General features: G+C 45.8%; 1 protein-coding gene across 1 annotated transcript; it reads right to left on the reverse strand.

Moving 5' to 3' along the window:
- Positions 1 to 30,495: 30,495 nt before the first annotated feature.
- On the reverse strand, positions 30,496 to 57,246 carry LOC141246535 (general transcription factor II-I-like). The gene is made up of 6 exons (XM_073669131.1): positions 57,143 to 57,246; positions 56,833 to 56,932; positions 54,033 to 54,171; positions 53,786 to 53,905; positions 32,450 to 32,632; positions 30,496 to 30,527 (listed from the first exon to the last, which is right to left on the reverse strand). The coding sequence occupies exons 1-6, from the start codon at positions 57,244 to 57,246 to the stop codon at positions 30,496 to 30,498; spliced, it is 678 nt and encodes a 225-aa protein (XP_073525232.1).
- Between the last annotated feature and the right edge of the window lie 14,843 nt (positions 57,247 to 72,089).

Below are 72,089 nucleotides of genomic sequence, written 5' to 3' on the forward strand. Positions count from 1 at the left end.
CACCCTTGCTTCATCAGGGGCCCCCAAAACATCCATTTAGAATAGTTTATTTTATAGGATATTCCATAAAGAGCTTAATATAATATACTATATATGTGTACCCACTTGGGCTTGTGAGTCTATGAAGCTATCTTCTTAGTTGTTCTACAGACACTTACATTTCCTATTGGTTAATGTCAATTATATAGTATAGATTAACATTCACATTGTGCTACATATGCGTGCAATCATTAGGATTTTTTTGTTGGCAACTAATATATATATATATAATGTGTATATATGACCACTATGTCTTTTTAAATGTGATACTCATGTGTTGGTGACTTGGGGTCCTCCATTGCTATACTCTGTAGAATTGTCTTTTAATTTTTGCAATATTTAATAAAAAAATATTTTAGCGGAAATAAGCAGCTATTGTTTCATTTTGGTGGCATCTACTGTCATATATACGTATATACATACAGCAATGTATATACTGTATAATATCTGATGTCTGTAGTCACAGTATGTCAGCAACCTACAGTATGTAGTATATTGTGCACTGACGTTAGATCATATATGCCCTGGGCTGGCTAACAGACAAAACATTGTATAGATGGCAGTATATATATATATAATCTGTGATGTCTTGTACAGGGCTGACTCCAGGTTTTTGTGGGCTTCGGGCGAAAGAGTCTCAGGGGGCTCCTTTTAACACATACCACAATTCATGATACACAGATACTGCAGAGAAACATAGATATAGTACAGTGCCAAAGATTTCACTTACTACTTACATTACATGAGTGATATCTCTGGTAAATTCTACAATAGCTCAGAAACTGGCTTATCCTAGCAGCGCAAAGTGCGTGCCCTGGGAAGAGTCAAAAGTTTTCATTTTAGACCGGACAGTATAGTCCTCCATACAGTATTATGGACACCACATAGTCCTCCATACAGAATAATGAACCCCATATATTACTCCATGCAGAATAATGGGCTTCATATAATGCTCCATACAGAATAATGGGCCCCATATAGAATAATGGACCCCATATAATGCTCCATACAGAATGGGCCCCATATAATACTCCATACAGAATAATGGGCCCCATATAATGCTCCATACAGAATAATGAGCTCCATACGGAATAATGGGCCCCATGTAATGCTTCACTACAGAATGAGCCCCATATAATGCTGCATAGAGAATGGGCCCCATATAATGCTCAATAGAGAATGGAGGTCATGTAATGCTCCATAGAAAATGGGCCCCATGTAATGCTCCATAGAGAATGGGCCTCATGTAATGCTCCATAGAGAATGGGCTCCATACATAAAAATTTAAATCAAATACTCACCTCTCCTTGTTCCCCGCTGGCTGTAGGTCCTGTCTCTTCAGCATCTTCAGGCCCTCTGCACTGCTCAGCACAGAGGGTGCACTGTAGTGACGTCATCGCGCCCTCTTCCCTGAGACGTTACAGAGTCAGAAGACACGGATGAGACAGGACCTGCGGCCAGTGGGGTACGAGGAGAGGTATTTCAAACAGCACCAGCGCCCCCCCCAACTAACAGGCCCAATAACGTGCCGGTGTCCCTGTTTATGAGTGGACCCCCAGCTTGCCCATGGCCCCGGCACTTGCCCGGGGGTGTCGAGTGGTAACGTCGGCCCTGGTCCTGTAGCCGGTGCAGGATCAGTCTTGGGCAGGGGTCTGTATAGTCAGGTCTAAAGTGTCTCTATCTCGGGTCCGATGTGATTTCAACATTAATTCAGATCAGGAGCCGATGATCTTACACTGACAGCATGACCCCAACCTGCATGAAGGGTCCATCTGCTACAATAAATCTTTCTGATCCTCAGCAGAGTGGCCATAGATAATATTCTGAATCCGGCCTTGGACTTGTCGGGAAGTAAGCAGCGTCCTGCCACTTCCACACTCTACAAAAAGCATAAATCTCCTGCCCCCACCACTATCTGGGGCTCATACTTACAAGAACCAAGATGTCTGATCTCCCGTACTGCTCAGCGGCTGAAGCTTCTCTCCGGCAGCCAGAAGAACGTGAGCAGTGCCTTTTGTGCTGCGCTGCAGACGCCCGGCCAACACAGTACACATTTAAAGATACAGGGCCGCCTTGCCTTCTCTGAAGAAGCAGATGGCTGGGCGAACCTCAACAGCTGCTTGACTACTGGCCTGGAGGGTATGTGCCCCTCTGCCCATCCCGCCCCTGGTCAATATGATACCATCTTTTTCATTAATTGGTTAGGTTAGAAGAAATTTCACTCCAAAACAGTGGATTTGGTACTTTATTACTGTATATTCATACATAGAAAACATGGCAATGAAAAAGTAAACGCACGTACATAAAATTGTCCCACCATGAATTAAAAAAAAAACTTTAAGATACAGATAATACTTGTATATAAAAATATTAATACATTTTCAAATTATATATAAAGTACACAAAAGTCAATAGCCCTAACATATAGTCTACACAGGGTCCCCACATGGTACAAACAAAATACAAGGTCATCCAGGATATAACAAAAAATAACAAATACATTGAATCTATTCTGCAATCCCATGTCTATACAAGACAATAATATGCAAAATTATACAGTGTCAAAGAAATGGCCTAGAGTCCAAAAAACCATATGGTTGGCAAAAACATATTTTACTAAACAGAAAAACTTTCCTGCAGAGCAATGTAGATGTCATATCAAGAAGGTTACGATGGCAGGAAGAGGTTCTGCAGCAGCAGGTTGAATATTACAAAGAATATTGTGCCTCTTTTGTAACAGCCCTGATCATGGAGTGGATATAAATGTCCATAGACTACTACATGGCGATGATGCCTACAAATGAGAGAATGCACAGCTAATACTGTAAATGATACAAATATTAGCAGTCATCCAATTACAATCATGAGGTCCAGGGTAAGTGAATTTGTACAGGTCATTGACCTCTGTGATGACATCTGATATTTTCAAAAATTTATAGTGCGGGGTACATTGGGATTCATTAATAAATCTGCCCACTAGAAAACTAGTTACCCATACTAACCAATTAGAGCTCAGCTAAGGTTGTATTAACTGACCTGGAAAAATAAAAGCTGTTCTGTGATTGGCTAGGATAAGCTAAAAGGCTGTTTTAATGAATGCTTCCCAATGTACCACGCCCCACCATAAATGTTATTGATTACAGTATGGGCCACAATATTCTATGTGTATAAGCGTCACATTAATCTTATAGATGGTTGCTACCTTGGGCATGCTATATTGAAATATAAGAAGATGATATCAGTGGGGTCCATGAGGCAGAGCAGTGTGTAGTACGTGTGACATTTCCTAATATCGAGCAATCAATACTGTACCTTGGTCTGGAATGCAAAGTCTGCGTGGACAAGGAAGGGGCTCCCAGATACCAGCTGTAAAACCCGCCGCTCCACCATCACACGCTCATCACCGTCAGCAAGCAGGGCATTTTTGCCGATGATCTTAACAGCAAAATGTTTGCGGGTAGATGAATCTTCCGCCAGCAGGACCATTCCATAACATCCACGGCCAAGCACATGATGGAATAATAATCTCCTCTTGATGGTATCAGTATCAGAGACTGTGCTTTTAGAGACGGTTGGCCGAACACCGCTGCTTCCTTCAGCTTCCTGCTTTAGATCCATGGCTTTCGGTCCTGATGTAATCCTTCTTTTCTTCTCCTTTTTGTCACCCGATAAAATGAAGATGGCTCCTCTCTTCTTGGCTCCCATCTTCTGACTTTCTAGCTCCTCATTTTCTTCCACTTCTTCTTTCTTCTGGACTGGTTGTTTGGTCCTCTTGACTGAAGACTTCCTCTCATCATCAGATGTGTCATGGGAAGGTCTTCGTCTCTTCGCTCCTTCTCTCCTCACCACAATCTCCTCCTCCTTTTTTTCCACTTCTCTCTTCTGGACTGGTTGTTTGGTCCTCTTGACTGAAGACTTCCTCTCATCATCAGATGTGTCATGGGAAGGTCTTCGTCTCTTCGCTCCTTCTCTCCTCACCACAATCTCCTCCTCTTTTGTATCCATATTATCGCTTTGCTTTGGGTCAGACGACATCTCCTCCACTGTTGTTGGTCAATTCCAACTGTCACTTCCAACTGTAACTCAGTGCACTTCATATGGAATCATCATGCAGGCACCACCACTGGTCATGTGATCAGCATCTGACCAATGATATTTAAGAGATAAATGAACATTAGCTGAGATTAAATATTCAGGTAAAATTCAGGTATTCTGTGGAACACAAGGTGCCACATTTACTAATAGTAATAGAACTGCACTAAGTCACCAATTTAACTTACATTGTTATTACAGAGCATCATATGAGTGTAATATAATAAACATTAGCAAGATGTATGATTTCCATCCACTCTACGTATCATAGAAATACAGATTTACTATCTTTTTATTTCCATGTAGTAGAAGCCAACCTGATTGTTTGCCGCATGCTATGGTGATAGATAAGCATGCATAACTGTGCCAAACAGTGAGGAGCACCGAAATGGGACATATGATTCATGTAGCCAGGGGCGTAATGACCGCAGTCGCAGCGACTGTCACTGCCAGGGGGGTCAGGAGCCCGCCGACGGCAGCAGAAATTTCAACTGGATGTGTGTCCGAGGATTGCAGTGCACAGTCCCTTCAGTTACGTGCGCTACAAATCAGGGGCTGGGGGGCAGAGGGGCATATGTATATGTGCAGGTCCGTCCCATCACAGTGGTGAAGACACGTCCACACAGCACACGGTGTACTGCCGTCTGCTGAAGTGGTAGGAGCGCGCCTGAATGCATCTTCTTCCTGCCGGAGAGGAGCTTGGGGGCCTGTGCGGTGACGAGGTGGACGCCGCTTACCTCCTGATAAGTATATGTCACATCATATATCTGTGCACATAGTATACCACGCTAGTATATAGCAGAAAGGAAACATCGACCAAAAGAGTCCAGGCACGAGGGTGATGCAAATAATTATTTTATTGATAACCAGGTGATAACAGAGGAAATGCAAAATAATGGGGGAAAATTAAAAACAATACGCAAAGGGGACGCCGAGACAGGAATTACAATTAAAACCAGTGGGAATGGATCATGATTAGAACAGCAAAAGGATAATACAGAGAATCAAGCCACAAATTAATCCAGTATATCAAAAATATATACACATATCCATTACTTAGATATATCTGTACATATGATTATGATAATTAAACTTTACATAAAGTGCAAGTGCCTCCAAAGTATAAATCTACATAAATTATATATCTCATATGTGAACAAATAGATGCAAGAAGGTGCTAGTGCTTCAACAGTATATGTATATATACAAAAGGGCTGATCCCTTATTGTTTGGATGTCAGTGTGAATCCTGTAGAGAGTAGTGCACTGACTTGGACATATGTGCTGCTGACAGATATGTACTTGTATCCACTATAAGCGTTTTTAAAAAGGGTGACCACATGTTCATTGTACTCACGCTATAGCAGATACAGATCCCACTCCTGAATGGCGTCCACCCCGAAGCGCATTTTGGTTCTTGCCTTCGTCGGGGGGTGGCATGATTCGGAAAGAGCTATGAGTTAAATGGACAACTATGGCCAATCAGGATGGAAGTATGTCTCCACCAACCAAAGGGTGCTGAGGAGGCGTGGCACCAACGCTACAAGGCAACTATGGCGACCACGTCATGTGACCTGTGACGTTGTGAGCACGTGATGGAGACACATTATCGGGGTGTCACGGGGCACATGTAGATACAGTCGGCAGGGATGACGTGGAGACCAGGGCGTTCACGCATACCGCCTCTTCAGCAGACATCTAATCTACTGATTGAGTGTGGATGGATCGGATGAAATGCAGAATCTTCTTAATTTATAATAATGGATAAAGAGTATAGGCAGGGGCGTACATAGAAATCATGGGACCCCATATCAAAAGTTCCAATTGGGGCACCCCTCAAAAAAGAAAAAAAACAAAAATTAAATAATTGTTGGGATCACAGAAGAGCAGATCTCACAACTTTCCAGCCTTTATAAAGTAATTTTCCTCCTACTGAAGTCCTAGATTCCTCTTTCATTGACCCCATAAAGTATCATGCCAACAAAAGTGCCCCCCCCTAAACACAGTTTGATACCCCCATGGTGAATTCCTGTACATGCACAGTATAATGACCCTACTGTACCCCACCTCAACTCCCAAGGAAAAGTATGATCCCCCCAACTGTGACCCCCACACAGCTCTCCATGCACATTAACACCTTAATGACTGGAGCATTTTCCGTTTTTGCTCCCCTTGTTCCCAGAGCCATAACTTTTTTACTTTTAGGTTAATATGGCCGTGTGAGGGATTATTTTCTGCGGGACAAGTTGTACTTTTGAATGACATATCGTGTACTGGAAAGCGTGAAAAAAAATCCAAGTGCGGTGAAATTGCAAAAAAATGCAATTCCACAGTTGTTTTTTTTTTTTTTTTTACCACGTTCACTGAATGCTAAAACTGACCTTCCATGATTATTCTCCAGGTCGGTCATTACAAGTTTGTAGACACCAAACATGTATAGGTTCTTTTTTATTGTAAGCTATGTGCCCACGATGCAGAAATGCTCCGGATTTTTTCCTGAGCGTTTCTGCATCTCCCTGGCAGAAAAAACGCATGTGGATTGTACTTGTGGATTGTACATGCGTTTTCCTGCCAGGGACAAGCGGATGTGAAGCGTTTTTCACTGGCATTTCCTCATGCGGGTTGACAAGCGCTTTCCAAGCGATTTTAGCATCACATGGAAAGTGCTTGACAACTTGGTCACACTATATAAATCCATGCAACCGGCATGGATGTATATAGTGTGACCGAAGGAATGGTAAAAAAAAAAAAAAAAAAATATTATACTTACCTTCTGATGGCCCGCGGTGTGCTTGTCTTGGCTTGCCAGCAGCTCGCGGCAGACTAAAGGACCTGCCGACGTCAGCTGTCGCGTTACCCATCACATGACTAAATGACGTCACCGCAGGTCCTTTTAATCTAACGCGAGCTGCCGGCAAGCCGAGACAAGGACACCGGGGGCCATCAGAAGGTAAATATAATATTTATTTTTTATTTTATTTTTTTTTACAGGTACTATGGTACCCGGGTCCAGAGGAGAGTCTCCACTTCTCCAAACCCGGGTACCATCCCCACATTGAACCGCATGTTATCAGCATATACAGATCCAGTGATGCGGATGACATGCGGTCAAATGCAAGTCAATGGCGGCGAAAACGCCGCGTTTCCGCGAAAAAATTGGTAGTGCTGCAGATTTTTCCGTAATGATAATCCGCAGCGGAAATTTCCGCAGCCTGTGCACAGCACATGCGGATTATCATTGGGGAACATGGGAGATCTTCTACCAAGCATTTTTTAAGCATTTCTGCAGTGGAATTGCCGCTGCGGAAACGCCTAAAAAAATGCATAGTGGGCACACAGCCTAAGTGGTGAAAAAAAATTCCAAAGTTTGCTTAAAAAAATAAATAAAAAAAAATGGCGCCATTTACTGAGACCCGTAGTGTCTCCATTTTTCGAGATCTGGGGCCAGGTGCTGGCTTATTTTTTGCATGTCGAGCTGACATTTTTATAGATACCATTTTGGGGTAGATCCGCTGTTTTGATCGCCTGTTTTTGCATTTTATTGCAATGTTGCGACGATCAAAAAAACATAATTCTGGCGTTTAGAATTTTTTTTTCGTTACGCCATTTACCGATTGGATTAATTATTTTTTTATATTGATAGATCGGGCGATTCTGAACTCGGCGATACCAAATGTGTGTATGTGCGGTTTTTTGTTTTATTATTTTATTTTGAATGGGGCGAAAGGGGGGTGATTTAAACTTTTAGATTTCTTTATATTTTTAAAAACATTTTTTTTTGTTACACTTTTTGCTTGCTTCAATAGTCTCCATAGGAGACTAGAAGCAGCACTTGTCTGATCGCCTCTGCTGCATACAGGTGATGAGCAGATCGCCTGTATGCAGCAGATTTGCTCACTTGCTATGAGCGACTGACCACTGGGCGGCGCTCATAGCAATTAGGACATGACAACCACAGGGGTCTGCTGCAGACCCCAGGTTGTCATGCCAACCCATCGGTGATTGACAGTGGCATTTAACAGCCGTGGGTGGATCGTGATTTCACCCATGGCTGTTGCGGGCACATGTCAGCTGTATAGATCAGCTGACATGTGCCTGGTTCAGGCACACGAACGCTTGGGGCGTACTAATGGGGCGTACAAGCACACATGTACGCTTGGGGTGTACAGTATTAGTACGCTTGGGGCGTACTAATACTAATACCAGGTCATAAAGAGGTTAAAGGGCCTACATACAGTATAATGGCCCACACAATCCCTCCAAACAGTAAGGTGACCCCCACACAGTATGAAGGACCCCACACAAACCTTCACACTGTATAATTCCTTGCACACAGTATATTGGTTCCACATAACCCTCCAAATATTATAATGCCCCCACATAGCCTTCCATATAGTATAATGTGCCCCCCATAATCCTCGACATAGTATAATGCACTCTCCATGGTCCTCCATGCAATAAAATACACTCCCATGGTCCTCCATATAGTATACTGCACTCTTCATAGTCCTCCACACAATATATTGTAGCCCCCATGGTCCTGCATGCAGTATAATGCAGCCCCCATAGGGCATAGTGCGGCCCTCATAGGGCAAAGTGCAGCCACAGTCCTCCAGTAATATGTGCACCACATTTAAATGAATACACACTCACCGATCCTTGCACCCCCGCTGCTTCAGTCTCTGCAGCGCGTCTCCTCAGCTCCACTGCCTGACCCAGTGGTGCGGTGAAGTGACGTCATCGCGCCGCTGCGTCAGATGCAGAGGGGGAATGATGGGAGAGGCAGGACCGGTTTTAGAGAAAGTGGGGCCCTAAGCAAAAGTTTACAATGGGGCCACAAATGCTCACCATCACACTCACAGATTTTGGTTGTATTTACATGCTCTGAGCACAGGCCATTAAACGGGCGTGATTGACAATACTGAAGTCGTTCTATACTCTTTCCCCGGCCTTTTTACACCGACTGAGGAAGAATGATGGGGACAGAACAATCACTAATAGATCAATCTGTCCCCATACACATCATGTTATCAGCAGCACATCTGCAGCTTACACCCGGCAATGTGCTGCTGAGAACAATGATGTTTGTTCTGCCATAAACAATCCAATCACCCGATGAATGAGCAGCATTTTGCTTGTTCGTTGGATGATTGCCGATATATTTACACCTATGAGCGCTCGTCTGTGCAGCCGGGATTTATAAATGTGGAAGCTATACACACACAAACACATACACACACAGTGTCACATACTGCCACTGTGTCTATACCTGCCCATCTACATATACTATTAGCATACATACAAGTTAGAGTAATGCAATAAAATCTATAACCAAACATGCGCACACACGTACACGGCACACACACATAACACACATGTACATGGCACACACTTATACACGGCACAAACATACACATACATATGCAGCAGAACAAATGCTCAGCAGATACACACATTACACACAGCACATGTCTGCAGGACAACACATGTTCATATAAACACATACAGCTATCTCACAGACAGCACCCACCTCACATACACACTGCTTTATACTGCAGGAGCAGCACAGCACACAGGTGGGCACAGGAGCACTGATGTGGCAGCTCAGGTTGGTAGATGCCGGTCTCTGGCTCCCCTCCCCCAGAGGTCCGTGCAGGAGGACAGGAGCACGCTCCTCTTTCATTCCAGGCCCTCATCAAAGGTCCTGAAGCTCCCCAGACTGCAAGACCTGAGGTGACATCATGGTCACATGACAAGTCACATGATCGTGATGTCACTACAGGTCCTCAACCAGTCTCCATCAGAAGCTTCACTGACAATGCTATTATCAGTGAAGCTCCTGCTGTAGACAGTGGGGGCATGATGAGGGGAGGGCCCAATGCGGGGGGTGGGGCTCCAATGACATCGGGCCCTCCCGGCTCACAGGCCCCATAGCAGTGGTGTCGTGGTCTGCAGCCATTGGTGGTACTCCACTGAGTATAGGTTATAGATTACTGCAATACACAGGAAGCGGGGGTAGTGAGTGTTACATGTATATAAGACTAGAAATCGTATCATAAAATATTCTGTGTGATCAGGTGATAATAAATACTAAACATATATATTATACGGATATTAGTCCCATATACAAAGTTTAATGAATTAGACTAAAAATAACCATGATAGTAGATGGAGAAAAGGGGGAATAAATACTAAGTGATTATTAATACATTTATTGAAATTGTGAAAATTAATAGTGAATGTTTATATAAATATATAAAAATGCAGTGACATGTGAACAATAAATAAAGGTTCAGTGACATGAAAAAATATATAAAATATAAGAAAATTACAGTGACGTGAACAATGAATAAAGGAAGGGAAAAAAAAGGAGGAGAGGGGCGGTGAGAGGAGGGGGAAAAGGTGAACGTGAGGAAAAACTAAAAAGATAATATTAATACATATATACATGATATCATAACATTGTAATTCTTTTATTAATATCCATACGTGTACTCTCTTAGTGTTTACACTATATTATAAAGAATAATACAGACATCAGCTGTTATACATTATACACACTGTCATATATCTGTATATACATACAATGTGTATAACAGTATATCAAATGTCAGTCATATATTATCCTGTATGTGTGAGGGCCTGTGCACACGTTGCAGATTGTCACAGATTTTCTGCACAGATTTGTCATAAAACCTGAAGGGTTTACATCACGTCACTTACATCTATATTAAGCTGCCTCGTTATTTAGTCCATCACTCAAGGACTTTTAATATATTTATCTCTTAATTACTGCTACCCTAAATGCTGTAACTATATTAATGCTTTAATGATTGCACATGCACTTTATAATCCATTTGGATTGTGATATATATATATGTGTGTATGTATGTATGTATATGTATATATATATATATATATATATATATATATATATATATATATATATACACAAAAAAATGGAGGCAGCACTCAATCGTGGAGTCAAAAATAGTTATTTTAATAGCCCATGTGGCTGTGGCAACGTTTCAGTGTCAAGCTGGAGACCTTTCTCAAGCAAATAACAGGTGCTCTGTGCAAAATATTAAAAGCAGCTCAAATACATTCAGTATTTTATCAGCAGGAGATTAACACTACATCTCGTGTACCGGTCAGGATAATCTGTGTAACACAGGAGGCTGCCAGTGAGGGGTGTGGGCGGATTATACATCGAGCAGAAGACTTAGCTCTGCTACATCTACATCAGAATTTTTAATACGATATATAAAATGTGCCACTCACAGTAACATGGAACGAGTCACTGGGCCAACCTGATAACTACCAGAAATATAGCTCAGAGACCGTCCTTGTGTATATGAACATTTTTTAGTTTATTGATCAACCCTGCAGTATGGAGATCAAAAACCTTTTTGGATAGATTCTATAACAGTAGGACAGTAGATGGACAGGGATCAATGTAACAACCCTGTATCAAACAGACACCCTCTGAAATATAGATTTTTTTATAGGTATAAATAACCAAGATAATCACTGAGCATGTACTCAAAGACCACACATTTACCTAGTATCCAAGAGTTCATGAAGATAAAAGTGACATAAGAAGGTGATTGTACATAGTGTAGTCTGAGTGCAGACCAGACACAATTATCACAATTCAATTATATAAAAGAAGAAAATGGAATTTTCTCACCCATTCTTTCTTTGTTTTCAAGGGATGAGATTAATGTCCAGAGATACCTTTTGAACACAAGGTGGGCTGACCCTATTTAATCCCTGTCAGCTCACAATATTACTGACTCCACAACTCCTGCCCTTACAAGGACAATCCACAGCTAGCCCTGTATGGAGACCCTGCGCTTTCCCTTTTTCATGTCCCTACGCGTTTCATCCAAGTAGAATCCTCAGGGGACTATCTTGTATCCAGGGTATTAAAGTGCTAGGTGCATAGAATCAACATGGGTCCCTCCACTCTCTATCCTAATCTGCAGAGAGTGGGATGCAGAACAGGGTCTGTATAAATACCTCTCAGTGTGTGAGATTAATTGGTAGTGTCATATGGCTTACCTATAGACATCCCCCTTGTAGGTGTCACCTCCCTGATCCCTTCTAAGATACCATGCTTCCACATGTAGGTGCTTCAACGCAGCATCCGGTGTGTGCGCCACTACTTCCTGAACCTGTGGATCGCATGAAACTCCTCCCACTTCCGGTTTCGCGAACAGCTGTTCCGCGTCACACAGCCGCCTGAATGCAGTCGCTGCGCTCCTCCCACATCAGCTCCGAGGTCAGAGGCGCACATAGCGGTGCCTTGCTGATCTGCGTCCCCACGTCACCTCCGGAGTATGAGCTGCACATTCTGCACTCCACCACTACGCAAATATAGAGGCACATCCTCAATGTCCATTGCTTCAATTTCAGAGCGTGGAACGCATACTCTGCGCTCAAAAATCATAATCATGCACCGAGTCATACAAACAATTCCAAAATGACAATGACAATTCACCATGTCATGAGAATGTTGTGATTAACTAATTTATTTGATGCAGTAAATTATGATTGCGTATAATCAGTGACATTTATTTATTTATTACATAGGTTATTGAGTAAACCGGACAATAGGGTGGAGATAGAAGGGAGGGGTGCGAAATATTTACTTTTATTACAAAACGAGGTGCCTTTTTGGTGAGCCATAAAGAAAGCCACATTTATCATGACCTTATTTGATACACTATCCATAGATCGAGTGGCAAGCATGACTGCGCTCCTCAGTGTCTCTGAAGGATGGCACGCTGGATGGCAGCGTGCTGCTACCATCCAGCCTGCCATCTCAATGCCGTCCCAGCGTGGGAGAATTCTCCTGCTCAAGCGGTGACGTCATTTGCCGGCACCGCATGAGCAGGAGAAGTCTCCCACGCTGTCAGTGACGTGCATGACGTGAGCTGAGTTCATTGGACATGAACTCGGCTCATCTGAATGCCGTCACAGCCAGACACTGAGGAGCTTCACTGAGGAGCTTCTCAGTGTCTGCGGCATGGCAAGCTGGATGGCAGCGTTCTGCTGCGATCCAGACTGTCATGTCAATGTAGCAGAGCTGAAGCCGTCCTGGCAACCATGGAAAGGTAAGGCTGAGGTTGTATTATTATTTTACTTTTATAACAGAAGACATTGGCTTCAGCTGGAATGGGCGTGACGGTAAGTAAAGTTTAATTTAGAACATTAAAGAATTGTGTCTTTATTTCAATTAAAGGACTTTATTCTGGTTGTTTGTGGGTTTTTTTTACTTTCACCATGGGGTTAGTAATGGGGGTGTCTTATAGACACCTCTCCATTACTAACCTGGGCTTGATGTCAGCTGGCATTATAAGCTGACATCAACCCCAACCCTATTACCCCACTGCCACCACTACAGGGCAGTGGGAAGAGGAGGCTAAGTGCCAGAATTGGCGCATCCTATGGATGCGCCATTTCTGGGGCGGCTGACGGCAGGTGTTTCTAGCCTGGGAGGGGGCCATATTCATGGCACCCTTCCTGCTCTATTAATATCAGCCCCCAGCTGTCTGCCTAGCCTTTGCTAGCTATTAAAATAGGGGGGACGCCACGTAATTTCTTTTTTGGGTCCCCCATTTTAATAGCTAGTGTAACGGGTCTGAGAGGCGGAACCTCTGAGCTACTATACAAGGGGGCGGTCCTTGTAAGGGAGCGGGTGGCGACCAGGCAGGCAGTCACAGCAGGTGACCGGGACAGTCTCTAGAAGAACGGGCAGGAGGTCATGGCAAGTGACCGGGGCAGTCTCTGGATGAACGGGCAGATGGTCACGGCAAGTGACCGGGGCAGTCTCTGGGTGAACGGGCAGATGGTCACGGCAAGTGACCGGGGCAGTCTCTGGGTAAAGGGTTGGTACGACCTGTGGCGGCTGATGGTAGACGTGAGCTCCCAGGTGAGCAGGCGAGAGTCTCTGGATAAACGGGTGGTCACAGCATGTGACGGCGGAGCCTCCAGGAAGACCAACAGACAGGCGGCAGATGAGCGCTCCCAGGTGAGCGGGCAGAAGTCTCTGGACAGGCGGGTGGTCACAGCACGTGACGGCAGAGCCTCCAGGTAGGCTAGCAGACAGGCAGCAGATGAGCGCTCCCAGGTGAGCGGGCAGGAGTCACTGGACAGGCAGGTGGTCACAGCACGTGACGGCGGAGCCTCCAGGTAGGCTAGCAGGCAGGTAGCAGATGTGCGCTTCCAGGTGAGCGGGCAAGCTGGTCCATAGACAGACTGACAAGAGTTGGAAGGCAGACCGTCGGACCTCAGGCAAGCAGGCAGGTAGTTGATGTGCGCTCCCAGGTGAGCGGGCAAGCTGGTCCTTAGACAGACTGACAGGAGTTGTAAGGCAGACCGTCGGACCTCAGGCTAGCAGGCAGGTAGCAGAATATCAGGCAGGAATAAGACAGCAAGCTGGCAGGAATCTGGCAGGTAACTGGCAACGGGACCTGAGGGCTGAAGCAGAGTAGCGAACAGTGCAACAACATTGCTCGGGCACCTCCATTTTGGAGGAGGTGCCTTATATATGGTGAAGTTCTCCGGCCATTGGCCGGGGACTCCTTAGGACGGCGCGCGCGGCCCCTTTAAGAGGGAGGAAGAGCGCGCGCGCACTAAGCACAGTGGCCGGGAAGGAGCGCGCGCTGCCAGCAGAGCGGGAGGAGGACGCCGGGCACGGAGCAGAGAGGTGAGGGGAACAGCGTCCCTGCCTAGCAGAGGGCAGGGACGCCGGCGCTACAGTACCCCCCCCCCTTTAGGCCCCCCCTTTTTTAGGCCAGACAGAAATTTAGCAAGGATGAGCGGGGCATGGATGTTCTCCCGGGGCTCCCACGTTCTCTCCTCAGGACCAAACCCCTTCCAATCTACTAGAAAAAAGGTCTTTCCTCTTACCCTTTTGGTGGCAAGAATGTTCTCTACCTCAAACTCGTCCTCAGCAGAAACCGGAGCAGGAGGCGTACCTGTAGACTTGGAAAAATAGTTAAGTACCACAGGTTTGAGGAGAGATACATGGAAGGAGTTAGGGATCCGTAAGTTGGCCGGGAGTTTCAATTTATAGGCCACCGGGTTGATCTGACTGATGACCTCCAGAGGACCGATGAACCGAGACCCTAACTTGTAAGAAGGTATCTTGAGTCGGACATATTTAGATGAGAGCCAGACTTTATCTCCAGGACGAAATTGTGGAGGATCCAGGCGTTTTTTGTCAGCATGTCTTTTCATCCGTTCGGACGACTGAAGGAGTGCGGATCGGGTACTCTCCCAAATGGAGGAAAATTTGCTAACGAGAGATTCCGCAGCTGGGTTGTCCACAGAGGTGGAGACAGGAAAAGGAATCCGAGGATGCTGACCGAAGACTACAAAAAACGGGGATTTGGAGGAGGATTCGCTCTCGTGATTGTTATAAGAGAACTCGGCCCATGGTAGGAGATCCACCCAGTCTGAATGATGGGCATTAACGAAGTGCCGGAGGTAACTGGTCAGGTTCTGATTGATCCGCTCCACTTGACCATTGGACTGTGGGTGGTAAGCGGAAGAGAAGTCCAGGGTGACGTCTAGCAGTTTACAAGTGGCTCTCCAGAAGCGTGAGGTGAACTGTACCCCACGATCCGACACGATGTGGAGGGGCAGGCCATGAAGACGAAAGATGTGACGAATAAAGTCTTTAGCTAGCTCGGGTGCAGACGGGAGGCCTGGCAGGGGAACGAAATGAGCCATCTTGGAGAAGCGGTCAGCGACCACCCAAATGACCGTACAACCGGCAGAGACTGGGAGGTCAGTTATAAAGTCCATTGCTATATGCTGCCAGGGGGCAGCAGGTACAGAAAGCGGAAGGAGGCGACCGGCTGGCAGATGTCTCAGAACCTTGTTGCGGGCGCAGGACACACAGGCAGAAACAAAGTCTATTACGTCCTTGTGCAGGGTAGGCCACCAGTAGTGCCGGGTAATAAGCTGGAGGGTCTTTTTCTGACCGGCGTGGCCAGCCAGTTTAGACGAGTGACCCCAGTGAAGGATCTTCTCCCGATCAGGTACTGATACGAACGTCTTTCCGGGAGGGAGACGATTTAGACTCACGGGAGCCACCTGCATTACTCTGGCGGGATCGATGATGTGTTTCGGATCTTCCTCGAGATCAGACACCAGAAAGGATCGAGACAAGGCGTCCGCCTTGACGTTTTTGTCAGCCGGGCGAAAATGAAGAACAAAATCAAAGCGAGCAAAAAACAAGGACCACCGGGCTTGGCGCGGGTTAAGTCTCTGGGCATGCTGGAGGTAAGCCAAGTTCTTGTGGTCAGTGTAAATTATTACCAGGTGAAGAGCCCCCTCGAGCAGGTAACGCCACTCCTCCAATGCCAGTTTGATGGCCAATAACTCTCGGTCTCCTATGGAATAATTGCGCTCTGAGGAGGAGAAGAGTTTAGAGAAGAAGCCGCAAGTTACCATCCTCCCGGAAGATGATTTTTGAGTAAGTACCGCTCCGGCTCCAGAGGAAGAGGCGTCAACTTCCAGGAAGAACTGCTTGTTGCCGTCCGGGCGATGCAGCACCGGGGCGGAAGAGAAGGCCTGTTTTAAGGAAAGAAAGGCCTCCTCTGCTTCGGGCGGCCACTCTTTGGGATTAGTACCCTTACGGGTGAGCGCGGAAATTGGGGCAGTCCGGGAAGAGAAGTGCGGTATGAAGAGACGGTAGTAGTTGGCGAAGCCCAGGAACCGCTGAATGGCCTTCAACCCCTCCGGTCGAGGCCATTTCTCGATGGCAGACAGTTTCTCTGGATCCATTCGTAGGCCGGTCTGAGAAATAATGTAGCCCAAAAACGGAAGCGAGGTCTGCTCAAAGAGGCACTTCTCGTATTTAGCGAAGAGGTGATTCTGCCTGAGCCTGAGCAGGACCTGACGAACGTCCCTCCGGTGAGTCTGGAGATCCGGAGAGAAGACCAAGATGTCGTCCAGGTACACCACTACGCAGGAGTAGAGAAGGTCCCGGAAGATGTCATTGACCAACTCTTGAAAGACGGCAGGAGCGTTACAGAGACCAAAGGGCATTACCAGATATTCATAGTGGCCGTCCCGGGTGTTGAATGCCGTCTTCCATTCATCCCCCTGACGGATACGAACCAGGTTGTACGCCCCACGGAGGTCCAGTTTGGTGAAGATTCTAGCCCCCCTCAGACGATCAAATAACTCCGGAATGAGCGGAAGGGGGTACTTATTCTTCACCGTGATCTGGTTAAGGCCTCTATAGTCTATACAGGGACGGAGAGAGCCGTCCTTCTTTTTGACGAAAAAGAAGCCTGCTCCCGTCGGGGAGGTAGATTTCCGGATGAATCCCCTGGCCAGATTCTCCTCAATATATTCGGACATCGACCGGGTCTCAGCAGCGGATAATGGATAAATACGCCCACGGGGTGGAGTAGTACCGGGTAACAGGTCGATAGGGCAGTCGTATGGTCTATGAGGGGGTAGTGTCTCTGCCTCCTTTTTATTAAAGACATCAGCATAAGACCAATAAGGAATCGGAAGTCCAGGTAGATTAGCTGGGGTAGGAGAAGGACGGACGGGGTGGACGGGAACCAGACAGGTGTTATGGCAGTCCTGTCCCCAGCGAAGGACTTCTCCGGTCTGCCAGTCAAGCACGGGTGCATGTCTCTGGAGCCAAGGTAGACCTAGCAAGAGGGCGTGAGAGAGTCCAGGCAGAACATGAAAGGAGATACTCTCAGAATGCAGCATTCCCACCTGCAGAGTAATGGATTCGGTGATGAGTTGGATGGGGCGTGGTAAGAGACCCCCATCCACGGCAGCAACAGACAAGGGTACAGCCAGAGGTTTGGTGGGGATGCGGTATTTCTCTACCAGGGACTGTGAAATAAGATTCCCGGCTGCTCCAGAGTCAAGTTGGGCTAGTTCGAAATAACGGTTCACCCCGCAGACGATTGAGACTGACAGCAGCAGAGATGGAGAGGATTTATTCTTGTCTAGGTCGACCTCTCTGAGCGAACCTAGACACAGGCGTTTCCCGACCTCTCCGGGCAGGCACGGATCCGGTGCTCCTTACTGCCACAGTAGAAGCAGCTCCCCTCGGCACGGCGTAAGTCCTGACGGGTTTTGACCATCTTGGTCTGGTCGACCTGCATAGGCTCAGGAGAGTGTACCTGGGGAGAGACGGATTTCTGAAAAGTAGGAGCTAGACGTGGAAACCTCCTCTCACGGGTGACCTCTTTGGCACGCTCCTGGAACCGTAGGTCAATCCGGGTGGCAAGAGTTATTAGGTCATCGAGAGTGGTAGGAATGTCCCGACCGGCAAGTTCATCTTTAATACGGCCGGACAGACCCTCCCAGAAGACGGATACCAGAGCGTCGTTATCCCAGGCCAGCTCCGAGGCAAGGGTACGGAACCGTATGGCATATTGGCCCACGGTGAGACTTCCCTGACGGAGGCGTAGCAGTGATGATGCGGATGAGGTCTTCCGTCCGGGTTCGTCGAAGACTTTCCGGAAAGCCGTGAGAAAGGCAGGCAAGTCGGACACCAGGGGGTCTCCTCTCTCCCATAGAGGATTTAGCCAGGCCAGGGCCTCCCCGGTGAGATGGGACATGATGAAGGCAATTTTGGCCCGGTCGGAGTTAAACTGGTGGGACAGGAGCTCAAAGTGCAGGGTGCACTGATTTATGAAGCCCCGAGCCTGGGCGGAGTCGCCCCCGAAGCGAGGAGGTGCAGAAAGCCGGGGTCCGGGGTAGGATACCATGGTATTAGTGGGCAGCGGAGCTGCCGGATTGCGAGTCATGGCACTGGCGGAGGTTGCTGGCGGAGCAGTCAGAGTGTCCAGGCGAGAATTGACATTCCGCAGGTGACCCAGGATGGACTCCTGTTGGGACCTCTGACGGGACAGTTCATGACACAGGTCCGAGAGCGAGGGAGCTTGGGTGCCACCGGGTTCCATGGCCCGAGCAAACTGTAACGGGTCTGGGAGGCGGAACCTCTGAGCTACTATACAAGGGGGCGGTCCTTGTAAGGGAGCGGGTGGCGACCAGGCAGGCAGTCACAGCAGGTGACTGGGACAGTCTCTAGAAGAACGGGCAGGAGGTCACGGCAAGTGACCGGGGCAGTCTCTGGATGAACGGGCAGATGGTCACGGCAAGTGACCGGGGCAGTCTCTGGGTGAACGGGCAGATGGTCACGGCAAGTGACCGGGGCAGTCTCTGGGTAAAGGGTTGGTACGACCTGTGGCGACTGATGGTAGACGTGAGCTCCCAGGTGAGCAGGCGAGAGTCTCTGGATAAACGGGTGGTCACAGCATGTGACGGCGGAGCCTCCAGGAAGACCAACAGACTGGCGGCAGATGAGCGCTCCCAGGTGAGCGGGCAGAAGTCTCTGGACAGGCGGGTGGTCACAGCACGTGATGGCAGAGCCTCCAGGTAGGCTAGCAGACAGGCAGCAGATGAGCGCTCCCAGGTGAGCGGGCAGGAGTCACTGGACAGGCAGGTGGTCACAGCACGTGACGGCGGAGCCTCCAGGTAGGCTAGCAGGCAGGTAGCAGATGTGCGCTTCCAGGTGAGCGGGCAAGCTGGTCCATAGACAGACTGACAAGAGTTGGAAGGCAGACCGTCGGACCTCAGGCAAGCAGGCAGGTAGTTGATGTGCGCTCCCAGGTGAGCGGGCAAGCTGGTCCTTAGACAGACTGACAGGAGTTGTAAGGCAGACCGTCGGACCTCAGGCTAGCAGGCAGGTAGCAGAATATCAGGCAGGAATAAGACAGCAAGCTGGCAGGAATCTGGCAGGTATCTGGCAGGTAACTGGCAACGGGACCTGAGGGCTGAAGCAGAGTAGTGAACAGTGCAACAACATTGCTCGGGCACCTCCATTTTGGAGGAGGTGCCTTATATATGGTGAAGTCCTCCGGCCATTGGCCGGGGACTCCTTAGGACGGCGCGCACGGCCCCTTTAAGAGGGAGGGAGAGCGCGCGCCCTAAGCACAGTGGCCGGGAAGGAGCGCGCGCTGCCAGCAGAGCGGGAGGAGGACGCCGGGCACGGAGCAGAGAGGTGAGGGGAACAGCGTCCCTGCCTAGCAGAGGGCAGGGACGCCGGCGCTACAGCTAGTAAAGGCTATGTATTCAGCTGGGGGCTGAAATTAGTAGCCGGGGAAGCTCCATGGGTATTACCCCCTTCCCAGGCTTCAAAGATCTGCCCCAGCTGTCTGCTTAACCTCCGCTAAGACTAAAATTATGGGGAGCCCCACGCCAATTTTTTTTTTTAATAAATCCTTTATTTTAACACTAAATGACAAGTACAGTAACCAACACTGTCACTGTACTTATTATATATGTGATTGACATGTTTCTATCTATCTAATCTATGTGTGATGCTCTATTCTTTCTGTTCTAAGTTGTCGGGTACCGGTGTATGCCGCTGCTGAATTGCCGGCTTTTCATGTTTAACTGTGAGCACTGTTCCCATCAATTTGGGCAATCACTGTAATGCCACAACCACCATGGCTGTGACAATATAGTGAGTGGCAGACAATCCCTGCATGATTGGTGCCCTAAATAGCGCCAAACATGCAGGACGGGGACCCAAGCTCCCGCCCGAGGATCTCGAAAGTAGTCGGCGAGCTCCGAGCATCTCGAGTACTGAGATGCTCGGGCGAGTACCGAGCAGTGGCGAGCATGCTCGCTCATCACTACAGCATATTAAAAACACTATTCCCATTATTGGGGAGTGGGTCTCCCATAGTCTTTGTCTATGCCTTCCAAGCAAAAGCTGCCAAAAATTAGGACGGAGGAACTTGCAATGCCCCTTACAAGAGCCATGCAGTACAGCATATTAAAAACATTATTCCCATTATTGGGGAGTGGGTCTCCCATAGTCTTTGCCTATGCCTTTCAAGCAAAAGCTGCCAAAAATTAGGACGGAGGAACTTGCAATGCCCCTTACAAGAGCCATGTAGTACAGCATATTAAAAACATTATTCTCATTATTGGGGAGTGGGTCTCCCATAGTCTTTGCCTATGCCTTTCAAGCAAAAGCTGCCAAAAATTAGGACGGAGGAACTTGCAATGCTGGCAACACGGACCACGGTCACCCTGGTGGTATAGTGGTGGTGGAGGCTAAGGATAAGGAGAAGAGCAAAAAACAGCCGAAATGAGGAAGCGTATACCCATGTGTGGGTGTGAAGCGGTGCATGGGAATACACCTCCCGAAATAACACAGTGGATTTGACTTTATGTTACTCTGCTGTCATTTAGTGGTGATGAGAAGTCTGGCCCAATCCAGCCCTTGTTCATTTTGATAAGGGTCAGCTTGTTAGCATTGTCAGTTGACAGGCGAGTGCGCTGATCAGTTATAATTCCCCCAGTGGCACTAAAAACACACTCCGATAACACGCTAGTGGCAGGGCAGGCCAGGACCTCCAAAGCGTACAGAGTGAGTTCATTCCAAGAGTCCAGCTTGGATACCCAATAATTAAAAGGCACAGAGGAATCACGGAGGACGCTGGTATGGTCGGCAAGGTACATTTATGCATATAGCATTTATGCATACTTTATCGAAGTGCCATAATTTAGCAAAGTGCCCTGGCAGTTAGAAAATGGCATTGCTAATATTCATCTTTCTTCTCTTCTTACAGGTATATATTTTTCACTGCTTGTGTGATCTGTCCTGAAAACTGCCTTGTATCTCCATGCAATGCTCTGCAGCCTATCAATTTCTGGTATATATTTTTCACTGCTTGTGTGATCTGTCCTGAAAACTGCCTTGTATCTCCATGCAATGCTCTGCAGCCTATCAATTTCTGGTATATATTTTTCACTGCTTGTGTGATCTGTCCTGAAAACTGCCTTGTATCTCCATGCAATGCTCTGCAGCCTATCAATTTCTGGTATATATTTTTCACTGCTTGTGTGATCTGTCCTGAAAACTGCCTTGTATCTCCATGCAATGCTCTGCAGCCTATCAATTTCTGGTATATATTTTTCACTGCTCTAGCTTTTTTATTCCATGATACTTAAAGGTCATCACACTTACTTTAAGAGTTTATGATCCATGCCGAGTTAACTAGTCTGTTTTTTTTTTTTTTCCCCTGCACTTTATGGTCTCCTGTTGTCTTTTAAGCTAGTGATTGATTGTTAATGAGTTAAATCTGTGCAGATCTAAGCAGATACGTCCCTATATATTGAGACTTAGTTAATGGGCAGCATTTATGCGGGGGCATTTATGCATATAGTATTTATGCATACTTTATCGAAGTGCCATAATTTAGCAAAGTGCCCTGGCAGTTAGAAAATGGCAGTTGGACAGGGCAGGAGACAGGTAAGACATGCAAGACAAACCAACAAACTTGCTTCCAGGTCATCTTTTTGGCAAACAGTATTCACCATTTGTATCTGTGCCATTTATTTTCTGGTTGCTACAATCATCCACATTCACCGTTCTCCCACAAATGCGGCACACTTCATCCATATTAACCCCTCACTCCTCTCTTCTCCTATGTACAGTTGTCATGCTCTCTTCACAATGTTATACCACGCAGATCCATTCATTCCCACCATACAACGCAGGAAACGCTCTCACAAATCACTCAATCATCTGCTCACTCTCTGTATCTTCCTTCTATTAGTCGCAGGTGATATTTCTCCCAACCCAGGACCCTCCAGTAATAATAACACTAACTCTTTCCCTGTTACATTCAGAAACCCTGCTAATCTCATTAATATTCCCTGCATATCTTCTGTCTCATTCAACTGTGCCCTTTGGAATGCACGCTCAGCTTGTAATAAACTCTCTTACATCCATGACTTTTTCCTCTCTAATTCTCTCAACCTTCTGGCTCTCACTGAAACCTGGATCCAGCAGTCGGACACCACCGCCGCTGCAGCTCTCTCCTATGGTGGCCTACATTTCTCTCATACCCCGCGACCTGACAGCAGATCAGGTGGAGGTGTTGGTCTGCTTCTTTCAACAAAATGTACTTTTCAGGTTATCCCCCCTGTACCCTCCCTTATCTTCCCGTCCTTTGAGGCCCACACAGTCAGACTCTACCGGCCCTTCTCCCTGCGAATGGCGGTTGTCTATCGCCCCCCAGGTCCCCCCCGTCAATTCCTGGATCACTTTGCTGCCTGGCTTACAAATTTTCTATCCTGCGACATCCCCACGATAATCATGGGAGACTTTAACATCCCAATTGGCGATCCTCTTTCCCCATCTGCCACGCATCTTTTATCATTAACCTCCTCCTTCGGCCTTTCACAGCTTGCTAATTCTCCTACACATGAGGACGGGAACACATTGGACCTGATCTTCTCCCGGCTTTGCTCAGTACATGACTTTACTAACTCTCCCCTTCCACTCTCTGACCATAATCTTCTTTCATTCTCTGTCAAGAACTGTGACTCTACTCAAGACACTCCCACCGTCCACACTTATAGAAATTTACGCGCCATTAACACCCACAAATTTATAAAAAGGTTGCAATCATCATTGGCCCCAATCTCCTCCCTCTCATGTCCCGACTCTGCATTGAAGCATTATAACAAAATAATGCTATGCGCCCTGGATGAAGCCGCACCTCCTACACAAAGAACAATTCGGCATAGACGACGACAACCCTGGCACACGCCTCAAACACGTCTTCTCCAGAGGTACTCCAGGTGCGCTGAACGGCTGTGGAGAAAATCAAATCTGCCCGAAGATTTCCTCCACTATAAATTTATGCTGAAAACATATAACTCTGCCCTTCACCTCTCCAAACAAACCTACTTTAACAACCTCATCATCTCACTTTCCAATAATCCTAAACGACTCTTTGACACGTTTCATTCTCTCCTCAATCAAGCAGCACAGGCCCCGACCACCGACCTCAGCGCTGACGATCTGGCTAACTATTTCAAAGAAAAAATTGACCATATCCGACAGGAAATTTTCTCCCAATCCCCAAATGTTATGCATGCTCCCCCCCGCCACATTGTATCTTGCTCATTTTCTGACTTCGAACCAGTCACGGAAGATGAAGTGATCAGGCTCCTTGCATCTTCTCGCCCTACCACCTGCACCAGCGACCCTATTCCCTCACATCTCCTTCAGTCCCTTGCTCCAGCTGTCACCTCTCACCTAACTAAAATTTTCAACCTTTCCCTCTCATCTGGTATCTTTCCCTCTTCTTTTAAACACGCCAGCATACAACCATTACTTAAAAAACCATCCCTCGACCAGAACTGCACGGCCAACTACAGACCTGTTTCCAATCTTCCCTTTATCTCTAAACTCCTGGAACGCCTGGTCCACTCCCGTCTAATCCGCTATCTCTCAGACAACTCTCTTCTTGACCCTTTACAATCTGGTTTCCGCTCTTTACATTCTACTGAAACTGCCCTCACTAAAGTCTCTAATGATCTACTAACAGCTAAATCTAATGGTCACTACTCCCTGCTGATTCTCCTGGATCTCTCTGCAGCATTCGACACTGTGGATCATCAGCTCCTCCTCACTATGCTCCGCACTATTGGCCTCAAGGACACGGTTCTCTCCTGGTTCTCCTCTTATCTCTCTGACCGCTCCTTCTCTGTGTCTTTTGCCGGCTCCTCCTCCTCCCTACTTCCTCTTACTGTCGGGGTTCCTCAAGGATCAGTCCTAGGCCCCCTTCTTTTCTCCTTATACACCGCTCCTATTGGACAAACAATCAGTAGATTCGGTTTTCAGTACCATCTCTATGCTGATGACACCCAATTATACACCTCTGCTCCGGACATCACCCCTGCATTACTACAAAAGACCAGTGATTGTCTTTCTGCTGTGTCTAACATTATGTCCTCCCTCTACCTAAAACTGAATCTGTCAAAAACTGAACTACTCGTCTTTCCTCCCTCCATTAATCTACCTGTGCCCGATATTGCCATCTCCGTTTGTGGCTCAACCATTACTCCCCAGCAACAAGCCCGCTGTCTTGGGGTCATTTTTGATTCAGATCTTTCTTTCACTCCTCACATCAAATCACTCGCTCGTTCATGTCATCTACACCTCAAAAACATCTCAAGAATCAGGACTTTTCTCACCTTTGACTCTGCAAAAACTCTTACTGTCGCTCTTATTCATTCTCGTCTTGACTATTGCAACGCTCTACTAATCGGTCTCCCTCTTACTAAACTCTCCCCTCTCCAATCCGTCCTGAACGCAGCAGCCAGGATCATATTCCTCACCAACCGCTACTCAGATGCCTCTTCCCTGTGCCAGTCATTGCATTGGTTGCCCATCCAATATAGAGTTTGTTTTAAACTTATCACGCTTACCCACAAAGCGCTCCATGCTTCAGTACCCCCCTACATCTCCTCCCTTGTCTCAGTCTACCACCCTACACGTGCCCTCCGTTCTGCAAATGACTTGAAACTAAAATCCTCCATAATCCGAACTTCCCACTCCCGTCTCCAAGATTTCTCGCGTGCTGCGCCAATTCTCTGGAATGCACTACCCAGGACAGTTCGATTAATTCCCAATACCCACAGTTTCAAGCGAACCCTAAAAACACATTTCTTTAGACTGGCGTATCACCTAAACACACTCTGTCCATCCCAGCTTTCCCCCATATTAAAATCTTCTTCAACTTCGGGTTCAAACCAACCATGCACATAAAAGCCTCTGTCAGGACTGCACACATACTGGCTGGCGACCAGTCCATGTATTATTATTTATCCTATTCAGTATATCAAGGCTGCATTATACAATATATGTACTTTTTACCTTTTGTGTCTCCCCCACTTCCTCATAGACTGTAAGCTCACGAGCAGGGCCCTCACTCCTTTCGATATGAGATATGCTTATTCTGTATTGTCTGTATAAGTCTCCCCTAAAATTTGTAAAGTGCTGCGGAATATGTTGGCGCTATAAAAAAATAAACTATTATTATTATTATTATTATTACTCCCTCACCATCTTTTGAAACTTTCCACTCCTTGTGAGAGTACCCCGCGCCTCAGGGCCTGTAAGCTGGGCGGGTCTCAGAAAACTGTCCCAGAACGTTGACAGTGTTCCCCTGCCTCTGCTGGATTGAAGTTGCGTCTCTCTCGCTTGTACGCCTTGGTTGGGCAATGAACTGTGACCTCTGCCGCTAGCGTGTTCAGATGGGAATTTTTTTAACAGTTCTGCAGCAAGGGCCTTCTGGTACTGCCCCATTTTTGTAGACCTCTCCACCTCAGGAATAAGAAGAGTGAAAGATCTCCTTGTAGCGGGGATCTAAAAGTGTCACCAACCAGTAATGACTGTCACATTTTGACAACACGAGGGTCACGGTTAAGGCAGCGTAACATAAAGTCAGCCATGCGTGTCAGACTGGTAACGGGCAAGACTTCTGTGTCCTCACCAAGATGACGACTGACCATGCTCTCCTCCTCCTCCTCCCCCCTGTCCTCAGGCCACCCACGCTGAACCGACGGTATGACAGTTGTACAGGTACTACCGTCTACAGCGCATGATACCAGCTCCTGTTGTTCCTCCTCCTCCTCTCCCTCATTGTCCCCCAATGCACATTGGGCTGAGATGAGGCTGGGCTGTGTGTAATCACCCGCTACGGCTTCTTGATCCATCTCATCATACTCTGGCTGCAATGCCTCCTCTTTAATTCTCTGCAGAGAGCATTGCAAAAGACCGACAAGTGGGATGCTGACGCTAATCATGGCGTCATCGCCACTCACCATCTTGGTGGACTCCTCAAAGTTTGTCAGGATGGTACATATATCAGACATCCAGGTCCACTCCTGAGGTCTTATGTGTGGAGTCTGACCTGAATATCGACGGCCTTGTTGCAGCTGGTACTCCACAACTGCTCTCTTCTGCTCACAAATGCTTTGCAACATGTGGAGGGTAGAGTTCCAACGTGTGGGGACATCACACACCAGTTGGTGTGCCGGAAACTGCAAACGCTGCTGCAACACAGCAAGGGCGGCGGAAGCTGTAGCCAACTTCCGAAAATGAGCTGACAGGTGGTGTACTTTGACGAGCAGATCTGGCAAGGTGGGGTATGATTTAAGAAACCGCTGAACCATGAGGTTAAGTACATGAGCCAGGCATGGTACGTGTGTGATCTCGCCTCAGAGCCGCCACAAGGTTATGGACATTGTCACACACGACCATGCCTGGATGTAGGTTCAGCGGTCTCAGCCACAGATCTGCCTGCTTTTTCACAGCTGTCCAACACTCACAAGCAGTGTGAGGTGTATCACCTAAGCTTATGAGTTTCAGCACAGCCTGTTGCCGCTTGGCTGAGGCAGTACTGCAGTGCTTCCAGCTTGTAACTGATGTGGTGATATCTGAGATGAAGGCTGAACATGAGGAGGAGGAGGAGGATGATGCGCAGGAGCTGTACACTGTGGGGGCAACTCTGACTGACATAGGGCCCGCAATCCCCGGTGTAGGGAGGATGTGTTCCCTCCCAAGGTCCGACTGGGTCCCGGCTTCCACTATGTTTACCCAGTGTGCTGTCAGGGAGATGTACCGTCCCTGGCCACAAGCACTTGTCCACGTGTCCGTTGTCAGGTGGACTCTCCCAGTAATTGCGTTCTTGAGGGCAGGGCAGATGTTTTAGGACACGTGCTTGTGTAGTGCGGGGATGGCACACTGGGCAAAATAGTATTGGCTGGGGACCGAGTACCGAGGGACGGCCACCGCCATAAGGTTGCGGAAGGATTCCATCTCCACCAGCCTAAAAGGCAGCATTTCCAACGCAAGCAGTCATGAAATGTGCGAATTTAGGACTGTATCCTGTGGGGCGTTGGCTGCGAATTTGCGCTTTCCTTCAAAGGTCTGGGATATGGACAATTGAACGCTGCGGTGGGACGTGGACGTTGATGCTGTTTCTTGAGAAACTGCCATAACAAGTGAAGACTAAGAGGAGGGGGCATCTTTACATGCAGTATGGACAGGGGATTGCCTTGCACATACAACAGGGGGTTCTCTTACACGCACAACAGTGGAAGAAGCTGTGGTGACACCCGCTGACACTGGTCGTGGACCCTGGGGCTCGCCCCACAAAGTCGGGTGCTTTGCTGACATGTGCCTGATCATGCTGGTGGTGGTCAGGCTGATAGTTTTGTCACCCCTGCTGATGCTGGCATGGCAGGTGGTACAAATGGCCTTTTTGAGGTTATCAGCAGAGTCTTTAAAAAAAATTCCAGACTCTGGAAGACCTACCAGTTGTACTGGCAACGTCCCTCGTGTTGGTGTTACGGGGAACGGTTGCCCGCCTTCTGTCTGCGGCCACCACACTGCTTCTTCATGCCTGTTGGGGTACTCTGTCTCCCTCTCCCTGTGTGCTGCTGGCCTCGCTCTGCGTGTCCTCCTGCCACGTTGGTTCAGTTACTAGATCATCCACCACCTCCTCCTCTTCCACTTCCACACCACGGTCCTCCTCCTCAGTTCGTGGCAATTGTGTCTCGTCATAGTCCACCTCTTGTGACAAATTGCAAGCGTCGCCTTCCTGTGGCTGTGGCTGTTCAAATATTTGGCCATCGCTACATGGGATCTCCTCTTCCACCACTTCAAGTGGAGCAGGCGAGGGGCCCAAATATGGAAAAGGACCAGTGAACAGCTCTTCAGAGTGTCCAACTGTGGGATCAGTTGCTGTCTGACGACACTCGGCATGGTGGGAGGAAGGAGCATCAGGGTGAGGAGGAGTATGCGGTCGAGACTCACGGCTACTAAGACTTGACCGTGTGGAAGACAGACCGGAGGTGGTGGTGCCCAGGTGACTGGAAGTATTATCTGCTATCCAATTAATAACCTGTTCACACTGATCAGTTCGCAATAGTGGTGTTGTTGTGTGCTTCCCTAGTAATTTGGTCAAGAACTGGGAGTGAGAAGATATGGCTGTTGGTTGTGGCACATTTTCACCTTGGCTACGGCCCCGTCTTCTGCACGCACCATCACCAGAACGTCCAGTTCCAAGTCCCTTGCCAAGCACTTTGCCCGTTGTAAATGAAGTAAAATAGCTTACAATCGCATTATCAATGGCAAAACAGTAATAAAAAGGAGATTAGAACCATGGAAGAGGAAAACCATAGTTCTAGTTCTCTGGCCTACACCAGAATCTTTTAAACAGATATATTTGTGTCTGAACAGTCAGCGAGACACTGAAACTGTTTTTTTTATGTAAAAAAGGCAAAAAGGTGGATTACACCCAGATTTGAACCGTGGAAGAAGAAAACCACAGTTCTAGTTCTCTGGCCTACACCCGAATCTTTTAAACAGATATATTTGTGTCTGAACAGTCAGCAAGACACTCAAACTGTTTTTTTTTATGGAAAAAAGGCAAAAAGGTGGATAACACCCAGATCTGAACCGTGGAAGAGGAAAACCACGGTTTTAATTTCCTGGTGTATACCAGAATTTTTAAAATAGATATATTTGTGTCTGAACAGTCAGTGAGACACTCAAACTGTTTTTTTTTATGTAAAAAAGACAAAAAGGTGGATAACACCCAGATATGAACCGTGGAAGAGGAAAACCACATTTCTAATTTCCTGGTGTATACCAGACTTTTTAAAATAGATATATTTGTGTCTGAACAGTCAGTGAGACACTCAAACTGTTTTTTATTTATGGAAAAACATGCAAAAAAGTGGATAATACAGAGATTTGAACCGTGGAACTGCAAAACCACAGTTCTAGTTATCTGCCCGAAACCAGACTCTTTTAAACAGATATATTTGTGTCTGAACACTCACAGACACACTCAATTTTTTTTTTTTTGGAAGGGGGGGTAACAAAAGGTTAATAAGACGGGTATTTGTACAGTCTGACTGAGGGAAAAAAAAAGAGGATTTAGATGAAAAAAAAAGGATTTTTCCTGGCCCCTGAGACCTGGGGCTAAGTCTAGCAGCACACAGGACTGTAATGCAGTGTTTGTTGGTATAACCACTGCGCCTCCTATACAGCCTGCCAGCCTGATATCTGGGATGGATATTAGTCCTCAGAAGGACTGTTTGTTTGATTTTGCAGGCTTTAGAGACCCTACACTACCTATTTCGCAGTATAAATCTCTCCCTAGCTCAGCAGAACTCTCCCTACACTGTCTGATCCAGAGCGACTGTGTCCAAGATGGCGGCGCCCGGTTTTAAATACTCAAGGTGACGCTGTGCGGCCAGCCATTCACTGTAATGCCCACAACCAACATGGCTGTGGCACTACAGTGACTGGCTGGCAATCCCTGCATGTTCATTGGCTCTGTAAAGAGCGCCAAACATGCAGGGCGGAGACCCGAGCTCCCGCCCGAGTAACCCGAAAATGCTCGGTGCTCGCCGAGTATCCCGAGTAGTGAGATGCTTGGGCGAGTACAGAGCAGTGTCGAGCATGCTCGCTCAACACTAGTCCTTACTGTAATGTAAAATCACAACCGAATATATCTGGGGATGAAAGAAAGAAATAAAAGTTCATAGTTAGAATATCTTCACTAGGTAAGTACCTATCAGGAAAGGACCTGATTAAAAAAACATACAATAACATAGTGAATATATGTATATATATATGTATTCTGGTGCTGAAATTGCCAGCAGGTGCTAGAATGAATGGGCTGAGCACTGGTCCTCCTTCTCCACCTTGTACTTCCAGTCCACAGTATACAAAGGTACTGAACAGTTCGGCAGGCGGCACTAATGCGTACTATGGCATCCAGTATAAAAAACACATGTGGCACAGTATACATTTTTTACAATGGAGTACCATGGGCAATGGATGCCACTGTACGACATCCATGACAGCCTTTCATTAGATGAATACGTTGGAAGCTTTTCCCTCATATGCGTTTAATGGAAGGAAAATGCATTGTGAAAAAAGTCTTAACGTAACGTTAATTAAAAACTGTGGGTGTTTTTAACACCAATACTGGATCTAAATGGGGAAGAAGCATAGAAGATAAACGTAGCAAAAATCATCAAAAATTCTACTAAAGCCCTTCCATGCACATTAGGATGTCCGCCACAGGTGCCCGATATTGACGGGTTCAGTGGACACTCTAATGTGTATGGGTGCGCCAGCTAACTGATGGTCGGGGTACATGTCGATTGGGCATTTCCGATTTAGGATTGCGTTGTTCTCCCTGAGATAAGCTGTTGGCAGTGGTGTCTGGTGGCAGTTGTTTCATAGAAAACACAGGAGCGCCTCAATGTATGAGAGAGCTGGCCGAGATGGCTGCCGGCCAAACCATCATTCAGCTGAGAGCCATCTAATTTGTATAGGGGCCTTAACACTGCATTGTGAATGTGGCCTAGTATGCAGCTACACTTCTATTAATTGGTTCGTTCTAAAGCATACACGTCAAACTCCAAATCTGGCCCTCAAGGTGGTTTTATTTGTCCAGTGACTCCAGAACCACCACCCCTATGTCGGGCCTATTATACTGTATGGAGGACTATGTGGGGCCATAATACTGTATGGAGGACTATGTGGGGCCATTATACTGTATGGAGGACTATGTGAGGCCATTATTCTCTATGGAGGACTATGTTTGGCCCATTATTCTGTATGGAGGACTATGTGGGGCCCATTATTCTGTATGGAGGACTATGTGAGGCCCATTAATCTGTAGGAGGACTATGTGGAGCCCATTATTCTGTATGGAGGACTATGCAGGGCCCATTATTCTGTTTGGAGGACTATGTGGGGCCATTATTCTGTATGGAGGACTATGTGGAGATCATTAATCTGTATGGAGGACTATGTGGAGCCCATTATTCTGTATGGAGGTCTATGCAGGGCCCATTATTCTGTTTGGAGGACTATGTGGGGCCATTATTCTGTATGGAGGACTATGTGGGACCATTATTCTGTATGGAGGCCTATTTGGGGCCCATTATATTGTATATTGGTTGTCCCACGACTTTGTCCAAGTTTTACATTTTGGCCCTCTGTGTTTTTGAGTTTGACATCCCTGTTCTAAAGTATATTTTGGACTGATTTAAAGATACCCTTTCAAGTCCCCCAAACAGACCCATTTTCATTTAGTGCTCCAATCCTGCACCCATGTCAAATCCTTGAAGACACAGACAATAGTTAATATATGGCTATTGCTGTCCTGGACGATGCTAATTAACTTGGACTAGTGCTAGTCCTGGGGGGTTTGATTTACCCAGAAGAGTCTTACCTCAGCCTTCCTGTGGGCATGATTGACGTCCTCCTTACTGGTCCTGTCATCTCTGCAGTGCAGTGAGGAGGACGTTAATCGTGCCCAGGGGTCTTCATTACAGCATCTGAGGCCGGACTGCTCTGGTGAGGTGACACCCCCTGGACATGGGTGCTCTATCATAGCAGCAAGTAATCAAATACTCACCTTTTATGGTAAAATATATGCTCGACTTGTTTTCCAAGATTTGCTTGATAGTGTGAAGGTCATATGTTGATGGATTTTTAATGACTATATCATTTGGGAGGCCACATACCACAACAGCAGTGGGGTCCCCAGCCATCTTTTCATATGGGATGGGTACTGGCGTTGTTCTTCCTAATGCCTTACCTTATTTGGAATATTAAAAGGAAAAATAATACAGAATAACTAGTATGACTGAAATGCATTCAAAACCACTTGGAGAAGTTTTGCAAATTTTTTACTTTTGAGCCAAATTTTAAAATATATCAGTTGCAGCTTTTACATAGTTTCTAATTTGGAAACATGGAGTCTCTTTTAACAACACACACTGTAAACGACCAGAAATTGCCTGGAAATAGAAAATATGACTGGTTTACACTTAATAGTAATTTGCCATCAGACAAATTCGATTGTATAAATCAGGTTTTTATGTTACACATATTTTAAAAAAACTGACTATATATATATATTTTCATATAACTAGCTACATAAAAAAATCTGAAATTTAGTAATTTTCACATTGGCCACTAGGTCTAATATCAGACTGTTACTTCCAGGTTGTTACAGAAACTTTTCAGCAGTCTTATTATCATCACAGACCGGATTACAATGAAGTATTAGGCTAAGTTCCCACAATGAGTATTTGGTTCATTTTTGAGGTTGCAGATGCTTTGCAGCATTTCTACACCATTTAGTTAAATTAGGCTACTTACGTTTTTGAGGGTTTTTTTTACATACGTCACATTTTTTCTCTTTTTGGTACGTCATGTTATAAATAAAACCGCTTTGTTTTGGATACTTCCTGTTACTTGGATTTCATAGAACTTTATTGATAAAGTCATGTGCGAATTATATGCATTTTTTGTGAATTTCCATTGCGGAAACGCACTAAAAACACATGGTTTTTACATCTGGATTTTGCTCAACTCATTCAAATCTATAGGGAAAATCTGCAAATATAAAACATTTTTACAAGAAGAAAAACTGATACGTTGTGGATTTCAAAAACGCAACTGTAGCATCGGCGTCTCTGCCCCTTGCTAGGCAGAGAAGCGGTCCCTCTAACCTCCCCGCTCCTGGCGCGGCGTCCTCCAGCGCTTCTCTCCACGCTGCTGCAGTCCTAAGGAGTCCCCGGCCAATTGCAGGAGGACCTCCCATATATAAGGCACCTCCTCCAAAATGGAGGTGCCCGAGCAAAGTATTTTGCACTGTGTCTGATCTGTGCTTCAGCCCTCAGGTCAAGCTGCTAGCCTGACTTCTCGTCCTGCCTGCCAGCCTGTTATCTGCCCATTACCTGCCGAGCCTGCCAGCCTGCTCACCTGGAGCGCTCACCTGTTACCTGCCTGTTACCTGCCTTGGCTATCTGTCCGCTCACCTGGGAGCATCCGCCTGCCCTGTCTGTCAGACCGCTCACCTGGGAGAGTCCACCAGTTACCTGCCTGTTACCTGCCTCGTCTGTCTGCCCGCTCACCTGGGAGCACCCGCCTGTTACCTGCTGTGTCCGTCACCCCGCTCACCTGGGAGCGCCCACCAGTTACCTGCCAGTTACCTGCCTCGTCTGTCTGCCCGAAGCTTCCTTTTCCTGAAGCAAGCCTTCTCCTCTGCCCCTGTGCTGCACCGTCCAGACTGCAACAAACAGTTCTACCTGGAGGTTGATGCTTCCTCCTCTGGAGCCGGAGCGGTGCTCACCCAAAAGTCTTCATCCGTGAGAATGGTAACCTGCGGCTTTTTCTCCAAAATCTTTTCCTCCTCTGAGCGCAATTATTCCATAGGAGACCGAGAACTGCTGGCCGTCAAATTGGCGCTGGAGGAGTGGCGCTATCTGCTTGAAGGGGCTCTATACCCGGTGATCATCTACACGGATCACAAAAATCTGGCATATCTCCCAAATGCCCAGAGACTTAATCCAAGTCAGGCCCGGTGGTCTTTGTTTTTTGCCCGCTTCGATTTCATCCTTCATTTCCGCCCGGCGGACAAGAATGTCAAAGCTGATGCCTTGTCTCAATCCTTCCTGTCCTCCGACCAAGAGGAGGAGCCTATGCACATTATCGACCCCTCCAAGGTGGTGAATGTGGTCCCCTTGGATTTGACTCGTCTTCCACCCGGCAAGACATTCGTGGCGGTTCCTGACCGTGAGAGGGTTCTTCGCTGGGGTCATTCTTCTAAACTAGCTGGCCATGCCGACCAAAAGAAGACTTTTCTGCTCATTTCTCGGCATTCCTGGTGGTCTACCCTGCGTAAGGATGTGGTAGACTTCGTCTCTGCCTGTTCATCTTGTGGCCGCAACAAAGTTCCCAGACACTTACCAGCCGGCCATCTCCTGCCGCTTCCCGTACCTGTTGCCCCTTGGCGACACATCGCCAAGGACTTCATTACCGATCTCCCTGTTTCCGCCGGGTGTACTGTCATTTGGGTGGTCGCGGACCGCTTTTCTAAAATGGCTCATTTCATTCCCTGCCTGGTCTCCCGTCTGCACCTGAGCTGGCTAAGGACTTTATCCGCCATATCTTCCGTCTCCATGGCCTACCCCTCCACATCGTGTCGGATCGAGGGGTTCAGTTCACCTCACGCTTCTGGAGAGCCACATGTAAACTACTGGACGTCACCCTGGACTTCTCCTCCGCTTACCACCCTCAGTCCAATGGTCAAGTGGAGCGGATCAATCAGATCCTTACCAGCTACCTCCGGCACTTTGTTAATGCCCACCATTCTGATTGGGTGGACCTCCTTCCTTGGGAGGAATTCTCTTATAATAACCACGAGAGCGATTCCTCTTCCAAATCCCCGTTCTTTATTGTCTATGGCCAACACCCCCGGATTCCGTTTCCCGTCTCTGCTTCTGTGGACAATCCTGAAGCAGAGTCTCTTGTCAGCGAGTTTTCTACCATTTGGGAGAGTACTAGGTCCGCACTTCTTCTGTCCTCCAAGCGGATGAAGAGATATGCTGATAAGAGACGTCTGGATCCGCCTCAATTCCGTCCGGGAGACAAAGTTTGGCTCTCCTCCAAACATGTGCGGCTCAAGATACCCTCCTACAAGTTAGGTCCTCGCTTCATCGGCCCTTTCGAAATCCTCAAGCAAATTAATCCAGTGGCCTACAAATTAAACTCCCGGCCACCCTATGGATTCCCAACTCCTTCCACGTATCTCTCCTCAAACCCGTTGTCTTTAACTCTTTTTCCAACAATCCAGGTGCTTCCTCTGCTCCGGTTTCCGCTGAAGACGTCTTTGAGGTAGAGAGTAGTGTTGAGCCACCCCCGTAGTGTTCGAGTTCGGTTCGGTTCGTCGAACACCCGTGTGTTCGCCGAACTGTTCGTCGAACACCTTCGAACACCGTTAAAACCAATGGCAGGCAAACAAAAACACATAGAAACACATAGAAAACACCTTCAAAGGTGTCCAAAAGCTGACAAACTGCTCAGAAGACATAACTAACACATGGAAAAGTGACAAGTACATATAGTCATGCGAAAAGAAAAGAGGTGGAGGAGTAAAAGGAGGGGGAGACACAGATATAGGCATGTCATGCCCTTCTAAAATCCAAAAAGTGAGAAGCCGACACGGCCAGTCCGCTCCTGCCCGTGCCACCTCCGTGTCGCCGGGTTTGTGCCAGAGCCGCGGTGAACCCTGACGGCCAGCCCCCCTCTCCCAATACTGGTGCCTGTCCACTGGTGGGTCGAGCGAGCCCCCCTGTGGTGGAGGCAGCTCTAAGCTTTTTAATTTAAATTGTCTCTCTAATTTGAATGAATACACTTTAAATCCATTTACAAGGATCTATTGGAGGGCAAGTCTCATGCCAGCAGCCGCGTAATTCCAGCTCCAGTAGTGTCCACTAAAGCTGCTGCAGTTAAAAAGCTTTTATAAGGATCGAGCTCGGCTGTCCACCGCAAGGCATCCTACTGCCAGTCCCAGCCCCTATGCCTTGGGGTGCCTCCTGATGCTCTTCACTGACTATCCCATGGTCCCGAAGCATTTCCTTTGAAAAAATTAAGTGTCCAAACTACAGGTGGTGTAGCTTGCTTAACAGCCGGGATAATCCGCTGACTAGCAGACACTGCTACTAGGCACAAAGTATTTCCTGGGCTAGATGCAGTTAAAAGTTTGTAATTAGATACTCTCGTTGGATGCTGAGAAAGCATTCCATAGAGTCTCCTGGCACGCCATATATTATTCTCTTAAAAAGTTTGGGGTAGAGGTCTAGGGGACCCTTTTATAGCCAAAATCACGGCCCTGTATCGCAATACGTCACCTAGGCTGAAGATAAATGGAACTGTAGCACCCTGAGGACTCGGTTGCTACAGAGGTATTGCACCTCACCCAGAGGTGTGATATCTCACTCTCAGGTAAGGATGGAGTGTGGATCAGGACCCGACACCTGCATGCATTACACCACATTGCCGTGGGGCAGGGCGACCAATATGCCCCTGAGATGGGCACGACAGTCCCTGTCCCTGGCTGGAGTGGGGGGAGGGAACACTGAGGAAGGGGAACCCTGTAGTGCAGGAGCAGGGAGGAAGCAGTTCCTGGGTGCATTGAGAAGGGAGTATAAAAGGTGGGCACCATCTTAGTTCAGTGCAGAGAAGTCTGAGCAGAAGTGACAGGGAGCAGGGGCTCTGCATGAGCTCTGCTCCAGAGGCGGGCCTAGTAACAGAGGCCCAGGCCTGGAAGAGGGAGAAGGAAGGAAGAGGAGCGGAGAAGGCTCCAGGAACGAGGAACGAAGGGATCCCAGGGGTGTGGACGGGCGAGTCGCCACCGCACGCCCGAATCCACCTGCGTGGAGGGGTCAGGCCAAAGGGGGAGACCGGTCCCCGAAACTAGTGGAGGCGGGAAACGACCCTCAGCTAGAAACCGGAGGCTGTGACATTTTATGTGGCGCAGCCCCTCGCTACACCCGCTAGGAAGGCACCACATAGGGTCAGGGAAACTGGCGCCAAGTTTACCAAGAGGAGGCCCGAGGCAGCCGGACAGAAGGGTTGGTAATTAAGGCCAGACAAAGGACACACAAAGGGGGTCCTGTGAAGCGCTCCAAAGTTATCTGGGAGTTGTCTGAGCCCCTCACCTGGTGAGCACAGTATGACGTGGGCAGCCGTTACCTGCAGACGTAGTCTGGATAATAAGAACTGTGAGTAAAGGCCCTGGACTGCATCACTGACTCCGTGTCGTTACTGCTGCTGCCCTGCACCATCACCCCCATCCTCCGCATACACTGCCCTGAGGCTATACTCCTCCCGTGGGGAGTTATGCTACGCTCTGCTGCACCCACAACACCAGCCTCAGCGGTCTGCCCTGCACCGGCGGTTCACTCTGACCGCAAACCACGGGTGGCGTAGTCGGACATTTAAACATCAAAACCACATAAATAGTTCCGCCACTGGTTTGACCGCCCTGAGCCACGGAACCGGGTCGCCGCCATGGAGACTACAACCACCAGCATCCACCAAAAAGGGTCCGGCTCCGGGTGTCCCAAGGCCCAGAGGGCGCGTCAGAACATTTTCATCACCTTTCATAATCACCAATGGGACAAGGCAGGGATGTCCTCTGTCCCCTCTCTTATACATCCTAGTGACGGAGCACCTGCTCTCATCAATTCGCCATAACCCCAATATTAGGTGGATTGAGGTGGGAGGCACCGAGTACAAGTGCTCTCTATTTGCTGATGATGTCCTAGTATATATCACTCAATCACATATATCCATCCCTGCTGTTATGGCTGAAATAGATCACTTTGTTACATGGTCAAATTTTAAAATCAATGCAGCGAAGTCTGAGGCCCTCGATGTCTCCCTCCCCAAATCCATACAGGATTCCATCCAGTCCAACTTTCCCTTTGCCTGGCCCTCACAGGGTATCAAATACTTAGGAATTCCTATTCATAGAGACCTCTCCCATCTATGTTATCTTAATTTTGGGCCCTTTATTGAACAACTCCATACAGACCACGGTTGGCAAGTTAGAACTGTAAGATTCACTACGTGAACCACTGGTGTTTTGTGGAAAAGCACATGTACACTGTGTTCCAAATTATTATGCAAAAAGTGTTTAGGAGTGATAAGGGAAGGATTTGTTTGTTTGTCAGTTAAACTCATTGATGGTGATGTGTGTCAGGGATCTTTATATCACTGTAAGCAATTGCAGACACCTGTGCTAATTAGTTTGGCAGGTGTGTCCAATGAAAGGCAAGTCTACTTAAGAAGGCTGTCCCACATTACTAAGCAGCCTACATTTTCTGCCAAAATGGGAAAGAAAAAGGATGTGTCGGCTGCTGAGAAGCAACAAATTGTGGAGTGTTTAGGTCAAGGCATGACTACAATCAACATTGTGCGATGATCAGGATGAAGTGTCTTGGCAATCAAGAAGTATGTAGCTGATTCACAGTACACACGTGTGCGTGCTGATAAGGGCAAATTGAGGACTCTTTCCTACAGGCAATTACGTCAGGTTAAAAGAGCAGCGGCAAAAAAGCCTTGTCATAGCAGCAGACAAGTTTTTGAAGCAGCTGGTGCCTCCAACGTCCCCCGAACAACAAGATGCAGGGTCCTTCAGAGGTTTGCAGCTGTGCATACGCCATCCTGTCGACCTCCTCTATCCACTTCACACAAGCAGAAACGGCTCCAGTGGGCCAAACATTACATGAAGACTGATTTCAAAACTGTTTTGTTCACGGATGAGTGCCGTGCAACGCTTGATGGTCCAGATGGATGGAGTGGAGGATGGCTGGTTGATGGACACCCCACGCAAACACGGCTACAGAGCCAACAAGGAGGAGGTGGAGTAATGTTTTGGGCTGGAATCATGGGGAGAGAGATTGTCGGCCCCTTTAGGATCCCTGAAGGGGTAAAGATGAACTCCATAATGTATGTGGAGTTTCTCAAACAGCACTTCCTGCCATGGTTCAAGAAAAAGAACCGTGTATTCCACAGCAAGATCATTTCATGCATGATAATGCACCGTTTCATGCTGCACATAACACATCTGCATCTCTGGCTGATATGGGCATAAAAGGGGACAAACCTATGGTGTGACCCCCATGCTCCCTTGACCTCTACCCCATTCAGAACCTCTGGAGCATCATCAAAAGGAGTGTCTATGATGGCGGGAGGCAGTTCACATCTAAGCAACAGCTCTGGGAGGGTATTCTGTCCTCATGCAAAACAATTGAAGCAGAAACCATCCAAAACCTGACAAATTCAATGGACGAGAGAGTTCAGAAGCTCCTTTCGAACAAGGGGTCCTATGTGCAAATGTAACATCACCTAGAATAAAGTTTTGAGTTGAAAACTGTTTGATTTCAGTTTCTAATAACCTGCTAATGCTTATAATTTAAAAAATGACCATTTTTTTGGTCTTTATTAAAATGAAAAGGTTGATCGAAGAGTGTGGGGGATCTAAGAGTGTGGCAACCCAGTAGTCAGGATTACTTCGAATTCTGACAATCTGAGGGTCATGTTGCAGGTAGTGCAGCAAGAAGGCACTTATGTGTCTTGCGCATCTCGGAGCCCCAAAATTATTTTCCGGGCTAGATGCAGCTAAAAATTATTATTAATTTTAAATCTGGTGGAGCTTAGTATAGATGGCCTAATAGAATCAGTACTGCACACTGCTACAAAGCCCAAATTATTTTCCAGCCAAGATACAGATAAACATGATTAGTACTTTTAAATCTGGTGGAGCTTAGTATAGATGGCCTAATAGAATCAGTGCTGCACACTGCTACAAAGCCCAAATTATTTTCCAGCCAAGATACAGATAAACATGATTAGTAATTTTAAATCTGGTGGAGCTTAGTATAGATGGCCTAATAGAATCAGTACTGCACACTGCTACAAAGCCCAAATAATTTTCCAGCCAAGATACAGATAAACATGATTAGTAATTTAAAAGCTTAAAATGGTTGGTGAGGTGATTTTAACCAATCATCAAGCTTTTACTCTCCCCAGAATGACACAGGGGTATAAAAGTCGTTTCGGATCCATGATTTGTTCATCTTTATAAACGTGAGTCTGTCTACATTATCAGTGAAGAGCCGCGTGCGCTTATCTGTCAGCACACCACCAGCAGCGCTGAACACACGTTCAGACAGAACGCTGGCTGCGGGGCATGACAAGATCTCCAAGGCGTAAGTGGCTAGCTCCGGCCATTTATCCAGATTGGAAGCCCAAAAAGAGCAAGGGTCCAGTGACACAGTCATGGCTTCAATGTTTACTTGGAGATACTCCTGTACCATCGTCTCTAGGCGTTGACTATGTGTCAGACTTCTTGTCTCCTGTGGCCTTGCAAAGGATGGGCTAAAAAAGTGGTGAAATGATTCCGCAAAATTGATGTTACCAGCAGATACTGTGTTTCTGTTACGGTTTGAGTGCTGAACACTCGACGGTCCCACGGTTGGCAAGTTGGAACTGTGAGATTCAGTACGTGCACCACTGGTGTTTTGTGGAAAAGCACATGTAAGATTCTGCAACAGTCTCTGCTGATACTCCTGCATGCGTGCATCCCTTTCTATGGCAGGGATAATTTCTGCAAATTTACTTTTGTACCGGGGATCTAACAGTGTGGCAACCCAGTAGTCAGGATTATTTCTAATTCTCACAATTCGAGGGTCATGTTGCAGGTAGTGCAGCAAGAAGGCACTCATGTGTGTTGCGCATCCAGGAGCACCAAGTCCCTGTTGTGTTGGTGGCGAGGTAACAATCATGCTTCCTTCCTCTGTCCTCTCCCCCCAACCTCGCACAACAGAAAAGTGATCAAGGTCTCCCTCATCTGATGAGTCTTCCATCAGTTCGTCCTCCACTTCTTCCTGGGCTCCTGCACCTTCCTCACTAGTTTGGCTGCTACCATGCGCCCTGGTAAAACCATCTACCCCACCCTCACATGCCTGCCGCCTTGGTGCTGCCGACCGTCTGGACCTTGCAGATGTTAGCCCTTCCGCATACAACTCCTCCTCCTCTATTTCCTCCACCTCCTCTTGTGCCACCACCTGACTCCGAATTCTGTTTAACATGTGCTCCAGCATGTAAATCACCGGAATAGTCATGCTAAAAATGGCATCGTCAGCACCAAACATCTTCGTCACCATTTCAAAACTGTGCAGAAGGGTGCATAGGTCCCTGATCTGAGACCACTCCTCCAGCGTGATTTGCCCCACCTCTGGATCTCGTTGGCCCAGGCTATAAGTCAGAACGTATTACACCAGGGCTTGTCGGTGCTGCCTCAGTCGCTGCAACATGTGCAGAGTTGAATTCCACCGGGTAGGCACATCGCATTTTAGCCGGTGAAGTGGCAGGCCCAACGACTTCTGTAGAGATGTAAGTCGCTGAGCTGCGGGATGCGAACGGCGGAAGTGAGCACACAGCGACCGTGCCCTCTGCAGAAGGCCATCTAGTCCGGGATAGTGGGCTAAAAATTGCTGGACAACCAGGTTCAACACGTGAGCCATACAAGGCACGTGTGTGACATTGCCCCGGCGAAGGGCCGCACCCAGGTTTGCAGCATTGTCGCACACGGCCTTCCCTGGTTTCAGGTCCAGTGGAGACAACCATTCATGAAATTGGTTCTCCAGAGCTGACCACAACTCCTCAGCTGTGTGACTCACATTTCCCAGACATTTCAAAGTAAAAACCGCCTGATGACGTTGAGCCCTACTGCCAGCATAGTAAGGAGGTGTGCAGGATCCCTTCTGCGCAGTTAGAAAGCTTGTGGCATGACCAGACAGGCTTTGGGTGCAGGTGGAGGACCGAGAGGAGGTTGAGGAGGCAGAAGCAGTGGAGGAACTTTGAGATAAAGAGGATTGACGCACAACTCGTGGGGACGGCAAGACTTGGACAGCAGCCCCTTGTCCTGCTGTCACCATAGTTACCCAATGCCCAGTCAGCGACATGTAACGCCCCTGTCCATGCCTACCCGTCCAAGTGTCTGTGGTGAAATGCACCCTGTCACACACAGAGTTTCTCAAAGAAGCGGTGATGTTGTGTGCGACATGCTGGTGGAGCGCAGGCACACCTTTCTTTGAGATGTAGTGCCGACTGGGCATCTGGTACTGGGGCACTGCGACGGACATAAGGTCTCGAAAATCCTCTGTGTCCACAAGGCGGAAAGGCAGCATTTCTGTAGCCAAGAGCTTGCAGATGGTGAAATTCAACCTCTTAGCTTTCTCATGGCTAGGAGGAAATGGTCTTTTACTTGTCCACATCTGAGGGACCGAGGGCTGGCTATTGTGCTTAGATGGGGTTGATAAAGGTGTCCCCGGCAAACTGCCGGTCTGTGAGGAAGATGCGGGCGGACATGTTAGGTTGCCTTGATCCAAAGGTGGTGCTATCGATGTCGGACAGCGCTCAACAACAGCTGGTGTTACCACCTCCAAAGAAAATGATGACCTGCCAATCATGCTGGCTGTTGCGGGTAAAGAGGTGGCAGGTCTGCGCCCCAAAACAGGTGTGACTGCTGTCCCCCCAGTCACAGAGGATGAAGAGGCCGTGGATGCACAAGATATGGCAGACGGTGGTTGGCCCGGCCGGCTAGGCCGCATTGTAGCACAGTGAACTTCCCACTGCAACTTATGCTTCATGTCCATGTGCCGGTTCATGCATGAAGTACTCAAACTATGTATTTTTTGGCCTCTACTTAGCTTTTGCTGACAAATGTTACAGATAACACGAGTTGGGTCATCTTTATCGATCTGAAAAAATGCCCAGGCTATGCAAGGCTTAGCACCCATGCGACCTAAAGAGCCACCACGACTTGTGGTGAGAGGCAGAGTTGTGTTTGAGGATGCAGTTGTTGACGTGCTTCCAGTACTACTTCTCTGTCCAGGAAGGCGCAACCTGACCTCGTCATCACTAGCATTCTCCTCTACCTCCTCTGCTGACCTCATATATTGGCTGACTGTGGGTTGACAGTAAGTGGGATTTCCAACCTCATCATCATCACCCTGTGCGTTATCACACCCGTCGTCCTCAGAGCCAACCTGTTCCTGCCATGACAAAAAACTAAAGTTGTCGCTCCAATCAGGTATTTGAGTCTCATCATCGTCTTCCTCATTGTCTCCACCAACAGGAGTTACAGTTTGGGAATGAGGGTCTACATTATGGTCAGAACCTTCAGCGCCTGGTCCTGGATCCGACTCATAAAGATTCTGGGCATCAGTGCAGATCATTTCCTCGTCTGGATTCACAGAAGCGCTGGAGCCGACCTCTGATTCCCAGGCTATAGTATGAGTAAACAGCTCTGCAGACTCAACCATCTGTTCTACCTCATACTCAGACGGGCAGCTGGAGATTTGGGAGCTGTGAGGAAGCAAGTGCGATTGGGGTGACACCTTTGAGGACTGGAGTATTTGTGATGTTGAAGTTGATGTGGAGGAGAGCTCACTTAAAGGAACACTTGATATCCGTTGAAGCACCTGCTGTTTTTGTGCCTCATCTGGAATTTGTAGCGATTGGTGTGGCCGTAAGAAAGGGATCTTATCACATTGTCCGCTAAAAGAAGTAGACATTTTAGTTTGGCTGGAAGATGGTCTTTCTTCTGCAGAAGTTATTGTTGCTTTAACACCTACCCCACAGACACAACCTTTTTTCCCCTTCCCAACACGCCTATTCCCCTTTCCACCAGCAGCAGGCCTTTTTCCACTCATTTTGGTGGTTAACTAATTCACAACTCTGGAGTTGTTTGCACAAAAAAACAATGGAGGGGAACCGAGCAGAGCTGAGTGGCCAAACTGTGGTATTAGCCCAAAAGTATTGGCTTGGTTAGATGCAGAAAAAAATTATATTCAATTTGCAACCTGATGGAGGTCAGTATAGATGGACTAATAGAACAAGTCCCACACACTGCTAGAAGGCCAAATATTTTTTCAGAGCTAGATGCAGACAAAAAATTATTTTGAATTTGCAACCTGATGGAGGTCAGTATAGATGGACTAGTAGAACAAGTCCCACACACTGCTAGAAGGACAAATATTTTTTCAGAGCTAGATGCAGAAAAAAATTATATTCAATTTGCAACCTGATGGAGGTCAGTATAGATGGACTAATAGAACAAGTCCCACACACTGCTAGAAGCCCAAATATTTTTTCAGAGGTAGATGCAGAAAAAAATTATATTCAGTTTGCAACCTGATGGAGGTCAGTATAGATGGACTAATAGAACAAGTCCCACACACTGCTAGAAGGCCAAATATTTTTTCAGAGCTAGATGCAGATAAAAAATATTTTTAATTTGCAACCTGATGGAGGTCAGTATAGATGGACTAATAAAACAAGTCCCACACACTGCTAGAAGCCCAAATATTTTTTCAGAGGTAGATGCAGAAAAAAATTATATTCAGTTTGCAACCTGATGGAGGTCAGTATAGATGGACTAGTAGAACAAGTCCCACACACTGCGAGAAGGACAAATATTTTTTCAGAGCTAGATGCAGATAAAAATTATTTTTAATTTGCAACCTGATGGAGGTCAGTATAGATGGACTAATAGAACAAGTCCCACACACAGCTAGAAGCCCAAATATTTTTTCAGAGGTAGATGCAGAAAAAAAATATATTCAATTTGCAACCTGATGGAGGTCAGTATAGATGGATTAATAGACCAAGTCCCACACACTGCTAGAAGGCCAAATATTTTTTCAGAGCTAGATGCAGATAAAAATTATTTTTAATTTGCAACCTGATGGAGGTCAGTATAGATGGACTAATAGAACAAGTCCCACACACAGCTAGAAGGCCAAATATTTTTTCAGAGCTAGATGCAGAAAAAAAATATATTCAATTTGCAACCTGATGGAGGTCAGTATAGATGGATTAATAGACCAAGTCCCACACACTGCTAGAAGGCCAAATATTTTTTCAGAGCTAGATGCAGACAAAAAATATTTTTAATTTGCAACCTGATGGAGGTCAGTATAGATGGACTAATAGAACAAGTCCCACACACTGCTAGAAGGACAAATATTTTTTCAGAGCTAGATGCAGAAAAAAATGATATTCAATTTGCAACCTTATGGAGGTCAGTATAGATGGACTAATAGAATGATGCTATGCCCAAAAGGTTTTACTTCACTAGGTGCAGTAAAAAAATTGGTATTCTATACACAGGTGGTGTATCTTGCATCACAGATAGGCTACTCCACTGACTAACACACTCTGCAATAGGCCAAAAAGGATTAGCTTTGCTAGATTCAGCCAAATGCTGTGAAAAAAACTTGCACAGCACTGGCACAGACCTGCCTGGCAAAAACTGATAGGAACTGATGTAACTTAGTCCTGAAAAGGACTGCAATTACAATTAGTCTTTACTCCCAACCTATCTATTTAAGAGCACAGACCAGCCTGATAAAAGTCGTAGGAAATGCTGTAACCTAGTCCTTAAAAGGACTGCAATCACAACTATTCCCTACTCCCAAGCTATCTGTAGATTTGTGCGAAAATTGGCTTGAAATTAACAAGGTATAGCGCACACAGCAACAGCGGTGCCGTCTAACACGCAGCTGCAGCAGTGAGAAAATGGTGGCGACGGGGAAAATGGCTTGGTCTTATAGGGCAAGGACATGTGACATACACTGCCAATGACACATGCCCTTGCTTGTGTGAAAAAAAGCACTTCGCTCCGTGTGTGCGCTGCTGATAGGCTGACAGACTGCACCTGCCCACTGTAAATGCGGGAAAGAGAAAAAAAAATGGAGATCTTCATTATTCCTGCAGAGATCCATCCCCTGCCCCTCCCCCCGCCCCGCTGTACACTCAAACTGCGGATTAACATTAATTTTCATCATTACTGAGAGAAAATCCAGTTATGATTTTGGTGCACGAACAGTTATCGAACATAACCTCGAACAGCCGAATTTTTCTCAAATCGTTCGTGTTCGCCGAACAGCTCGAACACCGCCCAAAACAGCTCGAATTTGAGATTGGCGAACAGTTCGAGTCGAACAACGCTCATCTCTAGTAGAGAGTATTCTGGCCACCAAGAGGGTAAGAGGAAAGACCTTTTTTCTGGTAGATTGGAAGGGGTTTGGTCCTGAGGAGAGAACTCTTCTATCTGCCCACTCACCTGGGAGCACCCGCCTGTTACCTGCTGTGTCCGTCAGCCCGCTCACCTGGGAGCGCCCACCAGTTACCTGCCAGTTACCTGCCTCGTCTGTCTGCCCACTCACCTGGGAGCACCCGCCTGTTTCCTGCCAGCCTGCCTGGAGACCCTGCCGTCACTTGCTGTGACCACCTTCCTGGTAAACCTAAAGACTGCTTCTTGCCCTGCTTTCTCGAACTGTGACCACCTGTCAGCTACCAGAGACTTCCGCCTACTTGCCGTGTCCATCCGCCATACCGGTCAGTCCCAGCCATCTGACCCGTGGGAGCCACCTGCTCTCTTACAAGGTCGTCCCCAGAGTAGCACCTGGTCCCTCAGCCCGGATCCTCCCTGGTCACAGTGTCGTTAGCTGCCGTACGACCAGGGTCGGTTCGGGTGGATACTTAGTCACGCCCCTCTGGGTCCCTCCTTGCACCTCGGCACAGAGGTTCCACCACCTGGACCCGTAACAGCAACGCAAGTCAATTTACGTTGCGTAAAAAAATGCAGAAAGGGAAGTTAGGTTATGTTACACAAGACGTCTATAAGATGTGTGCAAGCCCCATGAGTTTCTCAGAAGACTCTTCAGGACACGCCGAAGACTTTTGTCCTGAAGCATCTTTTTTTTTAGCTTTTTAGGTCACTTTCTTAGTGTTTATTGTGATGTCTTTGGCCACCAATGTTTTTTTTTACTTGTCCTGTATAAACTATTGAGCGGTTTCCAAGAGGAGAAGAATGGTCAGGTCACATCATAGCTTTGGAAACATGAAGCAATTAAAAAAAGCTCAAAAGTATGAACCTAAGAACAGCAAGTCATTTATACACTGCAGTGCATAGGTTCATTCCTTATAGCCGTTATTTAGCGCTTTTTCAGGCAGGTTACAGTTTTTTGTGTACGCAGCCAGAGGATTTTGTATATGAGTGGCAGTCATCTCTTTAGTGTACGGAATAACAAGAATTATTCTATTAAATAAAATGAATGGTTTAGGCTGTGTTCACATTTGTGTTGTGGCTCCTATACATAGCTGCTGCATCTGACAGCCCCCAATGACTTACAGTGCTTCTTGCTGTCAGGGTGTTGTTGTGGTGCCCGCTATTTTAGTCTCTTGACAGCAATGTGAACAGAACCTTAGTAAATCATAAGAAGAAATGTTTTATGAGTACAAATGATTAATTGAACAATCCCATATAGCACCAATAATATTTCCAGGCTAGGAACATACCAACACTAAGTTCCCCCAATCAATGCACATAATTGGATAAGGGATGGAGTACGCCCAAAATTATGTATACCAAAGAACGACTATGAAGTAACCACTAAAATAAAATAAATTAGTTTTCATTGAAAAATATATTTAAAACACCATAATATACCATTAGAAATAGTCTCAAAAGGAGGAAGAAAGTACAAGAGGAAATCCAACCACCCATAGTACATTAGGAAAAAAACTATTCTCATCAATTTCATAATAGTGGTATGAATATGAATGTGCCCTTTGATCTTCTGTAAAATGGCTGCCGATGTGCGCATGCGCGTTGTAACCCTCACCATGTTTGCTTCCGCCTGGAACATCCGTAGAGCGACGCTCGCATGGAAATGACATCACCTAGTCAGTTTTAACCCACATGCGCGCGCCGTAAAGATGACTGAAGGCGGAAGCATTATATCTGGTCTGCGGTGCTGATGTGCCAATTAATTGGCAATAATGAAGGAGCCTATATTAACTAGAGCAAGGCATCCTACAGTGCACTATCCCTTGGGAAAGTAACAAGCAAAACGCGCGTCGGTGCAGCAAGGAGGATTCTCCACCTCTGGCATCATTGGTAAGTTATATATTAGACATTGATTTGCGCATGTTTACTAGGATACGTATGTGCACTTATTTACTCTTCATAGACTTATCTGAGGTTGTGTTCATATAACCACAATTATGAAATTGATGTGAATTGCTTTTTTTCCCGTTGTACCATGGGTGTTTGTGACGCGCCCCCTGGGACATATTCCTTTTTGAGGGGAATACCCGGCACCGGATCAGATGGGGGGTTGTAGTCTCCGAGCGGCTGTGACCCGGCCCGTGCCCAGGGCGTCAAACTCAGTGTTATGTGGCAGTCCTACAGATGTTATTAAGAGTTCTTTTGTGTCGACTACGCCACCCGTTGTGATGCGGTCACTGTGGCCGCCGCTGCAGCAGGGTCCGCTGAGGCTGATGGTGGGTGCGCAGCTTGGTGGGATAACCCCCAACGGGAGGGGTATAGCCTCAGGGGGGACAGGTGCAGAGGATGGGGGTTGTGGTGGTGCAGTGCAGACGGCAATGAAGACAGAGTCGGGTTGTGCAGTTAAGGGTGTTTACTTACTGCAGATGTTGTACTGGTCACTCCAGCTTCGAGTGACCACCCGAGCCGTGCTGCGTCCACCAGGTCCTGGATCCAGCCAACCCCCAAACAAGTCCGGAGCGTGGCCCTGAGCTCTCCTTCTGTCCCGTTCTCTGGCCGTCCCCACCAGTGATCCACCTAGGTCCAGCTCCCTCGGGCCTTCTGTTGGGACACCCTTGGCCTTGGGTTCCCTGACCCTTCATGTGGTGTGCCTTCGGGGTGGATGTGATGGGTGACCGTGGCAGACGCTGCCCACGGTCTCCGGTCTCTGGCTAGGGTGTGTTTTCTGCCCCCACCAGCTTGGGATCCGGTACCCTGTGCCGACTCTTCACCCGGGGATTTAAGTTGGGATCTTGGAGTCCTTTTCTGCTGTTTCCCCCTCTGGGTCTCTCTCTCTCTTCTCCTCTCTCACTCTGGGTCTTTCTTCTCTGCTCTCAGACTTCCTCTCTGCATCTGACCCTGTTCTTAGTTGGTGCCCACCTTATATACACCCTCTATGTGTGAGCTCAGGTGACCAGCACCCAATGAGCTCCTATCTTTACCCAGGCTGCTCCCCCTATCTGCCCCTACACTACTTGGGATGTACCACCCCCCTCCCACTCCAGCCAGGAACAGACTCGGTCGTACCTGCACATTTCTAAGTGGGAGTACCGTCGGTCTGCTCCTCGGAAATGGGATGTGTGTAGTGCATGCAGCCTACCGAGCTCAGTTCCACTCTCCATCCTTGCCCGGGAGTGGAATATCACACCTCTGGGTTGAGGTGCAATACCCCTGCAGCAGCCGAATCCTCAGGGTGCTACATTCCCCCCTGGTAAATCACAGCACGTCCTCGGGCTGTAAGACATAAATAACACCAAAAACATACAATTTTTTTTTTTTCATAAACATATAAAACAACATATATTAGCAAATAAAACATTCTCGTCGCCTCTGGCTCCTCCTCCGGTCACTGTGCACCGTGTGACCGGGTAAAGTGCGACAGTCTCTCTAGAAAACGTGGTTTTCCTATAAACCCAGTAGGGGGCGCTTTAGGAAGCGCAACTATTTACAGGGGAAGTTGGCCGCTCTCAGTCCTCGGCCAGGTAAAGGGAAGGGAATGGCTGCTCACAGTCCTCAGCCTGTGGGATTACGGAATAACGGGTAAATAGTTCACTCATGCTGGTCCCAACGGGGACTATATATGTAGCAACAGTTTCTTTATACCCGGTCGGGTAACTATTTACATCCACTGCTCTGCCGCACTCAACGGCGTCTTCCTCCTGCTCTTTGCTTGTAGCTGGTTGTAACTTCAGACCCGTCCGGGTCCTCTTGCTCCTCCTCCTCGCACTGCAACTCCTCCCCCGTCAGGCGGTGTACGTGGAGGGCGTAAGGTCCTTTGGCACACTTGTGCCGGGTAAAGGTGACCTCGTCTCCGATGTAGAGGTCACGATCTCTGTGCCCCTCCGGCAGATGGGACTCCACGTCTCTGCGCGTGACAAAGACGTCGCCGGGGGTGTTGTTGTCTCGAATGAAGCCCCACCCATGCTGCTGGTTGAACTTGATCACTGTCCCGATGGTGCGGGGACAATGTGCTGCACGGGGGTCCCTCCTGGTCCGGCTCTTCTGCTCGGCGCTCCTTATTTGGGCCTGTTGTTCCCGGACCCGCCTCTCTCTCCGCTCCCTCGCGAACTCTTCGAGCTGCTGTCGGCAACACTCAGCGCGCTCTGCTGCAGCTGCCCTGGTTTCCTGAGTGAACCCCATTAGGTCTTCTCCGGTGGGGTCCCACTCAAACTGTGCTTCCGCTAGCGGGGGCGAGATCCGTGCCACGGGCTTCGGAGCCGGAATCAGGGGTTCATCCAGGGGTCTTAGTCTCTGCTGCCGTTCCAGCTCATGGTATTCTTTGGGCCAGATGAAGGGCCGCCCGTCCGGCCATGTGAGCTGGCTGAACAAGTCCTCCCCCAGGTGTGGCACCCTTGGTTTTACGGGCGCGGGCGCGGTGGTGGTGGCGCCCGGGTTACCCAGGCCTTGCGGCCAGGCCTGGGGCACCTGGAAGGTGAAGGGCACCGTTAGGACGGCGGCGCCCTGGGCTACCTGGCCTTGCGGCCAGGCCGGAGGCTCCGCGGAGGTAGGGGGCGCTGTTGGTGATGCGGCGCCCGGGGGAACTAGGCCTTGCGACCAGGCTGGTGGTATTTCCTGCTTTGTCACGCTCCGGGTCGAGGCGCGTGACGTCACAGGGGTCGCTGCGGCGGCTTCCGGTCGGGGCCTAGTCCATAGCGGTGACATGGCGGCTACGGGCACAGCAGGGGGACTTTCGGGCTCTGCGACGGGGAGCTGGGGCAGGTGGGCGGTTTCCCGGCTTGGGGTATAGGCGTCCCCTTTACCTGCCTCCATGCGTTCGGCTCCCTTCTCGGCGTCGTCTTCGGCCTTTGGTCCTCCCGCGCCATCCTCAGAGGCGGTCTGTTTCCTCTTCCAGGGTAGCGTGCTCCGTTGACTGGTCTCAGCTTGCTGGGCCATCTCCCGGCTCCATTCCGCCAATATCTCGCGCTGTACCCGGGCCATCCTCCGTGCGAGGCCCTCCAGGGCAGTCTGTGCACACTCCCGGTCTCGGGGGAGCTGTGCAAGGACCTCCACTAGGCCTAGTGGGGTCGTGGTTTCTAGCAGGCTCCTGACCAACGGGTCGGTGCTGCTCTGCTCTCCTTCCAGCAGGCTCCTGGCCAGCGGGCCGGTGCTGCTCTGCTCTCCTTCCTCGGTCTCTAGCAGACTCCTGGCCAGCGGGCCGGTGCTGTTCTGCTTTCTCTCCATATCCGGGTAAACTCCTCCGCTACTCCTCGTTAGACTTCTTGCCTCCGGGTGCGCTCGCTCCAGACTCCTCCAGGCGGCACCCATCTTCGTTCTTTTCTCTCGTCTCCTCCCACTTCGAGGGCGGTCCCGGGGCAACTCGGTGACTGTCAGCTCCAGGGGCAGTTCTTTCACGCTGACAGACACCTCTAGCATCACAGTCTCTGTTGGTGGGGGCGGTTTCCACTTTTGGCGCCATTTTCGGTCCTGGCCCACGATGGGAGGCGGCCTCTTGCCACCTTCTGGCACGCCCATAATGGCGTCCGCTGCTCTTCCAAGGCGGGAAATCTGCGGATTTGGCGGGAAGCGTCGCCCAGTGGCGGGAAACTCTGCAGATGGCGGGAACAAGCTGGAAATGGCGGACAATCGGCGGGAAACGACCTGTGATGGGGTCCGATGGCGTGGACCCTCCGGAACCGGCAGGAGACTTCTTTCTGAGGTAAACTTGCACTTTTCTTCAGGCACGCAGTACCCGGGTGTTGCGGGCACGTAATCCTGCCGACTACGCCAAAGTTGACGCGCCCCCTGGGACATATTCCTTTTTGAGGGGAATACCCGGCACCGGATCAGATGGGGGGTTGTAGTCTCCGAGCGGCTGTGACCCGGCCCGTGCCCAGGGCGTCAAACTCAGTGTTATGTGGCAGTCCTACAGATGTTATTAAGAGTTCTTTTGTGTCGACTACGCCACCCGTTGTGATGCGGTCACTGTGGCCGCCGCTGCAGCAGGGTCCGCTGAGGCTGATGGTGGGTGCGCAGCTTGGTGGGATAACCCCCAACGGGAGGGGTATAGCCTCAGGGGGGACAGGTGCAGAGGATGGGGGTTGTGGTGGTGCAGTGCAGACGGCAATGAAGACAGAGTCGGGTTGTGCAGTTAAGGGTGTTTACTTACTGCAGATGTTGTACTGGTCACTCCAGCTTCGAGTGACCACCCGAGCCGTGCTGCGTCCACCAGGTCCTGGATCCAGCCAACCCCCAAACAAGTCCGGAGCGTGGCCCTGAGCTCTCCTTCTGTCCCGTTCTCTGGCCGTCCCCACCAGTGATCCACCTAGGTCCAGCTCCCTCGGGCCTTCTGTTGGGACACCCTTGGCCTTGGGTTCCCTGACCCTTCATGTGGTGTGCCTTCGGGGTGGATGTGATGGGTGACCGTGGCAGACGCTGCCCACGGTCTCCGGTCTCTGGCTAGGGTGTGTTTTCTGCCCCCACCAGCTTGGGATCCGGTACCCTGTGCCGACTCTTCACCCGGGGATTTAAGTTGGGATCTTGGAGTCCTTTTCTGCTGTTTCCCCCTCTGGGTCTCTCTCTCTCTTCTCCTCTCTCACTCTGGGTCTTTCTTCTCTGCTCTCAGACTTCCTCTCTGCATCTGACCCTGTTCTTAGTTGGTGCCCACCTTATATACACCCTCTATGTGTGAGCTCAGGTGACCAGCACCCAATGAGCTCCTATCTTTACCCAGGCTGCTCCCCCTATCTGCCCCTACACTACTTGGGATGTACCACCCCCCTCCCACTCCAGCCAGGAACAGACTCGGTCGTACCTGCACATTTCTAAGTGGGAGTACCGTCGGTCTGCTCCTCGGAAATGGGATGTGTGTAGTGCATGCAGCCTACCGAGCTCAGTTCCACTCTCCATCCTTGCCCGGGAGTGGAATATCACACCTCTGGGTTGAGGTGCAATACCCCTGCAGCAGCCGAATCCTCAGGGTGCTACATTTGTACTTTCTTTCTTCTTTTGAGATCATTTCTAATTGTATATTATGGTGTTTTTAATATATTTTTTCAATAAAAACTAATTTATTTTATTTTGGAGGTTTTTAGTTACAATTCCTCAACTAGAATCTGTGGGTCATTTATGATCTGCTTAGACAAATAGGGCAATAACATGAATATGACGTTTATGTCCATTAGAGTCTGGAGAAGATACCAACAGCGGCTCTCAGATATATTTTACAAGCAACAGAGGAAAGTGGGAGAAACTAAATGGTGACCACTGCTAAGATTAACTATACATAAACTATATATAATAGACATTACAAAGAAGCACAGTAATGCATCATACCATAACAAAGACAGAACAAATCCTCAACACATTTCTGGAGTGATTCAATCTCTGCGTGATTCGATCTCAATCTAAGCGTCTTCGTTACAGTTTCTGACACACAAACTTCATCCAAATTGCCTGCAAGAAATCCAAGGATAAGAAGCATAGAATTTCTACCATATGTGTTATTTTTTTTTTACTGTGCACAAAAGTTTTTGAGAAGAATTATGGAGCATCATTGCATTTAATGTTCCAAAATACTCACAATACTGTATGAAATCGTTCTGCAGATCCTTCCTGGAATCAAAGAAGGCTTTTCCTTTCCTGCTGCCAACAACCAACGCTTCTGAATCACATACAGCAATGCATGCTACTTCTGCTTTCACCCTGACAAACTGCTTGCACTGCAGAGAAAAGTGGAAAAATTCAGATTAACTGTAAAAGAATACAGCAATATGTTATATATGTGAAAACATTTATAACAGTTATCATTTGTTATACATATATCCATTGTGCGGTGGGGGGGGCTGCAAGTATCTGCCTGCAGCTAGCTATGCTTTCCTTCACTTTTCTCAGATCTTAATATGAGCCAACAGTGTAAAAAGTTCCTGACTACTCTCTGTACTCCTTTACGGGTGATTTCCACTACTGTATAACCCCTTTTAATGGGCCCAGGGAGGTGATAATAATATACTCACATCACAGACCAATAACACTGCGCCGTCAGCCATTCTGTTGGGATCAACTTCTGGGGAGGTCATCCATTGATCGCCTGCAGCGTTCAAATTTTGTCAGAGCACAAAGAACACTGTTTCTTCCAATAGGAGGAAATGTGAACTCTGCAGCCAGTCAGCAATGCTGATTGGCTGCAGTATTTATGTCCTTGCCGGATACTGATCCCAGCAGTCTGGCGCAGATGCAGTGCTGATTATGCAGGAAACATGATCCATTATGTTCTAGAGCTATTCTTTTCTATTCAAATAATCCTGTAATACAGTGAAGCAGCTAGAGAGGGCCTAAAAGGTCCCTAAGACCCAAATAAAAATAACTATTAAATGGGTGGTCCGATACCAATAATGCCCTTCATAAATATCTATTAGTGATGAGTGAGCATGCTCATTACTTGAGATTTACGAGCATGCGCGGGTGTTTTCCAAGTATCTTCGGTGTGCTCGAATGTTATGTTTGAGTCACTCCCGTGTGCACGATTTGCGACTGTTTGACAGCTTTAGTACATGTGAGGAATGCCTGTTTGTTAGGAATTCCTCACATGCATTAAAGCTGTCAAACATTTGCAAATCATGCACACGGAGTGATTCAAACATAACATTCGAGCATGCCGCAAATACTCGGCAAGCACCGATGCATGCTCGCCGAAAGGGTTAACAGAACACGCTCACTCATCACTAATATCTATCTTTAAGAACTAACCACTTTTGCATTTAGCTTTATTATAAAATTCCCTACCATTCTCCCTATCCTGCTATTCGCTAATGTTTTTACTTCCGTTGAAGTTTTGTTTGAGGGAAGTTTAAATGGGACATCACAGGAGGATGGCCCCACAACGACTTTCCCACAGCTTCTATCCCCCCTCCCGAAACAGTACGTCATATAAAAGTGGTTAGGGCTTAAAGATACATATTTATAAAGGGCAATAAATGTATCAGACAACCCCTTTAAATATCAGTGATAGTTGGCCCATCTCATTCAATTCTAGAATGGGAATTCTGTGTGGGTGATACTAGAAGGATGCTAGAAACCACCTCAGGGCTTATTAAATGCACACAGCCAGGCGATACAGGTATGGAAAGAGAATAAGCATGTCCTAAAGTTTACTGACCAAATGGGTGAGACTCAGTTGTGGGATAACCCCGAATTTCTGCAGTTTAAAATACTACAGGACCCTATATTCTGGAAACGATGTCACATAGCAACGCTAGACCATGTTATTGAAAATGAAGTTTTATTGTCATTTAACATGCAAATTACTTCTTCAGAGAGGAAGAGGACTAGATCTCTAGTGCCACCTATTGGAAGTAGTCACTATCGACCCTTTAACAATCCTTGTTATGTGACTTAGGATAAAAGCCAAACCAGAATCTCAATTTGCAGACACGGTGTTTCGGGGTACTGCCACTCGTCAGTGCAAAGTATGAGATCTGATTTGACTAGGTGATAGCCTTAAGACTGGGATCTAAGGGGTAACGTTTCTCCTTGTGGAGAGTGACAAGCCAGGCCTGGCATGTCAGAGTGAGGAGACTTATACGCCATGGATGGTCCACTGATGAGGGGCAATATACCGAAACACCATGTCTGCAAATTGAGATTATGATTTGGCTTTTATCCTAAGTCATATGGCAAGGTCCGTTAAAAGGTCAATATTGACTACTTCCAATAGGTGGCACTAGAGTTCTAGTCCTCTTCTTCTCGGAAGAGGCAAGTTGCATATTTAATTTCTCAGAACAGCATGAAAGGCATATAAGTCTCCTCACTCTGACATACCATGCCATACCATATGAAAATATTGTATATAGAAATAGGGGTGTCCCCAAAAGTTCCATAAAGTCTGTGGAAATGGTGTAACTCACCTCTAACAAACTTTATCTCCTAATGCACTGACTTCCTCACTTTCGCGTTATATACCCTAGTGTGCTCCAGGTTCATTCATATATGTGATGAGATCCATGATTTTTCATGGATTAAACAGTGTACCCTTGTGTTTGGTTAATGTTTACTTGGATCTCCATTACATCTATATAAGTTCGATGCATCAGATGACTGCAATGATTTGTACATTAATCTATTCTACTGTATAGTAGTTATCATTGGTTAATATATGATATAAGACATTGTAGTGTAATTAATATCTGCAGATATCTGTAACAAGATCAGAATTTGTACCATTCATTGCATAACTGTAATTTTTATTATGAAGAATTTTTTTCAAAAAAAATAATTTATAAAAAAGATCAGTGATAGTTGGAGGGCCTTATGGAAAATCTGCATTAGGACTCGTAGACAGGCAAGCACATTTTTCTGTAAGGCATCATAGGAATATGGTTTACCATTGACTCCAAGGATGAGATGAAATGTTTAACTGCTTCTTTCCTTTCCAGCGTTTCATTGTACATAGACAGTATGGCTGATGGGAAGTTCGCCATTTCCCTGTTCAAAAAAAAAACCCAAAGATTACACTATATACTAAAAGTAGTCACAGTTGCTAAAGGGTTAGTCTTATTATCATATATTGATAAAATGACAAAGTGCTTATAAAAACAAGCAACTCTGCAATGTACTCCTTATTAAAAGTCCTCTTCATTCTCCAGAATGAAGGGCTCCCTAATTTTATTGCTTATTGTTCGTCGCCTACGTTACCTGCCACTGCTGCATTGTATGAGCTGGTCAAATCGCTGGATCTGGCCAGTCACCGTGCCCCTGTGCCGCTGCTGCCCTGGAGAGGCAAGGTGGCTCAATGACATCGCTGGTCTGATCTGTCAATGAGGAGTGCTGCAGGAAGTCGGGAGGCAGGAGAGCAGTGTGCTCCTGAAGATTCAGGGTGACAAAATCCCTTTAAAGGGAACCTGTCATCACGATTTAGTATGTTAAAATAAAGGTACGGTCTTAGTGGTGCTTTTATACTGATTTAATAGATACCTGTAAGGAAGAAATCTGCATCCTGGTTCTTGTTTAGTTCAAGTTAGAAGTTTTGGTGCAATATCCTCTTCGTGCATCAGGGCGAGACTTTGTGGCGGGACTGTGGGTAGGGTTTTCATATCTGCCGCGACCTCTCTGTTTGTACGAGCCTCCTTTTCTAAAGTTTGCGCTAGCGCCGCCCCTGCTGCTGGCGGCACCTGCGCATATTTATCTCCCAGTTGTAGTCAGCAAAATGGCGCCAATGGCAGAGCATGCGCAGATCGACATCTGAATGTCTTCAGTAAAATGGAGCTGGGTACGGCGCATGCGCAGATTCAGACCTCCGCTCAATTACGAGCCGAGATCTCAATCTGCGCATGCGCCACCACCGCCACTATTTTGCTGAAAAACACTGGGAGATGAATGTGCTGAAGCGCCAACAGCAGCAAGGGAGGTGTTAGTGCGAACTTTAAAAAAGAAGGCTCGTACAAGTGCAGAGTGGCCGCAGAAGAGCCAAAAACCCTACCCACAGTCCCACCCCAAAGTCCTGCCCTGATGCACGAACAGGATATTGCACCAAAACTTCTAACATGAATTAAACAAGAATCAGGATCCGGATTTCTTCCCTACAGGTATCTATTAAACCAGTATAAAAGCACCATTATGGCCATACCTTTATATTAACATACTAAATCGTGATGACCGGTTCCCTTTAAAGGGCTTACATTACATTCTTAAATAGGCAAAATTGCAAAGTGCTGGTAAAACAAGCAACTTTATTATTAACTTTCTACTAGAAATGCTCTAGGGTCCCGAAAACGGAGGGATTTTTAATTTTATACAGCTCATTGCCTAGGTTATCAGCCACGCTGCAGTCTCAGAAAGGCCGGTTACCCAGTTGGGAAGAGCGCTATGCTTTAGTGCCTCCTTGCACCGCTCTGAAGCTCGCTGGATAGCTGGATCCAACAGCTTCTCCCCTACAGCACAGGTAAAGCTAACGATGGTAGCAGCCTTGGAGAGCGCACAGTTAGGTCCAGGAGCACGACTATGCCACTGATCCAAATTGTCAATTTTCAGGAGCAAAGCAGAAAATCAGGGGGTGGGAGTGGTGCACTTCCGATAAGAGAACGTTAGAACAACCCATTGATGCCTCATGTAATGTCATGTCACGGAAATTTGCTGATAGCTTCATTTGGAAAATAGTTTGAATTGTTATATCCTTTAAAAGAAAGGACCGACTAGTTCAAACTCTTTTACAAGTCAAGATAGCTGCACATTTCTTGTGTTATTAGATGACATCTTCACTGAGGCAGTGTAATTTTAGGGCTACGTTACAGTTGAGGGCCCCTTTAAAATAAAGAAGGGTTAATGCAGTATTTCCCTGACTTGGCCTTTTCTTATGGACCAGATAGGTAAGACTGACCTGGTTTTCATCACTGCACTGTTGATATAACGAGCACTTTTGTATTGATACCTCTAGATCCCTTCTGGTTGCAATCTGACCTCTCTCCGTACAGGCAAAACCCTATAGCCCTGAATCATCAAGACGTTTTTCACAGATGTACGTATTCTATTTTTTAAAATTAAGTTCGATATGAACTTGAAACGGGTAATAAAGCTACTATTTAATACTGCCAATGCGTGGAACGACTACTATTCCAGCAGCAGCGCGGTCTACCAGGAACGTCCATCTCCTATTACTCCTCAATACATTCGCAGATGAAGATTGCCTTCACTCCGCAGCCGTGACACCAGCAGCTGTATACTCTACAGGCATACAATGGGGTTGTGACATTCACAATCTAGCCGTCACGGCGTACCTCGAATAAATGTTTGTTTTTTATACAGGGATCGATGGTCCTCGGTAATTGAAGCATACGCTAATCTGACCCCTTAAATCTAATTGGGGTGTCAAACAAATGACTAACCATATGGACACCATCCATGTGCCATCTGGTTTTACTGGATCCACTGCAATTGATGAGGTAGGAAACTTTATTGGCCTTGTATATTTTTTTCATTTTTGATGTATAAAACAGACATACAGAAAACCATATGGATGAAAAAGCCATTTTTTCCTAGATGAAAAGCCGACAATTTTTCATACGCTCGTCTAAACCCGGCCTAGTTAGCAATCTCGTTATATAAAACGATTACATAAGAGACCTGTATGAGACCTGACAGAAAACAGTAAGGGTATGTGCACACGATGCAGAAATGCTCAGGATTTTTTACTGAGCGTTTCTGCATCTCTCTGGCAGGAAAAAACGCATGCGGATTGTACATGCGGTTTCCTGCCAGGGACATGCGGAAATGAAGCGGTCTTCACTTTCATTTCCGCATGCGGGTTGACAAGCGCTTCCCAAGCGATTTTAGCATCACTTGGAAACTGCTTGTCAACTTCACACTATATAAATCCATGCAACCGGCATGGATTTATATAGTGTGTGATGTCAAAAAATAAAAAATAAATATATACTTTACCCTCTGATGGCCCCCGGTGTCCTGCTTCATCGGTCCCGGCTGCCGGCAGTGAAGACTGTAGGACCTTCCGACGTCAGCGTCACGTGACCCGTCACATGACTCTGACGTCAGCGAAGGTCCTTCATTCAACCGCGAAGTGCGCGGGAAGCCGGCAGGACGCAGCGCGGGCCGTCAGAAGGTGAGAATATATATATTTTTTATTTTATTCTTTTTTTTTTAATGGTACCTGGGTCTGGATGAGAGTCCTCTCATCCACACCCGGGTACCATCCGCACATTAGACCGCATGAAAAGCGCATCAACATATACAGTGATGCGGATTCCATGCGGTCTAATGCAAGTCAATGGCGGCAAAAGAGCAGCGTTTCCGCAAAATTAATTGACATGCAGCGGATTTTTGACCGCAGCGTTTACGCTGCGGAAAAATCCGCATCATGGGCACAGCACATGCGGATTTCCATTGGGGAACATTGCTGCCCTTCTACCATGCGTTTTTCATGCGTTTCCGCTGCGTTTACGCAACTGCAAAAACGCCGCGGAAACGCATGAAAAACGCATCGTGTGAACTCAGCCTAAAGGAACCTGTCATCAGGATTTTATACCCCAAATTAATGCCATTTATGCAAAGGTCTTTTAAGGCTGTGTGCCCACGTAGCGTTTTTCAAGCGTTTTTGATGCGGATTTTCCGCAGCGGAAATGCTTGTAAAACGCTTGGTAACCCGCACCCCATGGTCCCCAATGGGATTCCGCAAGTTCTATGCACATGCTGCGGATTTTTCCGCAGCGTTTATGCTGCGTTCAAAAATCCGCAGCATGTCAATTAATTTTGCGTTTCCGCAAGCAGAATTGCCTTTGTCCAATGCATAAAAAACGCAAGGCAATTCCGCATGTGGAAAACGCGTGATAAACGCGTGATAAACGCGTGCGGAATTCCGCATGTGTTTTTCCGGAAGAGGACTTGCAGAAATGAAGCAGAAATTTTCTGCTTCATTTATGCAACGTGGGCACATAGCCTAACACCTACTCAAAGCAATTTCCGTTTTTGCGTTTCTGTTTTTTTTTCTCCCTTTTTCCCAGACTCATAACTTTTTTATTTTTCTGTCCACATAGACATATGAGGGCTTGGTTTTTGCGGGTCGAGTTGTACTTTTGAGTGATACCATTCATTTTACCACATAGTGTACTGGAAAACAGGAAAAAAATTCCAAGTGCAGTGAAATTGTGAAAAAAAAATCTATTTTTACTGATTGGGTTAATTACTTTATATTTTGATAGATCAGACTTTTCTGAAAGTGTTTACACCCCATATTACATTAAATGACATTCCCTCCTGCTGGCGCATTTAGAGGGTAACAATCGCAGGCAGCGCTTGTTAGAGGCAGGTCCTGGCTGTAACACACAACCCATTACCTGCCAGGTATGGGGCGGCCTCACCCTGTGATCCCATTCCATACACCTGCTATTGACTGGCTCCTTACATGTAAGGGCTTAAAGGGAATCTGTCACCAGGTTTTTGCTACCCCATCTGAGTGGAGCATAATGTGTAGGCAGATATTGTGATTCCAGTAATGTATCACTTACAGGGCTGCTTGTAGTTTTGATAAGAATGTTTTCTCTGCTGTTTTTGAATGCTGAGCTCTGTATAAATCCACCCACACCACTGATTGTCAGCTTTCTGCCTATGCACAGTGTACTCAAAAAGCTGCCAGTCAGTGATGGGTGTGAGTTTATACAGATCTCGTGAATCTGGAGAACTATACGGCAACAAGTTTACTAGTCCTCTAATGATAATCTCCTACTGATAAAACAGTGATTATATCCAAAGAAAGGAGCCCAGTAAGTGACACATTGCTGGAATCAGGGTCTCAGTCTGTCTCTACATCGTACTGCTTTCAGATTAGGTGGCAAAAAAGGTGCAAGCTCAGTAAGGTCTTCATGACGTCCAGGGCCGCTATCAGGGCATTACTGCCCTTACTACTGTATGGGACCCAGTGAGCTGAAACAAAGGGGGGGGGGGCCCGGGCCAAGACCAGTTTCCCCCTCTTGTGCTTCTGCTCACCGGGCCCCAGGGTATAATAATGTAGGCGGCGCAGATCTAGGCGCAGGGAGCCTTTCTGCCTTTCTAGAGCTCCATGGAACAGCCGTGCAGCTCCAAGGGAGTCCCTCCGCCTATTCTGTGACGCGCTGGTAACAGCGCGTGCGCGATGACGTTATTGCATACACACCGGCATGTATGTGTTCCACTCGCCAGGAGGATATCAGAAGAGGAGCTGCACCTGCAGGGGATCGTGATTTTTTTTTAATAAAACTAATTAAATGGGTGTGGTGGGAGCGAATAAAGATGGATTGAGGGTGGGAGACGGGGGACAGCAAATAATGATGGATTGAGGGTGGGGGACGGGGGACAGCAAATAATCATGGAATGAGGGTGGGGGACAGCAAATAATAATGAATTGGGGGTGGTGATGGGGAACAGTGAATGACGATGTATTGAGGGTGCCGTGAGGGAGAAAAAATAATGATGGATTGTGGGTGGTGGTGGGAGGCGGGGGACAGCAAATAATTTTCGATTGGTGGTGGGGGACCAGGGACAGCATATAATGATGCATAGAGTGTGGGAGACCGGGGACAGCAAATAATGATGGATTGGGGGTGTGGGATGGGGGACAGTAAATAATAATGGATTGGGGGCGGAGGACAGCAAATAATGATGGATTGAGGGTGGGGGATAGCAAATACTGATGGATTGAGAATGGGTGACGGGGACAGCAAATAATGATGGATTGAGGGTGGGGGATAGCAAATACTGATGGATTGAGAATGGGTGACGGGGACAGCAAATAACGATGGATTGAGGATTGGGGATAGGAAGCAGCAAATAATTATGGATTGAAGGTGGGTGACTGGCGACAGTGAATGATGATGTATTGAGGGTGCAGTGGGGGAGCACAGATAATGATGGATTGAGAGTGGGAGACAGCATAGCCAAAACAAAAACAAAAGCTGCTGGCTATATATGTGATATGGTGTTCGATGTGAACTGATCACAGGTTCCCTTTAAGTTATTTTTAATCAAGACAATTTGGACAAAACATTTTCTTTAAGACAGTAAAGATTTAAAAAAAAATACATATTTGGTTCCAATGTGGTTAGTATTGATTTATGAGCAGGAAAATGTTTTTAGTTGAGTGGTTGAAGACTAAGAATATTTTTACAAATTTGGAGCTTAAGCTGTTACCTGATCCTGCATGTTCAGCAGTGTACTGCACCCCTACCTCCTGGCTTCCTACCTACTTCGGGGTGGTGCGATTATGCTTGATTGACAGATTGGACAAGAGGTTTCGTTCAGCTGCTGGTCCGAACGTTGCACTTTCCCATGCTGCCACTAGAGGCAGCGCTGTCTCTGCAGCATTGGAGGAGTGCAGAGGTCACTGAAGCTAAGCAATCCGGCCAGCGCTTACAAGCTGGACAGAAAAGAGCCTACAAGTGCTGAGCGCCTTGTCTGGAGCCTGATCACCGCTATCAGAAGTTCCCTATGCTACAATCAGTAAATAATAAAATAAAAAAAAAACTGTTTTTGAGAATAGAAAAGATTTTTTATTTAAAAAAAATTGCAAACACTTTGCAATTTTAGCCATTTATAATACTTAGAGTAACCCTTTAACATTTCTTATAAATGTAGAAATAAATACACAGATCTATCAAAGTAAAATAAATATTAGATATAAGTCACGAACCTTTAGAAATATGCCTGCAGTAAATGTAACATTGTCCAGATTATTATTATTATTAATAATATTAATAATAATAATAATGTGCTTCATGGTGATTATTACATTACAGCTTCATAACCAAAAACCACTGGACAGTGATTGGTTGCTGTAAGATTAAGCCCCGCCCATGCAGATCCTGACATCCAATCAGGAGGTTTGTGGCTCCCGGCCCTAGCTCTGAGCCTGGTGACACTAAGGCTAATGTCAGTGCATGACCACATGTTACCAGACAGCCCCCAATGTCTTACCTGCACCAGGAGCTCTGCAGCAGCTGTCAGGGATGTGAAGAAGCTGCTGTGGTGCCGCTGTCCGCGCCCTCCACTACGTGCACATGGCAGCCAGGGCTCACACTGTATTCCTGTCACTGTACACACTCACCTCCTGCGGTGCTAGAGAACAAAGCACCAGGAGCTGCCGCGGCCTCAGCTGTGATATGGCTGTGCACACACTGCACGGGCGCTCTGCTGGGTCGTGTACGGTGGGGGGCGTAGTACCGAAGTACGACTCCCATCTGTGGCCTATACACAGGGCTGCTGGGGATAAGCGGCTTCTCTAATATTCAATGCATTACAGCTCTTGGTATGGGGACATACTAAAAGGAATGAAGAAAAGGAATAAATAAGAATGAACCTAATAACTTATAGGTCCAAACATATGGAGAGGCATTACAGATAGCTTCTGCATCTTGGACATGAAATGAACTTGAAATCTATGTAGATAATGGAGAATGAACATATATCCCATATAAACAGGTGTATATTATATTCCCTGTGCTTGATAGGTGGGGAATGAACATATAATATATGTGGATAATAGGGGAATGAACACATAACCCATATAAACAGGTGAATATTATATTCCCTGTGCTTGTTAGGTGGGGAATGAACATATAATATATGTAGATAATAGGAGAATGAACACATAACCCATATAAACAGGTATATATTATATTCCCTGTGCTTGATAGGTGGGAATGAACATATAATATATGTAGATAATAGGGGAATGAACACATATCCCATATAAACAGGTGAATATTATATTCCCTGTGCTTGGTAGGTGGGGAATGAACCTATAATATATGTAGATAATAGGAGCATGAACATATATCCCATATAAACAGGTGTATATTATATTCCCTGTGCTTGGTAGGTGGGGAATGAACCTATAATATATGTAGATAATAGGAGCATGAACATATATCCCATATAAACAGGTGTATATTATATTCCCTGTGCTTGGTAGGTGGGGAATAAACATATAATATATGTAGATAATAGGAGAATGAACACATAACCCATATAAACAGGTATATATTATATTCCCAGTGCTTGATAGGTGGAAATGAACATATAATATATGTAGATAATAGGAGAATGAACACACATCTCATATAAACAGGTGTATATTATATTCCCTGTGCTTGGTAGGTGGGGAATGAACATATAATATATGTAGATAATAGGGGAATGAACACACATCCCATATAAACAGGTGAATATTATATTCCTTGTACTTGATAGGTGGGGAATGAACATATAATATATGTGGATAATAGGGGAATGAACACATAACCCATATAAACAGGTGAATATTATATTCCCTGTGCTTGTTAGGTGGGGAATGAACATATAATATATGTAGATAATAGGAGAATGAACACATAACCCATATAAACAGGTATATATTATATTCCCAGTGCTTGATAGGTGGGGAATGAACATATAATATATGTAGATAATAGGAGAATGAACACATAACCCATATAAACAGGTATATATTATATTCCCAGTGCTTGATAGGTGGGAATGAACATATAATATATGTAGATAATAGGGGAATGAACACATAACCCATATAAGCAGGTGTATATTATATTCCCTGTGCTTGGTAGGAGGGGAATGAACCTATAATATATGGAGATAATAGGAGCATGAACATATATCCCATATAAACAGGTGTATATTATATTCCCTGTGCTTGGTAGGTGGGGAATGAACCTATAATATATGTAGATAATAGGAGCATGAACATATATCCCATATAAACAGGTGTATATTATATTCCCTGTGCTTGGTAGGTGGGGAATGAACATATAATATATGTAGATAATAGGAGAATGAACACACATCTCATATAAACAGGTGTATATTATATTCCCTGTGCTTGGTAGGTGGGGAATGAACATATAATATATGTAGATAATAGGGGAATGAACACACATCCCATATAAACAGGTGAATATTATATTCCTTGTACTTGATAGGTGGGGAATGAACATATAATATATGTGGATAATAGGGGAATGAACACATAACCCATATAAACAGGGAATATTATATTCCCTGTGCTTGTTAGGTGGGGAATGAACATATAATATATGTAGATAATAGGAGAATGAACACATAACCCATATAAACAGGTATATATTATATTCCCAGTGCTTGATAGGTGGGGAATGAACATATAATATATGTAGATAATAGGAGAATGAACACATAACCCATATAAACAGGTATATATTATATTCCCAGTGCTTGATTGGTGGGAATGAACATATAATATATGTAGATAATAGGGGAATGAACACATAACCCATATAAGCAGGTGTATATTATATTCCCTGTGCTTGGTAGGTGGGGAATGAACCTATAATATATGTAGATAATAGGAGAATGAACACATAACCCATATAAACAGGTGAATATTATATTCCCTGTGCTTGTTAGGTGGGGAATGAACATATAATATATGTAGATAATAGGAGAATGAACACATAACCCATATAAACAGGTATATATTATATTCCCAGTGCTTGATAGGTGGGGAATGAACATATAATATATGTAGATAATAGGAGAATGAACACATAACCCATATAAACAGGTATATATTATATTCCCAGTGCTTGATAGGTGGGAATGAACATATAATATATGTAGATAATAGGGGAATGAACACATATCCCATATAAACAGGTGAATATTATATTCCCTGTGCTTGGTAGGTGGGGAATGAACCTATAATATATGTAGATAATAGGAGCATGAACATATATCCCATATAAACAGGTGTATATTATATTCCCTGTGCTTGGTAGGTGGGGAATGAACCTATAATATATGTAGATAATAGGAGCATGAACATATATCCCATATAAACAGGTGTATATTATATTCCCTGTGCTTGGTAGGTGGGGAATAAACATATAATATATGTAGATAATAGGAGAATGAACACATAACCCATATAAACAGGTATATATTATATTCCCAGTGCTTGATAGGTGGAAATGAACATATAATATATGTAGATAATAGGAGAATGAACACACATCTCATATAAACAGGTGTATATTATATTCCCTGTGCTTGGTAGGTGGGGAATGAACATATAATATATGTAGATAATAGGGGAATGAACACACATCCCATATAAACAGGTGAATATTATATTCCTTGTACTTGATAGGTGGGGAATGAACATATAATATATGTGGATAATAGGGGAATGAACACATAACCCATATAAACAGGTGAATATTATATTCCCTGTGCTTGTTAGGTGGGGAATGAACATATAATATATGTAGATAATAGGAGAATGAACACATAACCCATATAAACAGGTATATATTATATTCCCAGTGCTTGATAGGTGGGGAATGAACATATAATATATGTAGATAATAGGAGAATGAACACATAACCCATATAAACAGGTATATATTATATTCCCAGTGCTTGATAGGTGGGAATGAACATATAATATATGTAGATAATAGGGGAATGAACACATAACCCATATAAGCAGGTGTATATTATATTCCCTGTGCTTGGTAGGAGGGGAATGAACCTATAATATATGTAGATAATAGGAGCATGAACATATATCCCATATAAACAGGTGTATATTATATTCCCTGTGCTTGGTAGGTGGGGAATGAACCTATAATATATGTAGATAATAGGAGCATGAACATATATCCCATATAAACAGGTGTATATTATATTCCCTGTGCTTGGTAGGTGGGGAATGAACATATAATATATGTAGATAATAGGAGAATGAACACATAACCCATATAAACAGGTATATATTATATTCCCAGTGCTTGATAGGTGGAAATGAACATATAATATATGTAGATAATAGGAGAATGAACACACATCTCATATAAACAGGTGTATATTATATTCCCTGTGCTTGGTAGGTGGGGAATGAACATATAATATATGTAGATAATAGGGGAATGAACACACATCCCATATAAACAGGTGAATATTATATTCCTTGTACTTGATAGGTGGGGAATGAACATATAATATATGTGGATAATAGGGGAATGAACACATAACCCATATAAACAGGTGAATATTATATTCCCTGTGCTTGTTAGGTGGGGAATGAACATATAATATATGTAGATAATAGGAGAATGAACACATAACCCATATAAACAGGTATATATTATATTCCCAGTGCTTGATAGGTGGGGAATGAACATATAATATATGTAGATAATAGGAGAATGAACACATAACCCATATAAACAGGTATATATTATATTCCCAGTGCTTGATAGGTGGGAATGAACATATAATATATGTAGATAATAGGGGAATGAACACATAACCCATATAAGCAGGTGTATATTATATTCCCTGTGCTTGGTAGGTGGGGAATGAACCTATAATATATGTAGATAATAGGAGCATGAACATATATCCCATATAAACAGGTGTATATTATATTCCCTGTGCTTGGTAGGTGGGGAATGAACATATAATATATGTAGATAATAGGAGAATGAACACATAACCCATATAAACAGGTATATATTATATTCCCAGTGCTTGATAGGTGGAAATGAACATATAATATATGTAGATAATAGGAGAATGAACACACATCTCATATAAACAGGTGTATATTATATTCCCTGTGCTTGGTAGGAGGGGAATGAACATATAATATATGTAGATAATAGAGGAATGAACACATAACCCATATAAACAGGTGTATATTATATTCCCTGTGCTTGGTAGGTGGGAATGAACATATATGTAGATAATAGGGGAATGAACACATATCCCATATAAACAGGTGTATATTATATTCCCTGTGCTTGGTAGGTGGGGAATGAACATATAATATATGTAGATAATAGGGGAATGAACACACATCCCATATAAACACGTGAATATTATATTCCTTGTACTTGATAGGTGGGGAATGAACATATAATATATGTGGATAATAGGGGAATGAACACATAACCCATATAAACAGGTGAATATTATATTCCCTGTGCTTGTTAGGTGGGGAATGAACATATAATATATGTAGATAATAGGAGAATGAACACATAACCCATATAAACAGGTATATATTATATTCCCAGTGCTTGATAGGTGGGGAATGAACATATAATATATGTAGATAATAGGAGAATGAACACATAACCCATATAAACAGGTATATATTATATTCCCAGTGCTTGATAGGTGGGAATGAACATATAATATATGTAGATAATAGGGGAATGAACACATAACCCATATAAGCAGGTGTATATTATATTCCCTGTGCTTGGTAGGTGGGGAATGAACCTATAATATATGTAGATAATAGGAGCATGAACATATATCCCATATAAACAGGTGTATATTATATTCCCTGTGCTTGGTAGGTGGGGAATGAACCTATTATATATGTAGATAATAGGAGCATGAACATATATCCCATATAAACAGGTGTATATTATATTCCCTGTGCTTGGTAGGTGGGGAATGAACATATAATATATGTAGATAATAGGAGAATGAACACATAACCCATATAAACAGGTATATATTATATTCCCAGTGCTTGATAGGTGGAAACGAACATATAATATATGTAGATAATAGGAGAATGAACACACATCTCATATAAACAGGTGTATATTATATTCCCTGTGCTTGGTAGGTGGGGAATGAACATATAATATATGTAGATAATAGGGGAATGAACACACATCCCATATAAACAGGTGAATATTATATTCCTTGTACTTGATAGGTGGGGAATGAACATATAATATATGTGGATAATAGGGGAATGAACACATAACCCATATAAACAGGTGAATATTATATTCCCTGTGCTTGTTAGGTGGGGAATGAACATATAATATATGTAGATAATAGGAGAATGAACACATAACCCATATAAACAGGTATATATTATATTCCCAGTGCTTGATAGGTGGGGAATGAACATATAATATATGTAGATAATAGGAGAATGAACACATAACCCATATAAACAGGTATATATTATATTCCCAGTGCTTGATAGGTGGGAATGAACATATAATATATGTAGATAATAGGGGAATGAACACATAACCCATATAAGCAGGTGTATATTATATTCCCTGTGCTTGGTAGGTGGGGAATGAACCTATAATATATGTAGATAATAGGAGCATGAACATATATCCCATATAAACAGGTGTATATTATATTCCCTGTGCTTGGTAGGTGGGGAATGAACATATAATATATGTAGATAATAGGAGAATGAACACATAACCCATATAAACAGGTATATATTATATTCCCAGTGCTTGATAGGTGGAAATGAACATATAATATATGTAGATAATAGGAGAATGAACACACATCTCATATAAACAGGTGTATATTATATTCCCTGTGCTTGGTAGGAGGGGAATGAACATATAATATATGTAGATAATAGAGGAATGAACACATAACCCATATAAACAGGTGTATATTATATTCCCTGTGCTTGGTAGGTGGGAATGAACATATATGTAGATAATAGGGGAATGAACACATATCCCATATAAACAGGTGTATATTATATTCCCTGTGCTTGATAGGTGGGAATGAACATATAATATATGTAGATAATAGGGGAATGAACACACATCCCATATAAACAGGTATATATTATATTCTATGTGCTTGATAAATGGGGAATGAACATGAAATCTATGTAGATAATAGGAGAATGAACACATATCCCATATAAACAGGTGTATATTATATTCACTGTTCATGATAGGTGGGGAATGAACATGAAATATATGTAGATAATAGGAGAATGAACACACATCCCATATAAACAGGTGTATATTATATTTCCCTGTTCATGATAGGAGGGGAATGAACATATAATATATGTGGATAATAGGAGAATGAACAGATATCCCATAGAAACAAGTGTATATTATATTCTCTGTGCTTGATGGGGAATGAACATATAATATATGTAGATAATAGGAGAATGAACAGATATCCCATATAAACAGGAGTATATTATATTCCATGTGCTTGATAGGTGGGGAATGAACATATAATATATGTAGATAATAGGAGAATGAACACATGTCCCATATAAACAGGTGTATATTATATTCCCTGTGCTTGGTAGGAGGGGAATGAACATATAATATATGTAGATAATAGGGGAATGAACACATATCCCATATAAACAGGTGTATATTATATTCCTTGTACTTGGTAGGAGGGGAATGAACATATAATATATGTGGATAATAGGGGAATGAACACACATCCCATATAAACAGGTGTAGATTATATTCCCTGTGCTTGATTGGGAATGAACATATAACATATGTAGATAATAGGAGAATGAACAGATATCCCATAGAAACAGGTGTATGTTATATTCCCTGTGCTTGATAGGTGGGGAAGGAACATATATGTACATAATAGGGGAATGAACATATATCCCATATAAACAGGTGTATATTATATCCCATGTGCTTGATAGGAGGGGAATGAACATGAAATATATGTAGATAATAGGAGAATGAACACATATCCCATAGAAACAGGTGTATATTATATTCCTTGTACTTGGTAGGTAGGGAATGTACATGGAATATATGTAGGTAATTGGGGAATGAACACATATCTCATATAAAAAAGGTCAACGTTGTCTCCTAAATTGCTAAGAGTGATTGCTCTAAGACATTGAAACTGAATTACTACAATAGAAACATAAGAAAGCGCTACAAAATGTGCACATGACATTTACTGTAATATTAATATGAAAAATTACAGTAAAGGAAAGCACTTAGTGCATACATTGGCCAATATATGTGTGCCCAACAGCTAGCGTCAAGGTCGTCTTTCATTGTTGGGTCCCTGTCCTGTTTTGTCACCTCTCCTGGACTGAAAGCCTACAATTTATGGGTCAGGAGTAGTGTTGAGCATTCCGATACTGAAATATCGGGTATCGGCCGATATTCGCTGTATCGGAATTCCGATACTTAATTCCGATACTTTTACAATATCGAATACCGGAATCGGAAGTTCCCATAATGCCTGCGCTCTGCAGTGTCTCTGAAGGATGACAAGCTGGATGGCAGTGCTCAGCTGCGATCCAGCCTGT

Source organism: Phyllobates terribilis, unplaced genomic scaffold (assembly GCF_046119375.1).
Source record: "Phyllobates terribilis strain yellow unplaced genomic scaffold, ASM4611937v1 Scaffold_2569__1_contigs__length_123049, whole genome shotgun sequence".
Classification (NCBI taxonomy): Eukaryota; Metazoa; Chordata; class Amphibia; order Anura; family Dendrobatidae; genus Phyllobates; species Phyllobates terribilis.

Bases quoted from the DNA above. Each gene is read 5' to 3' on its own strand.
- LOC141246535 (XM_073669131.1), bottom strand. From the start codon at position 57,246: ATGTCATTGAGCCACCTTGCCTCTCCAGGGCAGCAGCGGCACAGGGGC. The intron at 54,172-56,832 runs GTAAACCATATT...TTTTCTCTGCAG, and splicing joins TCTCATCCTTGGAGTCAATG to TGCAAGCAGTTTGTCAGGGT. The intron at 32,633-53,785 runs GTATGATGCATT...ATTCCAAATAAG, and splicing joins TTTGTTCTGTCTTTGTTATG to GTAAGGCATTAGGAAGAACA.